At 36.1% G+C, this 71,279-nt stretch overlaps 6 protein-coding genes and 1 long non-coding RNA gene across 16 annotated transcripts in view; 4 read left to right on the plus strand and 3 right to left on the minus strand.

Annotated features, from left to right (window-relative positions):
* Positions 1-17,296: 17,296 nt before the first annotated feature.
* On the minus strand, positions 17,297-20,124 carry LOC125257634. The gene is made up of 3 exons (XM_048174167.1): positions 19,996-20,124; positions 18,669-18,746; positions 17,297-18,552 (listed from the first exon to the last, which is right to left on the minus strand). The coding sequence occupies exons 2-3, from the start codon at positions 18,714-18,716 to the stop codon at positions 17,650-17,652; spliced, it is 951 nt and encodes a 316-aa protein (XP_048030124.1). The 5' UTR covers positions 18,717-18,746; positions 19,996-20,124; the 3' UTR covers positions 17,297-17,649.
* Positions 19,834-23,973, plus strand: LOC125257637. 2 transcript variants are annotated; one of them, XR_007182435.1, is made up of 4 exons: positions 19,834-21,044; positions 21,148-21,192; positions 23,717-23,750; positions 23,839-23,973. It is a non-coding gene; the product is annotated as an uncharacterized LOC125257637 (long non-coding RNA). The 2 variants fall into 2 exon arrangements; XR_007182434.1 differs by lacking the exon at positions 19,834-21,044 and having other exon boundaries at positions 21,051-21,192.
* ccr10 (chemokine (C-C motif) receptor 10) lies at positions 21,563-28,189 on the minus strand. Its single transcript, XM_048174166.1, has 2 exons — positions 28,056-28,189; positions 21,563-24,990 (listed from the first exon to the last, which is right to left on the minus strand). The coding sequence occupies exon 2, from the start codon at positions 24,986-24,988 to the stop codon at positions 23,756-23,758; it is 1,233 nt and encodes a 410-aa protein (XP_048030123.1). The 5' UTR covers positions 24,989-24,990; positions 28,056-28,189; the 3' UTR covers positions 21,563-23,755.
* On the plus strand, positions 24,996-43,896 carry LOC125257636 (receptor activity-modifying protein 1-like). 3 transcript variants are annotated; one of them, XM_048174176.1, is made up of 6 exons: positions 24,996-25,543; positions 40,946-40,981; positions 41,810-41,872; positions 41,947-41,976; positions 42,070-42,235; positions 43,336-43,896. In XM_048174176.1, the coding sequence occupies exons 1-6, from the start codon at positions 25,507-25,509 to the stop codon at positions 43,577-43,579; spliced, it is 576 nt and encodes a 191-aa protein (XP_048030133.1). In that variant the 5' UTR covers positions 24,996-25,506; the 3' UTR covers positions 43,580-43,896. The 3 variants fall into 3 exon arrangements, with proteins under 3 accessions (XP_048030133.1, XP_048030134.1, XP_048030132.1); XM_048174177.1 differs by lacking the exon at positions 24,996-25,543 and adding an exon at positions 26,446-26,887; XM_048174175.1 differs by lacking the exon at positions 24,996-25,543 and adding an exon at positions 40,479-40,688.
* LOC125257632 (UDP-glucuronosyltransferase 2A1-like) lies at positions 43,683-48,179 on the minus strand. Its single transcript, XM_048174165.1, has 2 exons — positions 48,051-48,179; positions 43,683-46,109 (listed from the first exon to the last, which is right to left on the minus strand). The coding sequence occupies exon 2, from the start codon at positions 46,101-46,103 to the stop codon at positions 44,499-44,501; it is 1,605 nt and encodes a 534-aa protein (XP_048030122.1). The 5' UTR covers positions 46,104-46,109; positions 48,051-48,179; the 3' UTR covers positions 43,683-44,498.
* A 3,571-nt stretch (positions 48,180-51,750) lies between these two features.
* LOC125257635 (C1q-related factor-like) lies at positions 51,751-62,684 on the plus strand. Of its 6 annotated transcripts, none has more exons than XM_048174172.1 (3): positions 51,751-54,712; positions 55,151-56,393; positions 61,609-62,684. In XM_048174172.1, the coding sequence occupies exons 2-3, from the start codon at positions 55,743-55,745 to the stop codon at positions 61,786-61,788; spliced, it is 831 nt and encodes a 276-aa protein (XP_048030129.1). In that variant the 5' UTR covers positions 51,751-54,712; positions 55,151-55,742; the 3' UTR covers positions 61,789-62,684. The 6 variants fall into 6 exon arrangements, with proteins under 6 accessions (XP_048030129.1, XP_048030126.1, XP_048030127.1 ...); XM_048174169.1 differs by having other exon boundaries at positions 55,535-56,393; XM_048174170.1 differs by having other exon boundaries at positions 51,751-54,234; positions 54,328-56,393.
* Positions 62,685-66,887: 4,203 nt separating this feature from the next.
* Positions 66,888-71,279, plus strand: part of LOC125258405 — an 8,435-nt gene continuing 4,043 nt past the window's right edge. The window contains exons 1-15 of one of the 2 annotated variants that reach the window (XM_048175334.1): positions 66,888-67,097; positions 67,279-67,408; positions 67,530-67,592; positions 67,674-67,727; positions 67,841-68,224; positions 68,362-68,463; positions 68,546-68,778; positions 68,896-69,068; positions 69,161-69,254; positions 69,544-69,891; positions 70,018-70,071; positions 70,242-70,254; positions 70,374-70,465; positions 70,728-70,845; positions 71,041-71,145. In XM_048175334.1, coding sequence (XP_048031291.1) covers positions 66,948-67,097; positions 67,279-67,408; positions 67,530-67,592; positions 67,674-67,727; positions 67,841-68,224; positions 68,362-68,463; positions 68,546-68,778; positions 68,896-69,068; positions 69,161-69,254; positions 69,544-69,891; positions 70,018-70,071; positions 70,242-70,254; positions 70,374-70,465; positions 70,728-70,845; positions 71,041-71,145 — 2,113 coding nt within the window. In that variant the 5' untranslated portion in view covers positions 66,888-66,947. Of the gene's footprint in view, positions 67,098-67,278; positions 67,409-67,529; positions 67,593-67,673; positions 67,728-67,840; positions 68,225-68,361; positions 68,464-68,545; positions 68,779-68,895; positions 69,069-69,160; positions 69,255-69,543; positions 69,892-70,017; positions 70,136-70,241; positions 70,255-70,373; positions 70,466-70,727; positions 70,846-71,040; positions 71,146-71,279 lie in introns of both variants that reach the window. The other variant, XM_048175333.1, reaches the window with a different exon arrangement.

Below are 71,279 nucleotides of genomic sequence, written 5' to 3' on the forward strand. Positions count from 1 at the left end.
CGAGATTGTAATCTCGTAGAATTTGGCGTGCTTATGGTACGCACTTTATGGCAATTTATTTGCCTATATTCTACGAGATTACACACTCGTACTATTGATACGCATTCTCATGTGATCGTGTTGGCTTATGTCATTTCTGCCTGGTGCGTGGCTTATCCAATTGGCTACTTGCTGCCCGAATGCGTGCCTCAGTTATGTCAGCGGTCCTGTCCTGTTACTTATATGTTGTAAAGGGGTGTTTTTGATGGAGGCTATGTTGTCTAATGTTTATAACCAGTGATAGGCCTACATAATGGTTTTCTGGAAGTGCATAAACTGTTGAGAGGTGGATGAACTATTTCTGACATGTCAGAGATGGGTAAACTGCATTTATTTGCGTATAGCCTCCAGGACAGCCCTACGCTGTGACTGAGCTGAATTTCGAGTAGAGAGAGGGCATAACTTTATGCCTTTTCTGCCTTTTAATGTGACTCCACTCCAAACGCTGTCTTCATTTTGTTTATTAAACGCAACGTTTTTAATTTCAAAAGCATTTCTAAATTCAGTTCATATTTCCCACAAACGAAATTTCAAGCCAAAATAACGAAATGGTTAAAAAAATATCGCAAAAGTTTTGCGCAAATGTGTAATGGAAACGCGGCTACATGATATAGAAATTAACAACAACAAGAATAAACGAAACTCGCAAATAATAATAATAATAATAATAATAATAATAAAACGTGTTTCTCTTATTTATTGCATTTCTGCTGTGTTGGACTGTGATGTCGCCACTGCGTAAAAATATTTCTTAAACTGCAGTGCCCCCCCGCTGATGACCCAATGCCCCTCCAGTAGATCTGCTCTGGCGCCGACTCTGCTCTAAAGAAATGCTATACATACAGACATACAATGATATAAGTGATTAATAATAATAAAGTGATTAATAAATGATGTAAATCAAATAATAATAATATGAATATGAATAAATGATTATACGATCAATTAAATGACAATTATAAATGACTAATAATTGTCAAATTAAATTGTGTAAAAAATAAAACAACACAGATGTATGGTTGCTCTCTTAATGTAACACACACACAGGCTGCTACTGAGAATTCTTATGTACCTAAAGTAATTTTTACAAATTTGTCCATCATTTTTTTTGGATCTAAAATAAAAAATCAGTTTCACGCGCATGTCTGTTTTCCACCCTTTTTTATTGAAATAATAGAAGTATGACATCAATCATCTATCCAACACAGAGTATGTCAAAAAGTTTGGGAATATATACACATAATTTTCTACACATAAAAAACATTGTAGGGGATTTACAGTTAAGATCCAGTAATGTTGAATGATGACCAGGAGTCAGAGATGCAATCGATTGAAGAAAATGGATTCCAGAATCCACTCCTTCAGTCCCCTGTTCTAGACCAATGTGGGGTCCAACACTCCTCGTCTGGTCTGAGTGAGGCCGCTACGGAAGGTGAGAGTGCTGACGCATGATTCCCTGGCGGGTTACAATTGTCTCTTCACCCCATCATGGACATGCCGGAAAGTAATATTTCCGGTCCCCATGGAAAGGGCTCTCCCACCTTCCACTCACAACAGGCGGTGATGTTGTCTTTCGTCAGCCGGCGGTGCAGAAGCTGTTCATCAACTTTACCACCTCACTGTTGTAAGAGTTTTCCAGCATACGTCAGAACAAGTCGACCATTGGACACGTTTCTGACCTGTGCACATCTTATAGGGATCCTTATAAAATTGTGGCTGTATTATATGTGTCCCTTTCAAAAATTGCTCTTGAGAAATTTTATGTTTATTGACATGTTTGACATGTTGACGTGATTGGAATGGTGATGAATTGATCAAGTACTTTACTTTTACATTTTAAGTAGTTTAAATGGAACGTTGTTGGGCCAAAGGCGGCTGATGAAAACCCGTTTTATGGCCTGCCATGATCTTTCGAAGAAGGCCATGACTCTTCCCTTGTTCTTGTTTTTCATTTTATCCCCGGAAATTTTTTTTAGAGTTAAACGAGGTGGAACTTCAGAATTTTCCACCTGGATGTTGAGATCCTGATGGTCAATGATGGCGATGTTCTCCGATTCCTGTGTCCCAGACCCTGGATCCAGTCTGGGTGCTGCCATAGCCTTCCACTCCTCCATCTGAATCTCATATTCTCTCAGAGAAATTTCAGACATCATATTCTGTAGTAGCTAAATATGGAAACATTAAAAGCTATATTAATAAATATAACTTTTTAAATATATTAATATTAGATTGTGTGTATTATAAAAATTAAAAAACACTCCAGTTGTCAGTGAAAAATGTCAGTGGCACATATTTTGTACACAGAACTCTTTTTTCATACTGCTGGTTTTTATCTTCCATTCATTAAAGACATTTAATCTATGATGTGACAGTGATGATGTCATGACATTACTGATGTTACTTTAGACGCCAATGCTCTGAAGCCTGTCTAAAAACTTTATTTAGATTTGTATATATTATTCATTCCACAGATGTTGTAGTGTTTGTTTAAACATTTCAATATTTATTTCTTTAAAATAAACAAACCAATTAATACATTTTCATGAAGATTTTTTTAGAACACCTGCCGTAACAGGACGCAGCAGTTTGGTAGGTGCTAGTCATCGTTTTCACCACAAGATGGCCACAACTTACCATGAGATGAAAAGCTTAACAGTGATCAAACTTTTTACTATAGTAAACTCTCAGTTTAACTCTAAGTGACGTCATATAGCTCCTGAATTATTTGTTAGCCTATATCTGAGGAAGGAAAATAGTTAGTGTTTGTTTAACAGCACAAAAAAAAAAAAGGAAAAGGGGGGCGGGGGGGCTTTATTTGTCTGTCGTCTGACAGCCGCACATTACTCTTACTACAACTGCCATATCTTTATTTTCAGACTATGGGCCGGTTGCATAAACCAGTTAGACTAGTCTTAAAAGTTAAGACACTAATGTTTTTCTTGAAGAGTGGTCCTAATTTTGTAAAGTCTGTTACATAAAAACGTAGATTGGTGTAATTTGAATTGGAAAAATAACATTGATTACCCCTTGGTTAACTGCAAGTTGGTCAAACTAGTTCTTAAGACACAGTCTTAATATACTGACTAAGTTTATGCAACTGGCTCATATATGGAATGAGTCGGAACCGGTCGGAACTGATTATAAAAGACCATCATAGCAGCTAGATGACGTAATCTTCTGTTGCAGTTTCCTAATTAGGAACTTTAAGCAACAGCCTCTGTTGGAATGGCAACGGCATTCTGGCGTTCTATTGCACATGCGCAACTTTCGACGTTCTACTGTAACCGTCTACTACGCGAGAACAGCTGATTTGCCGTAGTCGTTACTACGTGACAGATAAAGAAAGTTAATATTATCTTTTATGGTATGTGGCATTGTAATTGTCTCTGTATATCAGTAAATACCCAAAGCAACCATTCTCTTGCTTTTTAAAATCACTTTTACTTTTTTATATTTTGTCAAATGATTCAATTATCCTTTACACCGTCCACTTTACTGTTGCTTAGAAATGTTTGCGTTCTTTAGCTACGGCAGTTAACCATTTACTTCCGGATGCCGTTGCCGTTCCATCAGCAGCTGTTGCTTAAAGTCCCTATTGGCTGACCGACAGCGCAATCAAAAATTCACCTGGAGGGGGCGGTCTCTAGCGCTTGACGTCATGACGCCTTGAACGCACAAACTGTAGCTTCACCTTAGAGTAGACATCTGGATGGGTGTGAAACACTCCGCTTTTAGCTCAAGCAGTAGAGAGAACGACACTGACATCGCAAACTCGTGCATTCGAATCTCAGGGAAAAGTTACATTTGGATCCTCTAACTTAAGTACAAACGTTGCTTTGGATCAAAGTGCCTATGACTACGAATAAAATTAAGTACGATAACGTAAACGAATAAAAGTGACAATGGAAACTTGTACATGTAAAGGAACACAAAATAAATGAATGAAATAAATGACTTACCAGTTACAACGTCGCTTTGGATAGAGGTGACTAGCCTATGTAAACGTAAAGGAAGATATTATAAATACAAACTAAATAAATAATAATAATTTAAAAAAAAGAAAAAGAAAAAAAAGAATAAAAAAAAAAAGAAAAGTTAATGACTTACCCTGTTTTTTGCTTTGGGAAAGCAGATGAGAGAAACGGCTGTCGCGTATTTTAGCTGGAAATCAAGCCCGGGGATCCTGAAATCTAAAGCTTGCAACGATTTGGGCTTATACTTATAAGAAGACATTGTAGGTAATTTGAAATTTGCACTTTTGCTGGTTGTTTTTTAGCCTTTGAGCCCCTAGTGGTCGACGCTAAAACGACTTCTGCTTTATGTGCCACTGAGAGAAAGTCACTAGTGTTATGGCAGCTGCTGCTCCTGCCGCCCGGTACGCCACTAGAAATAAGACGGACTAGGCCTGTTTTATGGGTGGCTGGATTTAAAGACCCCAAAATTCATGTATTTTTAGAGTAACATCGGGTGAAAAATCTACCGAAATAGTGTTTTTTTTTTTGTTTTGTTTTGTTTTTGTCAAGTCAAGTTTGGATACACGTATAGCCTACCTGTCTCATACACTGATCTACAGTATGATTTACTTTATTTTGATCCAAGTAAAGAAATGAAATATTTTTTGGTCTCCTTTAACAACTGATTGATTAACTACTAACCAACTAAATTTGATTTAACTAAAATGTAAACTAGGCTATGTAAACAGTTTTATTTAGCTTTTGATGACCTTAAATCTGAATGTGTGTAGGTAACATGGTGTAATGAAGTGGGCTAAAGTGCCCTAAGCTCCCAAGCGACGTTCCCGTTTGGCCCTATAAGGTTTTACTCCAAACACAACCGTTTCCCCTCACTGTGCCGACACTAAACTTGAGCTCGAGCAGCACTGCCACACTTTGCCTCAGATGTCAAATCTCAGTCAGTATTTAGAGAGAGAGAGACAGGGGAAGTAAAGAGCTGAAGGAAACAGCATACTGCAAACCCAAGGTGTGGCTTATGCTTGTCTCAACCTGTTTGGATAGCTTTATAAAAGGCTAGAGATTCCACCGAGCTTCTTCTAGATTTTTATGAAGGAGAACAACGTTACAGCTTTTTAATACAAAGGATTCTCTATTTATACTCTATTTATATTTGTACATTTTTCAGGATGAGCTGGAAAACTTGAAACCTTTGGTGGATTTACAGTTTTCGGTGTGTTCCAGTTTTTGTCGTAAGTTGTTTTATGCGACATTTCAGTTGTAGTAGGTATGAATTTGAAAGTTATTATTACAGAAAACATTTAGTCCTATTGTATCCAGTGACCGTAAATGGTAAAATGAGCTAACGTTGGTTCTTTTGGTGATGTTTTAACATCACTGTGTGTATTTAATGTTGAATGACCTCCTATTTCCTATCAAATAACTTCCATTATGCTTATGTGAGATCTGTTTAGCAGGTCTTGTGAAATAAAGGATAAGAAATTGTGCTGTGCTGTATAGCGAATGATGTAAATTACCATGCGGAAGTGTACATTTTCAATCAATAAAAAAAGTGGAAAATATTTTGGACGCAGTATTTTTCTTTAAAAATATGACAAATCTGTCACATTACAACATTTCTATTGGTAAAACACAATAAAAAGATTGGTAGGTATGTTTATATTGAAAATTAAAGACATTTAAACAACTTTTCCGACTTTCTTTCCAACTTTTTCATAACCCCACAAAACTCAGTTTGGTGATGACTCAGACATACGGAGAACATTCTAGAACAGGGATGGGCAACTTCAGTCCTGGAGGGCCACTGCCCAGCAGAGTTTAGCTCCAACCCTAATCAAACACACCTGAACCAGCTAATCAAGGTCTTTAGGATTAGTAGAAAGTTATAGGCAAGTGAGTTTTTATCAGGGATGGAGATAAACTCTGCAGGACACTGGCCCTCCAGGACCGGAGTTGCCCATCCCTGTTCTAGAAGGTGCTGGAATCTACACGTAAAACACAACAAGAGTGACGAGTAAATCATTTTGAGAGTAAAGGAATAAATTCTAGTGTAAGTATTTACTTGTTTACTGAAATGTGATTTTCAACTTTTTTTTTCAGCAATTGTTGCTTTGGTTATATTGTTTTTCTACAGTGTCATGTGACAGTTGACAACAGCATTAAAGCTATTCATCTTTAACTGTACTTTTCTTTTGTATTTTATAAAAGTCTGCTCGACTTCTTTCTTCATTCAAAGGGGTGCTTGAGGTTTGAGGTTTCTTTAAGTAACTCATGTAGACTTGGTGAAAGCCGAAACATCATACAATAACGAGATATGCTCTAAATGACTTTCGTGCTTTATTACATCCAAAAGCTTATCGTGTCACTCTGAAAGTGTTATGTAGCCTATTTTTGAGTAAATGAGAGTGAGAGCCGAGCTCATTATTTAGCTCAAAGTGTAGCGTGTAGCGGAAGCGAAATTATACATTGCAGGTCACTTTAAATGGGCCGCCTTCTTGCTGTTTTTGTTGTTTTTCTTCCCGTTAAAACCCATAGAGAGCTCAAAATGACTTCTGCTATTTATCTAAGAGACATTACTACTGCTATACTATAAGAAATGTTTACCTTTATTCACCTTTATTTATTAGTATCATTCAATTATGTACAGTCCAGAGTTTTACAATTTGCTTACTATTACTATTTAAAAAAAAAAGCTCAGCAATTCTTAAATTACTTCAAAGATTTCTCATCAAAACTCTTTCATGCAGCGATGACTCTTTTGCAGATCCTTATATAGGTCTACAACTACTTTGTCTGACCGGTACAAATCCAACAAGTGTTACTGTATCAACGCACAAACAATGGAAAATGACTTCACACCATCATCCTGACATTAAAAACCTTAAAATGGAGACATTCTCTTGAGTCTCATGAAAACATCCCTTCAAAACACACAATTAGAAGACTGAACAACTATAGCAAGCATTGCAGGAGCAATGACATTAATAAAACAGACATACAATGATATAAATGATTAATAATAATAAAATGATTAATAAATGATGTAAATCAAATATTAATAATATGATGAATATGAATAAATGTGTATATGATCAATTAAATGACAGTTACATAAATGACTAATAATTATCAAATTAAATTGTGTAAAAAAACACACAATGAAAATAAAACAACACAGATGTATGGTTGCTCTCTTAAAGTAACACACACACAGGCTGCTTCTGAGAATTCTTATGTACCTAAAGTAGGCCAATTTTTACAAATTTGTCCATAATTTTTTGGGATCTAAAATAAAAAATCAGTTTCACGCGCATGTCTGTTTTCCACCCTTTTTTATTGTAATAACAGAAGTATGACATCAATCATCTATCCAACACAGAGTATGTCAAAAAGTTTGGGAATATATACACATAATTTTATACACATAAAAAACATTGTAGTGGATTTACAGTTAAGATCCAGTAATGATGAATGAAGACCAGGAGTCAGAGATGCAATCGATTGAAGAAAATGGATTCCAGAATCCACTCCATCAGTCCCCTGTTCTAGACCAATGTGGGGTCCAACGCTCCTCGTCTGGTCTGAGTGAGGCCGCTACGGAAGGTGAGAGTGCTGACGCATGATTCCCTGGCGGGTTACAATTGTCTCTTCACCCCATCATGGACATGCCGGAAACGAATACTTCCGGTCCCCATGGAAAGGGCTCTCCCACCTTCCACTCACAACAGGCGGTGATGTTGTCTTTCGTCAGCCGGCGGTGCAGAAGCTGTTCATCAACTTTACCACCTCACTGTTGTAAGAGTTTTCCAGCATACGTCAGAACAAGTCGACCATTGGACACGTTTCTGACCTGTGCACATCTTATAGGGATCCTTATAAAATTGTGGCTGTATTATATGTGTCCCTTTCAAAAATTGCTCTTGAGAAATTTTATGTTTATTGACATGTTTGACATGTTGACGTGATTGGAATGGTGATGAATTGATCAAGTACTTTACTTTTACATTTTAAGTAGTTTAAATGGAACGTTGTTGGGCCAAAGGCGGCTGATGAAAACCCGTTTTATGGCCTGCCATGATCTTTCGAAGAAGGCCATGACTCTTCCCTTGTTCTTGTTTTTCATTTTATCCCCGGAAATTTTTTTTAGAGTTAAACGAGGTGGAACTTCAGAATTTTCCACCTGGATGTTGAGATCCTGATGGTCAATGATGGCGATGTTCTCCGATTCCTGTGTCCCAGACCCTGGATCCAGTCTGGGTGCTGCCATAGCCTTCCACTCCTCCATCTGAATCTCATATTCTCTCAGAGAAATTTCAGACATCATATTCTGTAGTAGCTAAATATGGAAACATTAAAAGCTATATTAATAAATATAACTTTTTAAATATATTAATATTAGATTGTGTGTATTATAAAAATTAAAAAACACTCCAGTTGTCAGTGAAAAATGTCAGTGGCACATATTTTGTACACAGAACTCTTTTTTCATACTGCTGGTTTTTATCTTCCATTCATTAAAGACATTTAATCTATGATGTGACAGTGATGATGTCATGACATTACTGATGTTACTTTAGACGCCAATGCTCTGAAGCCTGTCTAAAAACTTATTTTGATTTTTTTTATATTATTCATTCATTCCACAGATGTTGTAGTGTTTGTTTAAACATTTCCATATTTATTTCTTTAAAATAAACAAACCAATTAATACATTTTCATGAAGAATGGTTTAGAACCAGCTATGAAAACACCTGCAGTAACAGGACGCAGCAGTTTGGTAGGTGCTGGTCATCGTTTTCACCTCAAGATGGCCACAACGTACCATGAGATGAAAAGCTTAACAGTAATCAAACTTTTTACTATAGTAAACTCTCAGTTTATTCGGCAAAAATAAGCACAAACGAATGACATAGTTATTTTAGTTGTTAGTTATTTTATTGTCTTAAATCTGAATAGCACATTAGCTACTCTATATATCTCTGCCATATCTTTATTAAGTTTCTGAATTTAGCCAAAGAATAGAGATGTGAAAAAGAAACGAAACTGAATTAAAAAGAGCTCATAGCAGCAAGATGACGTAATGTTGCGTTGCACTTTCCTTATTGGCTGACCGACGGCGCAATTAAAAAATCTACCTGGAGGGGTGGTCTCTAGCGCAACATCATGACGCTTTGAATGAACAGTGAAGTCAACAGTGAACAAATGTGTAGCTTCACCTTACATCTTGGTTCATTTGGATGGATGTGGAAACATCCCCTCTTTGCTCAAATGGTAGAAAAAAGCGATGCTGGCATCACAAGCTCGTGGGTTCGAATCCCAGGAAAAAGATTTATACTCTAAGCCTTAATCACAATGTTGCTTTGCATAAAAGAGTACATAAATGGATAAAAGTAAAGGAACACAAACTTTATAAATAATAATAATAGCCTAATAATAATAAACCTTAATAAAATAAATAGGTAAATAAATAAAAACTTTAAAAAAAAAAGACTTCCATTATTTGGCTTTGGGAAAGCAGATGAGTAAACAGCTGCAGGTATTCCAGTTAGGGATGAAGCCGGGGATCCTGAGACCTAAAGCTTGCAACGACTTGGATTTATACTTATGAAGGACATTGTAGGCAGGGCAACAGGTTATTTTTCGGATCCGTAATATGCAAAAGTCCGTTAACGGTTTTTTTCCCCTTTAGCGTCCACTTGATGCCGCTAAAGTAACTTAATGTGTCACTGAGAGAAAAACACGGCCGCCAGGCCAGGGAAGCCAGTAGACATTCATGCAAAGAGGGACTAAGCCTGTTTTATGGGGGTCTGGACATACTTTCTCAGGATATATTTAAAGACCCCAAATCTATCTATTTTAAGAGTAACATTTTTTTTGGTCAAGTTTGGATATATATATATATATATATATATATATATATATATATATATATATATATACTTTTTTTTTTAAGAAATTATTTTTGTTTCCTTTAACAACTGATTGATTAACTACTAACCAACTATTTGATTTAACTACAATATAGGCTATGTAAACAGTTTTATTTAGTTTTTGATAAAACTAAATAAAAATCAAATCTGAATGTGTGTAGGTAACATGGTGTAATGAAGTGGGCTAAAGTGCCCTAAGCGCCCAAGCGACGTTCTTGTTGGGCCTTTAATGATTTACTCCACTCACTGTGCCGACACTAGCTCAACTTGAGCCTGTGCTGCCACACTTTGCCTCAGATGTCAAATCTCAGTTAGTGTTTAGAGAGAGATAGGGGAAGTATGAAGGTGTGTGCCTGAGCCTGAGCTGAAGGAAACAGCATACTGCCATGATTCAAACCCAAGGTGTGGCTTATGCTGGTCTCAACCTGTTTGACTGGCTTTACAAAAGGCTAGAGAATCCACCGGGCTTCTTCTAGATTCTTATAAAGGAGAACAACATTACAGCTTTTCGATATTATATCGATATTATTTAGATATTTCTATTTATATTTGTACATTTTTCAGGATGAGCTGGAAAACTTGAAACCTTTGATGGATTTACAGCAGTGGTTCTCAACCTTTTTTGGGCCAACGCCCCCTGTCCATTATCCAGGTCCTTTACCGCCCCCCAAACACCATTAGCCTACATCATGAATCCATTTTCCAAACCGTGTTTTTGTCTTATCCTGAATCACTATGACACACCTATAATAAGAGTTTATATTTTTATTGACTATTAGACTGGTTCGAGTCAGCACCGCTGCAGAGTACAGTACAAGACGCCTGCAATTTTGATTATTTACCGCTAGAGCTCCAAAAGTTACGGACTGCAGCTTTCATAATTAAAAAGCATGTCACTGAAAGCCAAATAACAGATTTGATTTGACTGAACAGTGGCAGGCAGCCGGGACAAGCTGGAACCGGAACCTCCGAAATCTGATCCGGCACCTCATTTGGGGGATCCCCCTCTCATATAACACCAAAAGTGGTCCATGCCAGGTTTTGTGTTTTTCAACACATAAGCAACATATAAAGCAGTGGCTGTCAAACTTTTTTTTTTAAAGAACGACCTTTTTTTTTTTTTTTTCAAGTCAAGCATAAGAATACTAAAATGTATAATATACCAGGGGCGGTTTCTTCATTAGGGCAATAGGGCGACGCACCACCAAAGTGAGAAAGGGACGGATTTTTCAATCACACTCAACCACAGAGTTACGCTAGCTGTCACTGCTAGGCTGTTTGTTCTGCCTCTGGATATAGTCCAATCAGCGTCGAGTCACGCTCTGTGGAGTACCGCCTCTTTTTGGGCATTTCAGTCTGGCGGAGATTTGCCCCGACTGCTCCCATAGACTTCCATTCAAAGATTTTTTTTTTCGAACTGCAGGCGCTGCAACCGCAACGCAATCTCTATGGGTTCCGGGAGGGCTAGCACTAACGTGCTTTCGTCATCATACGTAACCTTAACTTGTGCAGCGATTGGTGGAAACAAACATACCTCTATTAATCTTTTTTTTTTAAGCTGAAGTGACATTTAATAATTTCCTCAGTGCATAATTTACATTTGACAGACATATTCTCCATCTGTAAAAGTTAGAAAGTCGGGAAAATATTTCCATTGTGCAGTCAGGCGTGGACGAGCCTTCAGCAAGCACAAACTTCCGTGAACGAGCGCCGCCGCGCGCCGAACAGACGGAGTTCAATCTGAGTAAAATACATTCTGCTCAAAATATTTGTTGAAAATTTGTTTTTGTTGGCGAACATAATTATGTCATATGGAGAATTTCGAACCTACAACTAAGTGTATTTGTACGATAGCAGTAACTGTGTAAAATGACTATTGTAGGGTAATCAAAATAATAATAATTATTAGTCTGTTCTTTTGTTTTTATTTATTTTCATTTTTAGTTTAGTGTATTTAATTTCTGCTTCAAAAAACATTTTGTTTTTAGATTGTAAAGGTACAATTTTAGAATGTAGCCTAGGACTAATGTGATTTGACCCCTTTTTTGCACATAATTTATAGCATATACTACACAGTTACATTCATGTTTTTTCATAGCCTTCAATATGAACATTGTTTCTAGGACAATATTGGGCAGGATCTTAATTTTTTTTTTTAACTAAATACAGATTTTTTTTTTTTAGATCTCAGCCCTATGGCATGCTTTAAATACTGAATTTTTCATGTTTTAGATAGATACATTATTATGTCACTTGTTAAATGGTTATTTAACAATTAGCCTATTCATTCCTGCATTTCTAAATTTTTTTTTTTTTTTTTTTTTTTGCGCCCCCCCAAATATTTTTTGCACCAGCCGCCACTGTAATATACATATACAGAACAAGAATAAAAACTTGTAAGTAGCTATAAACAAGCCCAAACGAATTAATTTGAAGCGAAACTGAAAGTAAAAACCGGTGTTCTCAAGCAGCCTCTCGTTCATATTAGCAATGTATTTGGATGCTGAATTTTTATTTATTGTGTCAAATAGGATTTGTACTTCACTCCCGTTTCAATATCAACGAAAAAAATCATCCTCTTCAAATGAGCAAAAAATGTGTTTGGCAGGACCAGTTTCAGCGGTGGTCACGCTGAACGGCACAGATAGGATACTACGGAGTATGTATGAGCAGTGTAATTTTTTATATGTTTGGCTGACGGTATTTTATTTTGATAATGAACAGGCTGCGATGTCAAGTTTGCAATGAATGTGTTGAGTGCGCACGCGAGGCGCCGGCGCGATCACTTCAACTGGTTTCCTAGAAACAACTTAAATACTCCGTAATTTACAGATATGAGTAAGACATTATTCGATACTGCGAAGTTTACTTTTATACACTCACACTAAAAACAGAACATGCTTTTGCAAAATAAAGAATACAGGATGCGCTTTTTGACATCTCGGTTTCCTTTCCTTGAACTTGTTTGTGGAGCGCCGCGCCTCACAAAAATGAATCAAACTCAGCAGTATATAGGCTACTATTGGGCACATTTTTTTCTTTCGCTTTGTTAATCAATTGAGTCAAATATAAAGAATAGGCTACATATAAATTATATAATTACATGAATTATAGACATATAAACTTCGATGACGATGTTTTCTGAAACAAGCGTGCAAGTCGCTTTGCATTATGAAGAGAACTTGTGACTACAGAGAGAGCTATTTGTTTGTTGTTGGATGTCGTTTTATTGAAATGCTGTGAGGAGACGCAGAAGAACTGATGAAATACTGGTTAAACATGCCCATACACTGGCAGTTTCCACATGAACGCGCTCGCGCACAAAATAACTACGAGTTTAAACATCTGATTTCTATGTTGAGGGCTGTTTGTCAGACTTTGTTGGTGCTCCTAATACATAATGCCATGGTGTTTTACGCACAAATGGTCACTACACACCATGAGTATGCCAATGGTTTCCATCACCTTAACGCGCATTTGAACTAACGCAAAACTCAAGATAATCTGCGTCTGCCTATTGAATTTCTTCGATAATTCTGGACAGTAAAAACGACCATAAGCTGCTATACGGTCATTTCAGCGCTAATGTGTGCACTTAGGATAAGTAAAAAAAAAAAAAAATCTTCTAATAAGAATAAATACTATGAACAATTATTAATGTATTATTAATTATTTTTAACTAGCCTATCTTGAAATTATCCAAGCAGCGTTTTGCGCTCAGATGTGACGGCGAAATGACCTAAATGTGATTACAGAATATATTTAAATTAATTATCCATCAAATAGTCATTTTCTCCTTACACAGCAAAATCTCCAGAGTTAAATCAACTCTGCTCAGAGTACATATGGTCCCTCTCTAAATAGTGTTAAAATGACACTGAAGCAGAGTTGTTAATGAGATAATTAAGCAATTAATTAAGTGATGATTGTGCATTAGTGATGAACACCTGCTGTTAACAAGCAGAATCACTAAAGAAACGAGAAACACAAGAACAGCCTTATTAATTGTTTAATTATCTCATTAACCTTAACTCTGTTTCAGTGTTACTTTAACAATATTTAGAGAGGGACCAAATGTACTCTGAGCAGAGTTGATTTAACTCTGAGGATTTTACTGTGTACAGTCTTGCGAGTTAACAATAATGCCCAGTAAATTGCTTTGTGAACAAAGAAAACTTTTTGGCATTAGGCATTAAAAATGTAAAAGTTTTACCTTACAAATAGAATTTAATTTCATTCATTTTAAAATTCGTCACCGGAGTGAATGGGAACATGATTTATTGAAAATATTTGAAAATACAAGTGGTTCTTAAGTCAGTACTTTTTTAATGGCTTGTCAACTTTCCATTCCTCGTTGCGTGGTTCTAGTCAGTGCTGGATTCAAGCCACCACCGGATTGTTGTCAGCGCGAAACACATATTTGTGCACTTGAATTCATGTCAGCGCTTGAGCGCTGCTATGACTGGAAAAATAATCGTTGCAAAAGAAACGATACATAGCCTAGCTTACATGTTGCGTGAAACTGGCAGATTTTAGAATGTTGTAGGCAATTCTTTTGCAAGTAATTACACGTTTAATCTTGTCTTGCCTGGATCTTTAGTGTAAACTCGTGAACGCCCCCCAAGAACACCCGAACGCCCCCCTTTTAAAAATCTTGCTTCCAACGCCCCCCGTTGTTCTCTGAACGCCCCCGTTGAGAAACACTAATTTACAGTTTTCGGTGTGTTCCAGTTTTTGTCGTAAGTTGTTTTATGCGACATTTCAGTTGTAGTAGGTATGAATTTGAAAGTTATTATTACAGAAAGCATTTAGTCCTATTGTATCCAATGACCGTAAATGGTAAAATGAGCTAACGTTGGTTCTTTTGGTGATGTTTTAACATCACTGTGTGTATTTAATGTTGAATGACCTCCTATTTCCTATCAAATAACTTCCATTATGCTTATGTGAGATCTGTTTAGCAGGTCTTGTGAAATAAAGGATAAGAAATTGTGCTGTGCTGTATAGCGAATGATGTAAATTACCATGCGGAAGTGTACATTTTCAACAACAGAAAATCAATAAAAAAATTGGGAAATATCTTTTGGACTATTTTTCTTTAAAAATATGACAAATCTGTCACATTACAACATTTCTATTGGTAAAACACAATAAAAAGATTGGTAGGTATGTTTACGTGGAAAATTAAAGATATAATTTATGGTAAACAAAGAAGAAATTCATCAGTTTTAAATATATAGCTCAATTTTAACTACACAACTTTTCCGACTTTCTTTCCAACTTTTTCACAACTCCACAAAACTCAGTTTGTTGATGTCGCAGAAATACGGAGAACATTCCAGAAGGTGCTGAAATCTACCCGAACACTTGACACGTAAAACACAACAAGACAAGAGTGACAAGTAAATCATTTTAAGAGTAAAGTAATAAATTCTGGTGTAAGTGCAAGTATTTACTTGTTTACTAAAATGTGATCAACATTTGTTCAGCAATGTGACAATTGACAATGGCATTAAAACTATTCATCTTTAACTGTACTTTTCCTTTGTATTCAAAGTCTGTAAAAATGTCTGCTAGATTTCTTTCTACAGTCAAAGGGGTGCTTGAGGTTTGAAGTTTATTTTTAAGTCTGACAAGTAAATGTACACTAAAAATAAAAGCACAAGAGTTTGACTGTATGAGAGAAAGCCAAAACATATTACAATAATGAGATATAACATGCAAACAAATTGCTGCAAAAATGTCACTCTGAAAGTGTATCTTTGAGTGTATAAGATTGAGTTGTTTAGCTCAAAGAGTAGTGTGCGGTGCAAGCGAAATGTAACCCTCTATAGTGTATCGTTATTTATAAATGACGCAGAGAAAATTGCAATTAAAATACAATAATAATATTCATCCAAAAACAATTACATTTTAGTATTATCATATGATGCCATGTGCTTGACATTTTTGGCAACAAGGAAGTGAAGGAGACATGAGCACATTTTCGGTCACATGCTGTCAAGGCTCCAATGCAATTTAATTTTAGACTAGGAAATACATATAAATTCAGTTTTTAAAAAAAATATCATTGCACATCTAAATGTGTTTTCTAAAGTTCTTGGTCATTTTAATGCACATGCAGTAAAATCAATAACTCTGTGCATTATGCATAAATGACAAAGTCCTTTTAGAGGACAGATATTTTCTGTGTAGCTGGCACTATTGTTCAGTACTGCCAGGCCTATGATAGCCTTTTGCCTGTTTCTTAGGTTGATGTTAGTAAGTTTTATTAAAGAAAGGGAGGAAAAGCTGTACCTTTTCCAGAAAGTATTGATGATAGTGATGGCAGAGCATCAGAAAATAAGATTGGAGTAAAAAAGGAAGATGTTGAAGATCAAGCAGTGAGGGTGATGGCAGAGATGAAGGATATAAGTCATTATATCAGAAAATGCATTTGAATGTGTGTAAAGTTTCAGACAATTTCACAAAATAATTGACCTTAATAGAACAAAGTCAGTTATAAATGGCGGGAACCCTAAAAAAAGGTCAAAGGTCAGATGCAGAAAATTAATTTTGGAAAATGCCTTAAATATATGTCAAATATAAAGTCATTTATTTTTTATAGATGTAATTTCATATTTAATCTCATAGAGGGTTAAAATTACTTTGCAGGTCATTTTAAATGTACCACTTTGTTGCTGTTTTTGTTGTTTTTCTTCCCCTTAAAATGCATAAATGGCTCAAAATGACTTCTGCTATCTATCTGAGAGACCTTTCTGCTGCTAAGAAATGACTTCAAAGATTTCTCATCAAAACTCTTACATTCAGCCATGACAGTTTTGCAGATCCTTAAACAATATACTTCATCTGACCAGTACAAATCCAACAAGTGTTATTGTACCAATAGGAAATTACTTCACAACATCGTCCTGATATTAAAAACCTTGAAATGAAGACATTCTCTTGAGTCTCATGAAAACATTCCTTCAAACCACACCATTATAAAACTGAACAACAATAGCAAGCATTGCAGGAGCAATGACATTAATAAAATATAAAGAAATAAAATGACATAAATTAATAATAATAATAATAGAATGATGAATAAATTATATAAATCAAATAATAATAATATAATTAAATGATTAAATAAGTCGAATGACAATTAAATTACAAATGATTATAAAATTAAATTGTATAAATGGTTTACAAGATGTATATGGTTGCTCTCTTAAAGTAACACACACAGGTTTCTAATGAGAATTGTACCAAAAGTAATTTTTACACATATGACCATATATATATATTTTTTTAATCTAAATGAAAACAAATCAGTCCCACACGCATGTCTGTGTTTTCCATCCATTTTTATTTTAATAAATAAAAAATCATCTATACAATACAGAGAATGTCAAAATGTTTGGGAATATTCACACATAATTTTATACACATAAAAACTTTGTAGGGGATTTACAGTTAAGATCCAGTAATGAATGAAGACCAGGAGTCAGAGATGTAGTCGATTGAAGAAAATGTTATGTAAATGGCCAACGCTCCTCGCCTGGTCTGAGTGAGGCCGCTACAGAAGGTGAGAGTGCTGACACATGCTTCTGTGACAGGTTACAATTGTCTCTTCACCCCATCATGTCGGAAACTAATAATTCCAGTCCCCATGGAAAGGGCTCTCCCACCTTCCACTCACAGATTGCAGAGATTTAGCTTATTCTTCACTCATCAGCAGAGGTCTGATTGCTCACAACCAGCCAATAGAAATATCCAGTCTTCAGATTGGACAAGATCCTGTAGAGCAAGTTCAAACAGCACAGATGTGTTCTTCCAGATGTTGTATATTCTATCAGCTGTTTGTAATCTATTTTTGATGCACATCCTTTCTTAGATTTTGTGATACCTCTGTATATTCCAACACATTTTTTGGATCTCAAACTGAAAACGGGATTGCCACTTTCACCCGGCTGACCTGCCGTGGACATCACAAACTCATTTCTTTGGCTTTTCTCACTCATGGTAGAAGAATGAGTGACATCTTTGCATTTATGCATTTGGAGATTCCCCTGGCTATCAATTGTGTAGAAATATAAATCCTCGTTCTTACGGGGCGCACAAATGCGGTCATCTAAACCTTTGCCTAAAACATCTGTTTGCCCGAGTAACTGAACAAGGCACTGGTCTCTGTCATGAAACTTATGATGCTCTTTGGGAAGTTCTGCCTCATAAACCAGAACAAAGTCTGTGGTGGGGAAGAAAACATAAACGTCATATAGACAAGCATACTTAAATGTATGAAGGGCAGTCAAGATGTAATCATTCCCTAAGTAGACACCATAGCAGGACTTGATTGTGTTTCCTCGTTTTAGCTTGATCCAGCATACTGCCTCTCTTCTTAACTGGAATGGTCTCCGGTTTGTGATCTCAGCCAGTCTGACAATCTCTCCATTTGTGAACAAAAGTGGACCAGGTTGTGAATCAAACATTTCAAAGCAAGCTTGGACATCAGAGGAGTTCATGCAAGGAACGACAAATCCTTCATTGGTCACGCTGCAGTTGAGAGACCCGTCATCTCCGTCACTTGTTGAATTGGGTGAGAGGCCAGCGGTCTCAACAGCTACAGTCTGAAACACAGAGCACACAAATGAACATCTAACACTTTTTCTTCACTCTGAGAGATGACAGATAATCTGATACTTTTGTATAAAAAGTATTTATTAAACTCATAACTGTTATTTACCGTTTGTGTATTCATGGATGCAGTTTTTGTACACATCCTTTTGAACATTCTCAGTTTAGTCGTTTGATGATCAATGGCCTGAAATATACAGACATATAAAAATTATTAATAAAGTATTTACAAAGGTAAACTAAATCAACGAATTAATGTCATGACATTTTATACGTTTGGCAGACGCTTTTACCCAAAGCGACTTAAATTCAAGATTCAAGATACACACTTTTTGCTTTTCCTGGGAATCAAACCCATGACCTTGGTGTTGTGCTCTACTGCTCTACTCAAAAATACACTGAAATGTCTCAAATACAGGCTTCCAAACTCACTGGTTTCACTGTCAGATTCAGCAGTGGCACAGGAATAATGATTTCATAATGTCTCAGAAAGGAGTCATAAAGGAGCAGTCAGTAACTTCAAAAGGACCTTAGATGACCTGTTTAATATATTTCATTATTTTATGTTCAGTTACAAATTCCATCCTTACTGAGCAATGTTGCTAACCAGCCGTCCCTTTGCGCCACCTAGTGGTTATTTAAATGAGTTTCACCTACCGCACTTAAAAGAATGTCATGCGCGATTATTTTCTAATTTTTTCTTCACAACATAATTAGTTTTGACTTTTCACTAATTATAAAAAGTTTAAAAATAGTAATAATGAAAAATGAGTGCATGTTTCCAATTTATGTTGGTAAGGAATACAAAGCCCCATCATGCAGTGGATAAATTGAAAGCTAGAGAAAGCGAAAAACAGACTTCAGCCACATGAAAGATTATGAATAATAAATTCTCGGAATATACCGGATCCTAACTGCGTGAATGTAATTAGATTTGTCTTTGTTATCTTTAGCTACTAAAATAAAAAATATCAGGGGGACCCCCCCTAAGTCTATTTTTAACTCAGGGGGGATCCCGGGCATGTCAGTTTGTCTACACGTAACTTTTTGATTTAAAAAAAAAAAAGTCTGAAATCGGAATAGCACATTGCTCTATATAGCTCTCTGCCATGTCTTTATTACTTTTCCGAATTTAGCCAAAGAATAGCGATGTGAAAAGGGAACGAAACTGAATTAAAAAGCTCATCGGAGCAGGATGACGTAATGTCTTATTGCAGTTTCCTTATTGGCTGAGTGGCAATCAAACATTCACCTACAAGGCGGGCGGTCTTGCTTCTAGAACACCTAGCGCTTAGCTCAAGCAGTAGAGAGGATGTCGCTCGCATCATCAACTCGTGGGTTCGAATCCCAGGAAAATTAAATTTATCTACTAGTTACATCGTCACTTTGGATAGACGTGACTAGCCTTTGTAAACGTATTAATGTTAATGACTTACCTTGTTTGGCTCTTGGAAAGCAGATGAGAAAAACAGCTGTCAGGTGTTCCAGTTGGAGATCAAGTCGGGGACCCTGAAACCTAAAGCTTGCTTGGGCTTATACTTAAAAGAGGACATTGTCAGTACGTTAATACTTGAACTTTCACTTCAAATATTCACTTAGCTCAAGTATAGAGCTGCCATCGCAAACCTGTGGGGTGCGAACCTAGAGAAGTGAACGGATAAAAGTGACTACGACTACGGGATAATCGGGTAAAAGTGGCTCCGAGTAAGGGATAAAAGTGAAACAAGACTGGATAAAAGTGACTGCGAGTCCGAGGTAAATGGATAAAGGAGGCTGCGAGTCCGGGACCAAAGTGAAACATGACTGGATAAAAGTGGCTACGGGATAATCGGGTAAAAGTGGCTCCGAGTACGGGAACAAAGTGAAACATGACTGGATACAAGTGGCTGCGAGTCCGAGGTAAATGGATAAAGGAGGCTGCGAGTCCGGGACCAAAGTGAAACATGACTGGATAAAAGTGGCTACGGGATAATCGGGTAAAAGTGGCTCCGAGTATGGGGTAAAAGTGAAACATGACTGGATACAAGTGGTTGCGAGTCCGAGGTAAATGGATAAAGGAGGCTGCGAGTACGGGACCAAAGTGAAACACTGGATAAAAGTGACTGCGAGTCCAGGATAAATGGATAAAGGAGGCTGCGAGTACGGGACCAAAGTGAAACATGACTGGATAAAAGTGGCTACGGGATAATCGGGTAAAAGTGGCTCCGAGTATGGGGTAAAAGTGAAACATGACTGGATACAAGTGGCTACGGGATAATCGGGTAAAAGTGGCTCCGAGTATGGGGTAAAAGTGAAACATGACTGGATACAAGTGGCTACGGGATAATCGGGTAAAAGTGGCTCCGAGTATGGGGTAAAAGTGAAACATGACTGGATAAAGTGGCTACGGGATAATCGGGTAAAAGTGGCTCCGAGTATGGGGTAAAAGTGAAACATGACTGGATACAAGTGGCTGCGAGTCCGGGATAAATGGATAAAGGAGGCTGTGAGTATGGGATAAAAGTGGCTGCGAGTTCTGGGCGTATGGATCTATCTATTTTTTTTTTACAGTCTATGGTCTTTCTTTTGATTTCGCAATGGCCAATCAGAGGTGTTTAAGTTGACACTGAACAAAAACTATGCCGTTTTGAGCGGTGAGTGGACTCTGAGTTCTGCACGCTCACAAACCCTCTCATTATAACAAACAAAGTGTTGACATAGCCTTTGACTTCCATAGTATGTTTTTCCTACTTGTCTGGTTACTAACATTCTTCAAAATATTCTTTTGTGTTCAACAGAAGAAACTTATACAGGTTTGGAACAATTTGAGATTGAATAAGTAGCCTAATGACAAAATTTTAATTTTGGGGTGAAATATCCCTTTAATAGATGCTTTTAGCAAAAGTATGCGTATCTTATACATTTTCACTTCACATATATCTTCATCATTTTCATTTATCGTTACATTATTATATCCATTTATTATTTATATTAGTTTATCCCAAGTTTTATCACATAGCTTCACTTACATTTTACCACAAGGTGGCGCGAAAATGCTGATTAAAATAGGTCTTCAATCTTGTTCGTGTTGCAAAATGTAAGACAATTTAAGTGCTGAAGAGCACATAGATTCTATTTATTTTCACTCAGCATTATGAAATTATACATAAAACTTAACAGATATATATCAAATATTTTTAATCTTGATGTTTTGTCAGTAGCATTGAATACAGGTAAAAAGAAAATACAGAAATGAGATTAAGATAACAAAGAGTAACATACAACAAACATTTATTTTAATGGTAAAAAATATGCACAATTTATTTCAAACAAAATATTTTTTAATGCATTCATTTTTTATTATTTGTAACGTATGCAATTTCTATATCTGAAACAGCCCTAGTTTTTTTTTTTTTTTTTTTCTTTCTCTTTGTAAGCAGGAAATGAAGTCAGGATTAGGGTGACCAGACGTCCCGAAATCTAAACTGTTGTCCTGAATCCCGAATCTGGCCCTAATTGTCCCAAAAATTATACTAAAGCAAAATCTTGATAAGTTATTGTCTGATAAACATGAAAAACTGTCTGCGGAGGTTGAGCCGTCCTGCAACCAGCCCCGCCGGCTGCTCATTGGCTGCCGCATCTTTTTTCTAAGTTCTAAAAAAAATACCGTAGGCGGCTAGGCGCGAATTTAGATATGCCCATTTTGTTTTAAGCCTTGATGAAGAGAGTGTACGTTCTGCAGCCGCAAGGAGGACAGTGATGCACGCGTAAAGGAGTGATTGATTGTTCGCAGCACTGTGTGCAAAAAAATACTTCATTACACAATTATTTCGTTATTTTCGTTTAAGCTTATTAGCATTAGGCTATACAGAAAGGTCTGATTTATGCACTGTTACTTACAACAGTCATTGTTTTTTTTTTTTCTTTTCACAATGACATTTGAGTTCATGATTTTAATGTTGTTTTTTGTGGCAGACTAAAGACTAATGACAGACTGCTGATCTTTAAAAAGATCAACATTTCAGTCCCGAATTTCAGACAATCTCATCTGGTCACCCTAGTCAGGATGTTATTGGGAGCAAATGAAACACCACTCTGCTGTTTTTGTTTGCTGACATGTCTTTGGATAGTAAGGTTTTGGAGAGACAGGGCTCTGTTGAAGTTAGCCAAAACAGTCAAAATGTCGAAATTATGAAACCTAACATTTTTAGACTAGCACAACAAACTAAATAAAGAGAAAAAAAAATGATTATAAAGATTTAAAGGGTCATGAATTGAGAAATCAACTTTTACTTGAGGCTTTTTTGATGTATAAGAGGTCATCGTACTATAAGAATATCCTGTAATTTTCAGAACTGAAAACTTACTTGTTAGGCCAATAAAAGCTTTTATTGACACCAGGTCCATCGAACAATTGGTCCTGGAATGTGAAACGTGAAACGCCGCCTCCGCAGAAGAAATCAAGCCTACTTCATCATTGCAACGTTAGACCCGCCCACTGACATGTTAGTGAGATGACGAGGAGAGAAGAGCGATACAGGACTAAAAATAACATTACCTTTCAAAGGAACTAATGCTAGGAATATGGTTATTTATATATAGAAAGCGATCAATGAACACTCCCTTTACATTCGCTGGAGCTGTCAATCAAACAGCACAAATTTATCAGTGACTGATATCTGGACTTGTGCCAAAACTCCCAGTTTATTCAAGGAATCTCTAGTTACAATGCCATGTTCATCTCCGCAACCTTTCATGCCACGATCTAAATATAATGCCATAAATTTAAATGTAATGCTATGATCAACACTTTTCACGATTAGTTAACCTTGAGAAGTAATAGTAAAAATGAGCTAAAATTTTTAGAGAGAGTAATACTTAGCTATTTCAGATGGAAAGATGTTAGCCAATCACAGCAGTGGGCGTTTACACTGAAGTCTCACAGCAGACACGCCCCTTAAAACAGAGTGTTCAAATAAGAGGACTAAAATCAGGTTAGGAATTTTATTTCTAAATTATGACAATTTTGGATGTAAAAAGCATACTAACATTATAAGTGCACCCCAGGAAACATTATAAAACAATAAAACAATGCAGTTCATGGCCCTTTAAAGCTGTGAAAGCTGAAAAAAAGTTGTGTACATGCATGCAACTCTGTCTCTTTTCACTTTTAAACAGAGAAGCAATTTATTGCAGATCTTCAGATGTGCAGGTAAGTTATTGATGACACCAGTTTATGACCGAAGACACTTTACCAGATATCGGTGTGGGGAAAATGAATGTTTGGTCTGTGTTTGCAGCAGGTGTGTCTGAGCCAGCTGTTTTCTTGGAGGATTGGTAAGTAGAGGAGATGGGTGAAAGTATGGTTGCAGCCGGAGAGGACGGCGTAACAGAGCTTCTGTTCTCATGGTGAGGCGTTATATGTGACACACACACACACCCGGCGTCCGTCAACAGCCTGATGATGTCGTTTCGGAATCGGACGCCAACCAGCGCATAAAGCAGAGGGTTCAGGCAGCACCTCACGTAGGCCAGATTGCGTGTCACGTTTTCCTTCAGGTGGAACCTGGTCCACTCGTCGCAGTGTTTCGGTGTGGGTGTGAATATTTTAATCAGCAGCACCACAGTGTAAGGTAGCTGGAAAAGCAGGAAAAGAATCACCAGCAATGCCATCAAACGCAGGGTCCTCTGTCTACGCCAGCATTTGCCACCGGCACGGATCAGCACGCGTCCGATCGCACCGTAGCACACCACCATCGCCACGCAAGGGATACAGAACCCTGCGATCTTTGACATCTGGGCCCACAGCTTCCATTTACTCACTTCATCGCTCCAAACTTTCATATCGCACAAGAGGACGTTTGAACCCATGTCGATGTCTATGGAGCTGAAGCGCAGGTCTGGCAGGCTCAGGACGATAGAGGTTACTGTGACGCCAAACGCAGAAAGCGTGCTGTAAAACAGCATCCCAGAACTCTTCTTCCGCACGGCCCTGGTGCGAACCACCACCAAGTAGCGATCGACACTAATGCACGCCAACAACAGCAGACCGCTGTAGGTGTTGATGGCATACATGCCTCGATTTAGCTTGCACAGCGCCTCTCCGAACACCCAGCTGCCAATCAGCGTCTCTCCCGTCTGTAGCGGTAGAGTCAGCAGAAGAAGCATGTCAGACAGAGCAAGGTAGAAGAGGAAGACGTCGGTCATGCAGCGTAGACGCAGACGGCGGTACAGTGCGAAAGTGGCAATGACCAGCCCGTTCCCAATTACACCTAAGATGAAGACGATGAGGAAGACGGTCGTCTGGACAGCAGTAATGGTCAGCTCCTGCTCTTTGCTGGCTTCACAAAGCTCTGCAACGTCAGTGACGTTGAGAAAATCAGTGTAATTGGACACATAGTCAAAAGTAAAGCCAGTAAAGTCTTCTGTAGTCGAATCAAAGATCGCCATACCTGTAAAACATGGCAGAGAAGCAGAAACAGTTCATCAGGTGTTGTAATTGTGTGAAAGGTGAACCCTATAAAGCCTACTATCATACATGATACACAAGGCTTTTGAATGATCAACATGATCAAAACTTTGCCAATAAACACTACATGCCTTCTGCCCTCTGTTTGGTAGTTCATATTTTTTTAGTAAGTAGTGTAATTCCAAATATATCCACATTTTTGCTTGTTTATAAAGTTAATGTAAAAGTAACTTTTATATTGTTAGTAATATTTCAAGATAAGTAACTTATATTACTTGATTATCCATCACTGATCCATGATCATATCATTTTTTTGTTGTTGTTGTTGAAAAATCATGTTAATATGTATCAAATATCAGGCTTTTGATGTTTATTTTTGTCTCTCAGTCATCTTTTTATTAGATTTATGGATCTTGAGTGAGGAAATGTCATTGCTGGCTATGGAGGCCTCACCGAGCCATTGGATTTCAACTAAAATATCTTAATTTGTGTTCTGAAGATGAACGAAGGTCTTATGGGTGTGGAACGACATGAGGGTAAGTAATTTCATTTTTGGGTGAACTAACCCTTTAAAGCCTGATTTATTAAATATGTTACTCAAAAACACATTTATTTATTTTTTAGTTTTTCTTTTACATCTTCTTTAAAGGTTCAATAAACTGGAGCAGTAATAAACTGCTTTAAAAAAATGATTTTCCTGACTTTCATTTCATATGTCAAGGCTTTACAAGGTTAAAGTAATGTCAATACGGTTGTGTTGTTGCATGCTTTCAGCACTAGGGGCGCTCTTGAAAAGTCATGTTTCTAAACCATATAGTGAATCATTTGTAAACTGAGAATATCAGGAAAAAGTTTTATTGTGGAAGATGCTAAAATAGGCTACTTTCTAAACATTAATGTGTTGTAAATGTGAAAGAATGTAAAGATATTTTTGACCATTTTGGGTTAGTGACATGAGTCACAACCGATCTTCACAATTTCACATGTGTAGGATTAAATAAAGGCAAAAATCTGAGCGGTTTCCTTGTGAAGTGATTTATTTGCTGCCTGCTTCTCTAAAAGAGACTTCATAAACTTGCAGCATATATTTATCCTGTTAATCACTTTCTGGGTTGCAACTCAAAAAAGGATTCTTTAGGTAAAAATGTTGAAAAATAATTTAAATAAAAGATTTTTGGTTTATACATTTTCTAAACACATATTTCACGTCTTTTTTATTGTTATTTTTAAATTGAACTTATAGCAGGTGAATTAAGTATATATATATATATATATATATATATATATATATATATATATAGTCTTTTATTTGTGTCTTTGATTAATTAGGTAGTTATTTAAAATAAAGACTTTTCTTTAAAAATGCCTATCTATACTACAAAAACATAAATCGTGCGATCGAGTCACAATAACAAAAACAGTAACTATGGTAACTCGCGCCACATATAGACAGATGCGTCACGATGAAATGTCACCTTTAGTTTCAGGTGTTTTTTTGTGGTAAATGGCAGCACGAAATATCTCTATTAAAACTCTTTAAATAACGTCTAGAGTAAAATTTTACTCATTCCGCTACTCATCGCGTGTCAAAGGCAGACAGTCGTTGGCATGAATCTGACACCCGTTCGTGCTTTCAGTCAGCATCGCGTGCCAACGCGCTTTAAAACTCTATCATGAGGAACGGGATCTTTATTTGAGCAGAAGTGAAGCTAGCAGAGCACACTGAAGTGAGATATCTTTCTGTAATGTCCTTGTGGAGAAACAGGCTGATGTTCGCCTCTGGTTGTGATGAGGATGAGGATGATGATGATGATGAAGCTCAGGAGTCAGGACTGCATCATATGTTTAAGCTAATGGAGACTTAAGCTTCAGAAACAACCGTAAGCTATCAAACATTCACCAAATCAAAACAATTATGATATATAATACATGAGAAAGTGTTTTCATTAAATAATCTTAATTTGTTCACTGTCGATTTAAACTTTTACTCTTTGTGATGAGTTTGATTTTGAAGGTGTTGATATTGATAAGCGCTATAGTGGCAAATGTGTGATGTTTTGGTTTTGATTTTAATAAATCGTGCGTGCAGCTAAACATTTTTAATATGAACTAAAATACATTTTATCCATTACAACAATGAAAAAAATGAGACTGAAAAAGTATGTTTTAATATATCAAAACATGCACATTCGTCTCGGAATACAACTTTTTATATAGGCCTAGTTTTTGTCATAAATAGTGAACAGTGTATACATTTTTATTTGTCTTAAAATGTGTTATCGTTCTATTTTATGCTCTATAATTAAATTATTAACCCTTTAATGAGCAAATAGTAAAAAATATATTTCTTAGCAGTTTATAACAATGTTAATAACAAAGTCAACAATGATAAAAAAAAATGTATTTTAATCTTTCTTTGATATTTACATTCAAGTAAAATTATTTTTTCCCCACATTTTTTTTATAAATGTGGGGAAAATACATTTTAATTTATATATATATATATATATATATATATATATATATATATATATATATATATACACAATATATACGCACAAAACTTCACAACTGGAAATAGAAAAAAAATATAATATTTAAAATAATGCATTAGTGTACCAAACCATAGGTTTTGTCAAAAAAATCATAGGCATGAATATCAAACTATTTGCAATGAACATTTTATATATATATATATATATATATATATATATATATATATATAAATATCTATGTGTATATATATATATATATATATATAAATTTCTATGTATATATAAATATATATATATATATATATATATAATATATATAAATATACATATAAGTATATAAATATTATAATATATTTGTTTGAAATGAAAATATATGTCTGCGAAAAAATAAAACATTTTATTTAAGCATAAATCACAGATATTAATGCAGAATCAGTGGGAAGAAATGTCATTCTATTATTTAAAACGGGACCTATCTATCATTTTGATTAGTGTGGACATCTGTAAACCTGACAAGTTTCAAATTCAATAGGACAAACCTGCTTTGACTCACCTCTGAGTGCGGATCTTCAGGATGTCTTGTATTATGAGTCTCTTCTCTGTAATTCAGACCTCAGTGGTTTGTATCTGAAGTTCTCTGCTGTGTGGGGGCCAGTGTCACTCTGAGAAAAGGATGCTACTCTGCCTGTCACCCTATTTGGGCTTTCACTTCTTTGTTTGGCTGACTTTGCATTGCCCCACATTTCACACCAAAACATCTAAAGCACAAAGAGACCGATAAACATCTCTGAAGGAGGCGTGTTAAAGTGAAGTGTGGTCGTTGATTACTTAGTTGAACACCCTAAGATGGTGTTGCAAAAAACAAAATATTTGTGAGACTTAAGCTTGTGAACAGTGATGATATCCGCATTTATATATATATATATATATATATATATATATATATATATATATATATATATATATATATATACAGTGGTGTCAAAAGTATTCACATTCAATACTCAAGTAGAAGTATAGATACTAGGGTTTAAAAATACTTCTGTAGAAGTTGAAGTATCAACTCAAGCTTTTTACTCAAGTAAAAGTGTAAAAGTACTGGTTTCAAAACTACTTAAAGTATAAAAGTAAAAGTAATGTAAGGAAAAAAAATGCCATTAAGGACAAAAGCTTAGGCCGCGCCACAGGGGTCTATTGTGCACTCCACCTCCTCAAAATGTCATCAATAACCTTTATTGGAATGTAAATGTACAGTACAGTCCAAAAGTTTGGAACCACTAAGATTTTTAATGTTTTTAAAAGAAGTTTCGTCTGCTCACCAAGGCTACATTTATTTAATTAAAAATACAGTAAAAAACAGTAATATTGTGAAATATTATTACAATTTAAAATAACTGTTTTCTATTTGAATATATTTCACAAAGTAATTTATTCCTGTGATGCAAAGCTGAATTTTCAGCATCATTACTCCAGTCTTCAGTGTCACATGATCCTTCAGAAATCATTCTAATATGATGATTTGCTGCTCAAGAAACATTTAATGTGTACAATTGTACAAAATATTTGTGTACAATATTTTTTTTTCAGGATTATTTGATGAATAGAAAGTTCAAAAGAACACTGTTTATCTGAAATCTAATCTTTTGTAACATTATAAATGTCTTTACTGCCACTTTTGATTGATTTAATGCATCCTTGCTGAATAAAAGTATTAATTTCTTTAATTTCTTTTCAAAAAATAAAAATAAAAATTCTTACTGACCCCAAACTTTTGAACGGTAGTGTATAATGTTACAGAAGCTTTGTATTTCAGATAAATGCTGTTCTTTTGAACTTTCTATTCATCAAGGAATCCTGAAAGAAAAAAAGTACACAACTGTTTTCAACATTGAAAATAATCATAAATGTTTATTGAGCAGCAAATCAGCATATTAGAATGATTTCTGAAGGATCATGTGACACTGAAGACTGGAGTAATGATGCTGAAAATTCAGCTTTGCATCACAGGAATAAATTACTTTGTCAAATATATTTAAATAGTACACAGTTATTTTAAATTGTAATAATATTTCACAATATTACTGTTTTTTACTGTATTTTTAATTAAATAAATGTAGCCTTGGTGAGCAGATGAAACTTCTTTTAAAAACATTAAAAATCTTAGTGGCTCCAAACTTTTGGACTGTACTGTACATCCAAACTTAACTGCAGGAATCTGTGAGGGCAGCGGACAAGAAAAATGTGGGTAGTTTTGGTGTACCCAGGGCAGGCTTAGTAACAATCAGGGCTTGACATTAACACCCGCCAACCTGTCAAATGCGGGTAGTTTTCAGCTGTTTTAGTTCACACCGCACTCGTCTGTTGGAGTTTGTTGGATAGGTGTGATAACCCTGTTGGCATTGGTCGGAGTCTATTTTTACCAGACTGAACATGTTTAATCGGCGTTTGTTTGGTCGTCTGAGCATCCAACAAACGGCAACAAACTCTCGGTGCGTTCCAAACGGCATATATCGCCCTCTGAAGAGCACTTCGGAGTGAAAACAATCATGGCCGCCAATATTGAAGGGTTGTTCCAAACCGAAGTGCTCAAAACTGGCCACTTTAAAGGGCCCTTCGGAATGAAGGATTTCGAAGGATACAACTGATGGACACTTTGGGCCCCCATGATCCTTTGCACAGGGAAGTTGTTTGACGTCACAGAATGGGTACAGGAGGCTCGGAGTTCGATTTTATCTATAAATGTATGTATAGTATTTTTCTATACTACTGTAATATTTCTACGAGTTAGATTTAGTACATTATTATGGTCAAAACGACATTGTGCTTCAACAAAAATACTTTACAGCTCCCTTTATCAGTCCATTCAAATGTTTCAAATACATAGACACAATATACATTATGGTGCGATAAACCAAAAATAAATAAATAAACTAACGTTAAATAAAGGGCGCAGCTTGCGCAATCTATCCTCCTTGATTGCCTTGTTAAGATGACGCAGAAGTGCGTTCCAAAAAAGGAGTAATTTGACCCCTACACCCTTCATCCCTTCGAAGCTGTCACTCCGGAGGGTAAACACTTTTATACATGGGTTTCATGTGACGTCACTGTATTCTATCGCCGCCATATTTGGGACCGGTCACAGCTGCGCGCCCTGTTTAAGTCTATGGTGACAGCAGCTACAACTACCAGAGGAAGGCCAACGAAACGCTTTCAGAAGGTTCACAACAAGTTTATAATATATCTTGGATATGTGGTGCTGTTAGCCGTTTCAACAGTCGTCAGAACTACAAATTTATTTGATCCCAAAGTAGTTAGATCGGCAGAATTATTGGCTTCATTCAGAAGGGACCACACCACTGGCAGCCAAACAGCAATGCACAACATTAATAACTGCTGGGACTGTCATTTACGTAACATTATAACGAGGACACTATTGTAATAAAATGTTGTGAATTCTCTGTGTTGTTGTTTCAGCGTGTTGTTGTGGTAAGAGCGCGTCGACTGAGTTAAACATTGATTACATAACTTGTTCAAACTTCACTTGTGCATTCGCGTCATTTTGTACAGATAAAACTTATTAATTTTATTAAGTATAAATATCTGATTATTCTCATAAAGGATGTGTTTCGTTGAGGTAAATAACCCACAGAGCTGATGATCATCTATAGCTTCAGTGCGAGCGCTCAAAAAGACAAAACATTAATATGATTGGGACTGTCTTCTTCTTATACATGATATTATAATCGTATATACTTGTAAAATAACGTTGTGAATTATTTGGGCTTATTTGCTGTGTTTCAGAGTTTCAATGAGGTTACTTCAAGTTCATCTGTGCGTGATTTTGTGCAAATACTAGTTGTAATATTATTTTTATTTTGTATTAATATCTGGATTATTTTATATAGGATGTGTTCCGTTGATTAATTAAAAAGTTGAAAGTTAATTAACTTTCAGTTTATGGGTTTTTTTATTCTCTTCAGCTTCAGCGTGCGCAGCTCAAACAGCAATGATTAAGTCATTAAAATGTTTAACGTTACTACACAGTATTATTAAAACTTTAATATTTATTTTAGAAAACGAATGCATTATTTTCATCAACACATAGTTTGATTAATAATAAGGATCATGAACAATAACAGATTTTTTTTTTTGTATACAATAACATCAATAACAGATTCATTTTGATAACAGTATTATTTGAGCTGCGCGGGCTGAATGAACACCCGTAAACTGAAGCGCTTTGCTAGAAGGTTAATTAACTCAACAGGACACATCCTATGGTAATTCATATATATTTATACAAGCTATACATAAAATTACAACTTATATTTGCACAAAATCATGCACGCATGTACTTGAACTAAGTAATGTAGTCAGCTGGTGTCGTGAATTTGTTCATCCTGTAACACGCCGAAACACAGCAACTAGAATTCATAATATTTTCAAATAAATCAAATAAATTTGAAGTTCTGACGACTGTTGAAACGGCTAACAGCACCACATATCCAAGATCTATTATAAACTTGTTGTGAACCTTCTGAGAGCGTTTTGTTGGCCTTCCTCTGGTAGTTGTAGCTGCTGTCACCATAGACTTAAACAGGGCGCGCAGCTGTGACCGGTCCCAAATATGGCGGCGGGCATAGCGGAAGTGACGTCTTTGAAACCCATGTATAGGTATTAGGCTATAGGGCATAGGGATGAGCCCTTCCGAATGGAACGCAGGGCCTGACGTAATCTGACCTGGCCACGAACCGTTGCCATGACGATGAGGCAAAGACAGCTGTTTGATCGCGCCCGCGCCTCACGTACACACAACAAAGCACTGGAAACGTGACATCGCAGCTTGTTCGTTATAAAAAATAAAATAAATAAATAAAAAAAAAAATATATATATATATATATATAAAAGGTATAATAGTCCGTAGTGCAATCCGTGCCATTCAGCAAGAGCACTGCTCCACTTCACCGAAAGAGAGAGGTATAACACCATGAGAGCAACGCAGGCTTACCTTCAGTTTCATTTTAAATAAACTCGTTTTGGCTTGTTTAGCTACATGGTTGTATGTGACTATGGGTCACATAAATAAAAAGGGTCGCGCTAAAAAAAAAAATAAAACCGGTTTAGGCTATACGCTAATTTATTCAAACGTCTCTCTACCGAACTACCTAGCTTAATTTGCAGAGGAGAAGAGAAAGCACCCGTTTGATAGCCTAAATGAGCCAGTAGTGGATAAATAATAACTTTTAAGAAATAATCTTTTTTGAGTAACGACTCCCAACACTGTCCACCTTGCTGGAGTGTGACGTGATCTGTGACATGTGCAGGTGTGATGGATCGCGTACAAACCAATAGGGTGTCAGAATGGTAAATGTTTATACTTCTCATCCAACCACAATCAAATTCACTCTATCCGGATGGCGCGATTTATCTGGATAGGTTTTTTTTTCAAGCCGGAATGAAAACAAGCCGAAATGAAATAGGAGTAACGAGGCTATTTTTAAAATGTAAGGAGTAGAAAGTACAGATAATTGAGTCAAAATGTAAGGAGTAGAAGTAAAAAGTCGTCTGAAAAATAATTACTCCAGTAAAGTATAGATACCCGAAATTTCTACTTAAGTAAGGTAACGAAGTATTTGTACTTCGTTACTTGACACCTCTGTATATATATATATATCTCTTGTGTCATTTCATGGCATTGCTGTGCATATATTGCACGTTGCATTGCTGTATGTTAACATGACTTCAGTTTGAGACGTTTTATAAAGTTTTTCTTTTCAGCACTCTGAACTTGCTAAATCAGATAATCTGTAATAAGCAGATTTCGAAACTAAAACTTTCTGACAGGATGTGCATAGAGATATGCTTTTAGAAGGTACACTGTAAAAAAATATTTTTCAAAGTTGTACAGGTAAATAAAACAAAGATAACTGGAGTACATTTTTACAAGAAAATACACTCTAAAAAATAAAACATTGGTTCAACAAAAAAAAGATGTTAACGTTTTCCACTAGAATTTTACACGTCATCATATTGTATTTTACATTAACAGAACTTAAAATTAAATAATTTTTTGATTAACTGAAAATGTTAAACTATGACAAGTCATGATAGTATATCGAATCAATAGGCATAATTTGTGTGTCATCCAAGCTCAATAAAATAACAATTAAAAGTAAAAAGTCTAACAGCATTTCAGAACTTTGATTATCAATATATATATTTAAGTAATGACTAAAGGTCCCCTGAATTAGTTTTTAGAGTGTACTACTTAAAATTTTATGTCTAACTCAGTTTGTTAATTGATGTTTTTGTAATTATTTGTGAAATTTACCAGCAATTTCAATTTTGTTTCTATACCACATTTATTTTCAGTATAGTTTTCAGTTTCACCGCACAAAATAAGAAATCTAGACTAATTTAGGCGGTCATTGTCAGCATAAAGTTTTCTTTTGGAGAACACACACACAAAAACACACACAAGAAAAATAAATATAGTGATATTTTTGAGGATGCGTTTTATTTTTACATTAATTTAATGAACTCTTAACATTTAATGCAAGTACCCCTTTTATTTTATTTTTTAATATTAAGGTTGAATAACTGTAGTCACATGAACTGTTTTAAATATGTTTTTAGTAGCTTTCTGGACATCTGAAAGTGTTAATTATCTTGCTGGCAATGAAGGCCTCACTGAGCCATCGGATTTCATCAAAGATATCTTAATTTGTGTTCCAAAGATGATTGAAGTTCTCACGGGTGTGGAATGACATGAGTAAAAAAATTACACCATTTTCATTTTTGGGTGAACTAACCCTTTAATTTAAGGAACACTTGTTTGACATATAAATATATAGTTACATATATTTTTTGCATCACACACACACACACACACATATATATATATATATATATATATATATATATATATATATATATATATATATATATATTGCCAGTATGTTTGACAGTAGTTCATTTTGAGTGACATGTATTTTAAATCTCAAATTGAACACGCTTGGCATGAGAGATGTTTGTTTAACTGATCTGGGTCTCTTGGGTTGGTCTTGAGTTCAGCAGAATGTCATACTGGTTCTTCATAATGCAGAGACCATGTAGGTTGCATTGTGGTTATATTGTAGGTTTTAATCAGTGGAATCTGAGGTCGACTCTACAAGGGTGGATGAGTGTAGCACCAAAACACCACAACCTTTTAAACTTATAAACGAGAAGCATTATCTTTGCAGAACAAAGTAAGGTTAAGCATTATATTCAGAAACATACTCCATGAGACATTTGAGAAAATTCTATATAATTTCATTTCAGTTCAGTATTCAAGTCCAGTTATTTATTTATGTGGTAAAATAGCATATAAAAAGCAGGGCCAGGTTCAGTCAATTGGTCAGTATCACATGGTACACCCTTTCAGGGTAATCTTAATCACTTCATTTGCGATAATGACCAGTTGACAGAACATGATCCCTGTTGAGTTTGTTTGTTTGTTTGTATGTGTGTGTGTGTGTGTGTGTGTGTGTGTGTGTGTGTGTGTGTGTGTCTGCGTGTGTGTCTGTGTACACACTGTTGTGCATGTTAAATAGTAAATAGTGCAGAGTAGAGTGAAATTCACATGACTCTTCAAATGGCACATCTCTCTCTTTCTCACACAATGCCCTACACCCTTTTTCTTTCCCACCCGTTTCTCTGTTTTGTTTTCAGTAGTTTGTGGTTGGCAGGTCGTTGATGGGTACAGTGTTTACTTGTAGCATGCTGTTCTCAGTTCATTAGAAACACACACACACACACACACACACACACACACACACACACACATCACATTTGACCTTGTTTTGGTTGTGGCAGGTATTAGGTTTAATTGAAGCTGCAAACTGCAGGCATGAGGTTTTTTTTTTTATTATGTAATATATATTGGCCAACTTTATTTTCCAGTGTAAGGCATGCATGTTTTCAATCCAAGTGACTGCTCCAAGAAGATTCCTTAATACCCAGCAATATGGTAACATCAAACATTATTAAATCCCTTCACATGAAGAGTGCTGTCAGTAAACAGAAAGGCCACTGACTATAGGTTTTAGAGTCAGTGTTTCATAAAAAAATTAGTTTTGTAAGTCAGTGTTTTGTAAATAAAAAAAAAATTACACTTTTTAATCATTTTAGCATCACACAAACGACACCTGAAAACTAGAATTTCATTTCGACACATGAAGCACTCGTACATTTTTGAATTACGTTTCTGTTTTTATGCTTTTTTATTGCAAAATGTATTTTTTTATATATTTGTTACATTCTGCATTTCTTGTTATGTGGTTTAAACTAAGTTATGTGTGTGATTGCAATCAAGTAAGGTGAAATTAAATGAAACACCCTGGGCTTATGAGCTGGTATTTTGTGCAACCACTTCAATTTTTTCTCGGCTCGAGCGGCGTTATCGAGTGACACAGGAAGTATGCTCACTTGATGCAACTGGACAAGTTCCGATCTGAATGATTATGCACAAACAATTTTTTTGATGTCTCTAGACTAGCTCAGAGGGCGAAGATCAACTTGCACTTTTGCAGGCCATTTTTAGTTTTTTTCTATATTAATATTTAAATATAGCAAAAAAAAAAAAAAAAAAAAAAGCATGACGTTGCTTGCTGAATATTAACCTGTACTGAAATATGTTTTTTAGATCAAGTAAATTCTGCTGGGGAAAAAAAACTTGTTTTACTTAATATTCCGAAGGAACTTTCAGGAACTTTTATATCATGGAGCTTTTATATCATGATTTTTAAAATATTTATTATTATTATGTGTGCTTTTTTTTAATTCAAACCATCAAGCATAGCAACAGGTTGCATTTTTTTAGTCCGAAAACATGATTTTGTGGTTCAGCCCCATTAACCCTCTTCCCAGAAATACTTAAACTAGTTTTGTTGGTTGATCATTTGCCATTTGTATGTACATTTTTGTTGCTGATTTTATTTCATTTTTTCATGTTTAGTAAGTTGTGATGTAAGCACGGGTTTGTTCCTCTGTTAAAATGGCTGCGGTTGACTGTTACCCTTGTCTTGTTTCATGAACCAAGTGTTGAAGGGTGTATGTGGCATTTAAAGACATTTTATGAGTGTTTTACTGAGTGCCCATGTGAGGGTATTTTGCTCAAACACAATTAAGACAATTATTGCATAATTTTTTTTAACTTTTTACATTAATACAACTCTTATAGCTATTTAATCTAAAAAGATAATTGTTATAATGATTTTGATTCACTTTAATGCATGGCAATTTGTTTACGTGATACATTAAATTAGACTAATTCAAAAAAGGCTTGCAAACATTTGTATTTTACAAACACCATATGTTGCAGAGATCTAACAGGTCACCAGAAAAGGAAAATACGCAAATAAGCAAAATTGCCCACAAGTGCGCAAAACATGCCCACATTTGGCTGGTGTCAGTTGTTAATTTCACACCCAGCTGTAGAAAGATCCCATGTTTTCAGATCAGCACTTTCACTCGTGCTGTGTTTTTCTGTATTCGTCTGTTCATTCTGTGATTGTCTTGTGTTTGGCAGTGGACATAGAATTTCTTTACGGATATGCGCAGTGCTGGATGCATGCGGACATGAACACATGGGACTGTTTGCGCAGAGTCCTGGATGCCATTCAGATAACTTTGCCCAAAATAAAGATATTGATCAGTAAAGGGCAGCTTTATGTGTAATATGTGACAGGATGTGACAGATGTTTAGTAGTGGCAGCACTGCCAAACTAGCTATGGCCCATTTCCTGTGAGATATTTGCAGAAACGAGTCCTGTTTCATTTGACACTGTGCCTGGAGTGTTACTTTCTTCATGTCAAAAATCAGAGTTTGCAGCAGTGATAGAGGCAAGAGCCTCTCAGTTATCTTAAAGACTGAGAAACAAAAACAGACCTATATTTAAATATAACAACCAACTATATAAAAACTCGATGGCTTGTAATTTTCTGCAATTAAATATCGATAAAGCTGTTATAAGTTGTGATAATCGGTCAGCTTATTAAGGTGTTCCCCAATATTCATCAGGCAGTGAAAATTTGGGTTTTTATCTTGACACATATTTGAATTTTCAATATAAAGTTGAGAAGTTGGTTCAGTCGTGTTCTTATCAGTTAAGAAATATTCCCAAGGTGAGACAGATTTTACATAAGACAGAGAAGCTTATTCACGCTTTTATTTCATCTCGACTTGATTATTTCTACTTTAAATCAACATTTTATCACAACTTCAGTTAGTACAAAATTCTGTTGCTTGATTACTGTCACAAACTAGGTCTTTTAATCATATTACTCCAGTTTTAGCTTCATAACATTGATTGATTTTAAGATGACATATAAAGCACTACATGGTTTGGCGCCTAAAAAGGTCTTTTTGTGTGTTTTGGATCTTTTGTTTTATTTATTGTGTCCGCCTGATTACCTTTTTACCTTTTGAACTTTGTGCTATGTAGCTTTAAAAGTGCTATATAAATAAAGTTTATTATTATTATTAAAATGTAAATTAATTTGAGAACATTGAATTGGTAAAATGTACACGAATTTGAGAATGTCTTTAGTATTTGTTTTTTTTTTTATCATAAACTTTTATATATATTTTTTAAAATTTATAAATACATTTATTTCTAGGATTAAATTTGAAAAATCTAAAAACATTTAGTGTAATTTCAGACTTTTAAACCCCACCATAACGATGCAATGACAGTTCTTAGACTGTGAAAACTACGATCAGTCACGTTAATCTATTTAAAGTATTCTTTATATTAAAGTATTCTTTAAATAGATTCATCATAAGAGTTTACTTACAGTATTTGGATTAATATGAACAAAAATTATAAATGAAATCTTTTCTGTTGATTTGTTGACAATATAAGACCTTGTAGACAAAGTATGCCAAGTCTGGTTGCATGTCTACCTCTCGTGTGTTCAGAGTAACGATTCTCCGCAAACAGCCTACAACCTCACGCAAATCAGCCGCATGTTGTATGTTTAAATATAGAGACCTTGGTCTGGAGATCCCCTGATGGCACGTATATGAGCGGATGCAAAAAAAAACACAATTAACACAAAAAACATGAGAATTTTCTTGCGTCTTTTCAAATGTATAGTTTCTTCCATTCCATCATGTATGAAATGAGCTGCCTGTTTTACTGTTTAAAGCATAAAACTGCTACAAATGGTCAGCAAAAACATTATTAATATATTTTCAGTAATCATGCATGAAGAAATGACTTAATCCTGCTGTTTGTGCTGGTGAAATCATGGAGTTTCAGCCGTTATATTTTATCTGAATTTGATTAAAGCTTTCTTTTGTAATCATAACACATTTCTTCATTGTAAGCAGGTTGAATTCAGGTTGATTGGGACACTTTTTTGCCATTGAGATGACTGAGAAAAAGTGTCTCAACCTGAAGTCACGCTAAATATTAACGTGAAATATGTTTTCCACATTCACTGACATGGCTTAGTCCTTCGCCTTTAGCTATTTCCTGTATATGCAAGTGCATTTCATCATGAGAATTAGACATCTTTCAGCTGTTCAAATGTATTAAAATATGCAGTGTGCATTATGTGAAATAGAGTTTCTGTCAAGCCCAGAGTGTTTTTGTCACATAATTCAGCTGTTTATGTGAAGTGTTTATTTACTTATCATGGTTAGATTACTCTTCCTGTCACTGTAATGATGATTGCATTGAAATGGAAAGCTTTATTTATACTGTGGGACTATGTACACAAGAAAATTCAGACATAAGAGCAACTGTAAACAACCAGTTACTGTTCATTATATAACATATTTGTATTGCCTTCAACAAGAGAATGAAACTGAATTGGCGGTGGAAAGTTTAAAGACAGAAACTGGGAAAGGTGTCAGTCTGAAAGGAAATATGTTTCTAAAGAAAACAGCAAAAGTTCGGCTCACACCTGCAAACCACAAGAGGCCACTTAAACTGAAATTGTGATGAAATTAAATTCAGGTCAAATTAATTAGTCATGATATCAAAATGTGGTCTTAAAGAGATGTTTATTTCTTTATAATACAAGCTAGAATGTCATTCACAGACAAAAAAATCACTTAATGCTTATGATTTACTATTAGGAAAATAGGAAAAGTAAATAATAAAAGTTGATTTATAGTCATTTCTTTTAACATAGTTGTAGCGGAAACAAGACGTGTCTCCGAAACCTGCACGGTAGAAAACGTATAAATGTTAGCTAACATGTGGGCAATTCTGGATCGGAAATAGAGTGCGTTTACCACGATGACAGTTTTAAAGGTTAGCCAATCTGACGATCATCAACAATCATATAGGATACATGTATAACCACACTCTCAGAAGAAAGGGTTCGAACCTCTCATGTGCTTCATATATGAGGGTTCCTATCATGGGGATCATTTTATGGATTTCATTTTTAACTTTGATTAAATTTGATCAGTTAAGCAGATCATAAACATACTTTATCACTAGAAAATAACCTTTTAAACATGAAAGTATTATGCAATCAAAACATTCTCCTTATATAGAAGCTTTTTAGCATAAATGATTATTTAAAATTGAATCAAGAACACGAGAGTTCTAAATAGAACTCCTTTGAACCCTTTATTCTAAGAGTGTGAAAACATTCAGAGTTTTAAATACAAGGTGAAATTTTGCACTAAATGCTAATGAAACATATCTGATACTAAAACATACTTACATCGTGAACGTTATGTTGAAAAGCTATTTGAAATTAGCGATAGGAATCATGTAATCCTATAATTAAGTTGTATAATTCCCACTGTCCACTGAGAAAACTCCCTTCGCAGAAACTTATCGGGGCAGGAAGTCAATAGTTCTGCTCCAAAGAAATGTCTCATCCCAAACTATCCGTGAACTCCAAGAGGATCGTATGGGTGGGGTATTTTCTTTAGCCACACAGACACACACACACACACACACACACACACACACACACACACACACAATGACAGTCTCCCTGTTCCTCCCCTCTTTTGTTTCTCCTGTTAAATGTTCCAGCCACAGCAAACTCACGACCATTTATTCACTTAACAGCTCACCTCAGTCTATGTAGTTGCTATTTTTTATTTGTCTTGCACTATGTTATATCTCTCCGGACTACTTTTGCTGTTGCTGGATCCATCTCTGATCTGTGGTAGGAGATCTTCAGTCTAAGATCTAAGATATCCCATGAGTTTACTGTAGCTGTATGAACATCTGCCTAATGCCATCACTTTTAGACTTTCAAGATGTTATCTACAAGGCATGCAACCACATTACAAGCCTTTTTTTTCCGTTGACTTGTGAGCTACTAAACTATCAGCCTGTTTGCAAGAGAACAGATTTATAAGAAATTATAATGTTAATGAATGTCTGGTAGCAGCATGGATGATCATTCATTTTTATTTGCAGGTCAAATGACACAAGATAACAGAACAGCTGTTGAAGGTAAGAGACCAACTACTGAATCATTTCAAAACATTCTCAGTTATTTCTTCTATAAACAGAGAGGAAATTGAGACCTTTGCTTAAATCTCCTGCTTCTTATACTCTTCTCAGGAAACGACATCTCAGTGTAATCTTCACATCTCAGTGTAATCAAATGTGATATGTCTCAATATGAACTCATCATTCATATGTATATTTCATACCTCTATACTCTTAGTACATGTTAACATTGTCTTAATTGTTTCTTTTTTATTTAAATAATTTTAGGATGAGTCAAAGTTTATATTTAGTAAAGTCTCAAGCTATGAAAAGGAACCTTAAGATATTTCAGTTGCACTTTATTTTACAGTACGTGTGCTTAAAATGTAAGAAAATACTGAGTAATATAAGGTAACTACAAATGTTAAGGTTAGGTTTAGGGGTAGGTTCAAGGTTAGTACCTGTTATTACCCAGTTTTTGTAAGTACATTGTATGTACATGGGGAACAGGACTGTAAAATAAAGTGCTACCGATGTTTCTCTGGGTGTTTATAATATATGATTATAATTTGGATAAAAGAAATGTAAATTATACCCAAAAATGTGCTTTTGGCGCACTAAAACTAATCTCAAGTTATTTTAATGTCAATAAAAGATTAAACTTAAGTTAGTTAAAGTGGAACAGCTAGTAAAATGGGACACTGAAGTATTTTTTTTTTATTTATTTAACATTTCTTCCTTTTTCTTCTTAAAGACTCGTATCCATTATTAACCCTATATTGAACATAACCAATATTAGAAATGATAAAATGTCTTTTAGTCATTCTTAAATGTTCTTTTTTTCTCCAGATGAGAGTCTCAGAGTCAAAACTGAAAATGCACACAAAGAACTGAATGAATCTTTGAACGAGGGTATGTAATGTTTGCATTATTTACACTTGCATCACCTCTTCACAACCACATAATCGCATTTTTCACTCTTTCAGATACCAACAACAGCACATACAAGAACAACGGTAAGAGTTTTGTGACACTTTTGAGAGTATGCGAGCTATTAGAGTTCACAGATGCTTGTGTCATTATTAAATGAATCTCCCGTCACTCTTCAGTCACAGAAAACAACGAGATTCTTCAGCAACAAGATTTTCACCACATCTACAATCACTGTTATGAGGAGGATTTGATGTATTTTGGCAAATTGTGCAGTGAATTTTTCAATATCAACATGAGTGCACTTGGAAAGGAGAACTGGTGTAATATGGAGATGGTGATAAGGTAAGCCAGAGCTTATTCACCTGTGACTTTACTCAGAATGAGATATTATACACCGTATTTCTATATAATTGATATTTCAGGAGCTGCAGCTTTGTTTATTTACTAAGCATCACTTTGTGGGGATTTGATCTGTTTACCTTCATGCTTTTGTTGCCATTTATAGGAATATAGATTGTTTTCCTATGTTACTTATTATTTATTTATATGTTTTTTGTCCTTTTCTTAATTCTCTCTACCAATCAGATATCTGCTAACCTGTCTAGCCAATCGTTTTCAACAATTTGAACTTTTCTGCATTTTTCATTTTTTTATGTCATGTATACATTTTCATATGTATTTATTCTGCTTTGCTTTCGATTGCTGTGAAACACACTCTAAAAGTAACCGTTTCTAGCCTGCTTATCTTCTGCTACTGAGAAATGAGCAATGTTTCTTAGCCAACAAGAAACACACACAAATAAAGGAAATGGTCAGAGAAACAATTGAAGGATGTGTGAAGCATTAGCTGAGCTAATCTTGAAGCCTGATCGCTGACTGTTAGTGGGTCTGAGAGACCTCCTGATCCATTAAACAATGAGAGACATTTCCGTTTTCTACATAAACACAGAGAAGAGTGTTGTTGTGAACCAGAGTGATTTGTGTCACTTAGAAATGCACTTAAAAATGGTATAGTGCTGACTTTAGCTTGTGGTAATTCAGTGCAAAATTGTAATGTAGACTACTGTTCAAAAGTTTGGGGTCAGTAATGTTTTGAAAAGTCTTTTATGCTCATTGAAATGGCCTTTATTTGATCAAAAATACAGTAAAAACAGTAATATAATTTCAATTTGAAACGTTATTTATTACAGTGATGGCAAAGCTGAATTTTCAGCATCATTATACTCCAGTCTTCAGTGTCACATGATCCTTCAGAAATCATTCTGATATGATTATTTACTGCTCAAGAAACATTTCTGATTATTATCAATGTTGAAAACAGTTGTGCTGCTTCATATATTTGAGGAAACCATGATAATGATCTTTTTTCAGGATCCTCTGATGAATAGAAAGTTAAACAGAATGCATACAACTCACTTTGTATCTCTTTCTCCTACTTCCAGAAGCTACAACCAGTTAACTGCATGTTTGGAGCAATTTTCCACTTATTCAGGATGCTACTACCCTAATCGTGTGGTGGAGCAGACGTTCATCACTATACATCAGCAGTACTTCAGCTCTTGTAGCAGTGAAGATGATTTAGCTGACGCCCCGGCTGGAGTCGTGCTCGTAGCCACACTGCTGCCCATCCTCCTCATACCCTTCATAGTGTACATTGTGGTCTGGAAGAGTAGTTTAAGATACTGACTTAAATGAGTTAAAGTGATAGTTCACTCAAAAATAAAAATTCTCTCATCACAAACCTGTATGCATTTCATTCTTCTAAATAAGATATTTTGAAGTTGTCTGAACCCTAACGTTCTTCAAAATATCTTATTTTGTGTTTTGCAGAAGAAAAAACATACAAGATTGGAGATGAGGGTGAGTAAATAATGACCCGGTTTTTAGTTTTTGGGTGAACTATCTCTTTAAACTCAACTCTCCAGTGTATAAAGTTCATGTGCTTCACAATGATGTAATTATTGTAAATAAAAGAGACACAGTGGGTGTCTGATTTTTCTACACACATGACTAAGAGTCTGATAAAATGTTTAATTTATGGTCGTGATATGAATATACTATCTCTCTTTATAACTATTTATTCTGAAATACAGAATGCCCTACATGTCCTGCTAGACTTTATTCAGGTGTTGTATATCAGTTTACAGCTATTTGTGAAGTTTGAAAATGCACAGCAACTTGGTCACACAACTGTAAACCTAAAAAAAAACAATAAAGAAAACTGGGTGACACTTTCCTTTTTATGAAGCCTGTATTTAATGCATTATTTGGGTATTCTTAATGGATTATAATGCATGTATATAGGCATATATTTTGTACTCTTCTCATGAATAATCGTAACATGTTTAATACATTATAATACTTGTTCAATAGCATTTTTTATATTACACTTGTATATAAAATGTAATAAGATGCTGTGCAAAACTTAAGCAATGCCAAGATGAATATATTATAAATATAGGAATTATAATCTGCTTGTTATAACCACAAATACACATGAATGAGATTAAACAAGCATTATAATGCCTTAATACCCTTACATAACATTATAAATACAGGCTTCATAACAAGTGTTACCAAATATTATTTTTTGTTCATCAATGCTTCACTCAAGTTTTGATTTCTTTCTCCTGCACAGACACAAACACAAATAGCGTATTGTAAGAATCACAGCTCCCCCTACTGTCAGCACCACTGCTAGCAAAAATGCCATCACATCTAGAGAATGATATGAGTACCAAGGCATCTTATAAGACTCTGTCCGTAAATGTGCTGCCCCCTTGTGCCGCATTACATACTCTATCCAATAGAGGGCGCTATCCTGAGGTTGTGTAGGCTGGTCTTTGTGTAGCCTAGACAGACGCTGCATGTTTTCCCTGTATGACGGCTGATGTAAAACTTCCTGGACTGCCGCCAAAAAGCTCTGGCTGTCCAGTTTGGTGGCGTCAAGTACTTTAGCGGCCCCTCGTACCTGGAGACGCAACATGTTCTCAAATTGGTCAAAAAGCAAGGGAATCCCAACCACTGGAACACCATGGTAGATAGACTCGTAAATGCCATTTGTTCCACCGTGAGCAACAAACACACGTGTTTTAGGGTGACCAAGCAGGTCGTTCTGAGGAAGCCACTTAACCAGAAGAGTGTTGTTGCCCAGATTGTGAGGACGTTCTCCTAAGTGCCTCCATATGACTCTCTGGGGAAGCTGAGCAAATCCGGCAGCGATTTCAGACGTGATTTCACTAGGAAGAGCTTTCACGAGTGTACCTAGTGACATTATAACCACACCGTGTTCACCTGAACCTTTCACAAACTCTTCCAGATCTGGCGGTAATGGCTTGGAGGGTTTGCACTGGAAGCCTCCGATGTAGATGATGTTGGGCATGGTTGGACGCGGGAACTCAAAGATGAAATCCGACCTCATGAGCCAAATATCCGCACCTTGCAACAAGTGGTAGAAATCAGTTTCGGGTCCAAAGTAGTGTGCGACTAGTTTGTCATATTCTGGTCTAACAATGAACTGGTCTATGCACATGTTCAGCACATAATGGAAGATATTCTTGACCCTTTCCCCAAACGACATGCGGTTCGACATGAGGCTCCCTGCTGCTGGGACGTATGAAGGCGGAGAAGGCGCGACAACAAAGTGCCCTTCTCCACTCGTGATCCATCTCACATTGTAAACCATGGGTAATCCGAGTTTATGAGCCACCAGCACACCTACAGGCAGACCCGGGTCGGTAAGGACAACGTCGTAACGTCCTTCGTCCAGCTGTTTCATCAACACCGGGTTTTCGAAGATCTCCACAACTAGCTGACTTGCCTGACGATGCATGCCATAGAGACTCGTCAGCATCTGCCAATAGAACTCCACGAATGCAAGTGGGGATCCTCCACGTTTCTGTATCTCGAGCATTTTGCTCAGGAACGATATGAAGAAATCCGGCTTCTCGATGTCAATGGGCTCCGGTAAGGTCACCGTTATGGCCGTGTAGTGCGGTGAATCCTCTTTGACGTACCAGCTGCTGGCGGTTCGCACCACGGTGACCTCGTGACCGCTGGAGTGAAGGACACCAATCAGTATGTTCATGTTGACCCAGTGGCTGCCGTCCACAGGAAAAACAAGGACCTTTCCGGCCAGAGCGGAGGGAAGATCGGTGGCCAAGAGTACGGATAGAGCCAGAAGACAGTGTGAAGCTTTGAGGACATTCATTGTTTCCTAGTGCACATAAAACATGATGAAAGTATTTTCTTTCACAAAAAATTGTTTCTGTATCAATCCAACACATTATTTTACGGAAGAGGATTAGGGCCAAGCAATAATAAAAAAATAAAACCATCTCGAGATTAAAGTTGTTAAATTTCGAGAAAAAACTCGTTAAATTATGAGAAAAATGTCTTTAAAATTCGGGAAAAAAGTCGAGATAAAATGTTGAGAATAAACTCATTAAATTATGAGAATAAACTCATTAAATTATGAGAATAAACTCATTAAATTATGAGAATAAAGTCATTAAATTACGAGAAAAAAAGTAATTAAATTATGAGAACAAATTCGTAAATTTACGAATTTGTTCTCATAATTTAACGACTTTTTTTCTCATAATTTAATGAGTTTATTCTCAACATTTTATCTCAACTTTTTTCTCGAAATTTAACGACATTTTTCTCATAATTTAATGAGTTTATTCTCAACATTTTATCTCAACTTTTTTCTCGAAATTTAACGACATTTTTCTCATAATTTAATGACTTTATTCTCAACATTTTATCTCGACTTTTTTCTCGAAATTTAACAACTTTAATCTCGAGATGGTTTTATTTTTTTATTATTGCTTGGCCCTAATCCTCTTCCATATTATTTGGTAACACTTTACAATAAGGTTCCATTTGTCAACATTAGTTAACATGAACTAACATTGAAGAATATTTTAAAGCATTTATTCAACGTTTACTAAACAATTGGATTTGTTAATATTATTTAACCTTTTACTGTTCGTGTGTCGGTCAAAAATTAAAAAAAAATTTATTTCAGTGAAAAGAGTGTACTATATTTTAGTTCAATAGTGTATTTTATTTAATATTTAGTATTTTTAGGGGATTTTATGGTACTAAATTATATTTATGCAGTAATTATAATCCATTTATTCACTTTTTGAGCATGGACCACAAAATGAAATTTCCAACTTGAACGTTCATAAATCTTAAATGCTTTGGAGCATTTTGGAGCTTTTTAAAGATGACACTTGGCAGATTATTGCTAAAGTGAAAAAAGTTTAAAAAAGTGAATTTGAAAAAAGTTTTTATTGTTTTGAAAAATGCACAAAATATAATTTTCAATTCTTATATTTCCAAAAGACGTTATACCTTTTCAAATGATGTCCATGATTTTTTTTAACACAGCAAGTGCCAAAACCTTTACCAAGTTTCGTACTATTCCGAGGAAGAAAAAAATTCTAAAAAAAACAAACAAAAAAAAAAAAAACGTAAAATTTTTTGGTCAAAAATGATGTAACAGCACCAGAGGGTTAATGGACCTCAGCTAACTTAACAATTAATGGTTGTATTTTCATTAACTAACGTTAACAAAGAAGAATAAATACCGTAACAAATGTACTGTATTGCTTTAATGTTAGTTGATGCAGTAACTAATGTTAACTAATGGGACCTTATTGTAAAGTGCACTTAAAAAGGACTCTTTGAAGTAAACAAAGTTTAGTAAAAAAAAATACTATTTTTCAGTCTTTATACTTAAAAAGTCCAATGTGCTACTTGCTGTTTATTTGTAATTATGTGTGAAATCTACTAGCAAAATCTGAGTGAAAGTTGATTCAAAGTAAATCCTACACCACATTTTTTTCTTTCCTCTACCCTGGAAAATACTTCATGCTTGAGTGCATGCACAGACACAGAGTGTTTCTGGAACCCTAAACAGACAGTGTTATTTAAAGCAGATGTGGCTTGTTAACAATTGAGGTTTTGGAGAAAGATTGCATGTTGTATAAACTGGTATTCATTGCAACATGCAAAAGAAAAAAAGGCCTTTAGTTGGCAATGAAAAAGTGAGAATAATTCTTTCTACATTTTAAGATAATTATACCGCAACAAAAACTGTAGAATCAGATAGTAATATGGTAAATGTTCATTAAAGCTCTTTTACCTTCTTATGTTGCCTTTACTCTTCTCAGTGATGAAATGAGGTTTTGTTCAGTCTGGTTCCAAGTCCAGCTCGTGCTTGAGTGTTGCATAACAGAGTCGAGGTAATGTCAGGGAAATGGGCGTTGTTAATGAAGCCGTGTGTTTGAGTTTGTGTGAAAAGCATGTGCTCCCACTGTTTCACAACCCCCCCCTCCATTGCTTCCTCCAGGACCTAAAACAAGGAAAATGCATGTTATTGAAAGAGCTTTCAACAGATACGACAAAACAAATGCCATCTACATGTGAGAGAGAACACATGTCAAGAGAAAAGCAAGAGAAATCAAACTGAATCGTTAATTGTTCTGTTTTCTGTTTTGCTCTTTTATGGCACAGTTCAAGGATGATGGTAACAGACAACATTATGAGAATAAAGTGAGAAAAAATAATGGGGTCATTCTCAAAATACAATGACACGTCCCTTTTTTAGACATGTCAAGAGCCATTAGTAGTTAGTACACAGTCTAATGTTGTGCAAAAAGCAAAACATATACAAGTTGTGGAAAAATATAGCCTACTTTTTAAGGTCAAAGTTCAAATGTGCACAAGTTAATTTTACCACAATGTTGAAAAAAGTTATTAATTTACCTTTAAATGTGTTTAAAGTTATTATTTTACCTTTACTTCAGTGTGCCATTGCCTTAAAAAGGGGTGTTATTGTCACTGGTGCTTTTGTGGGGGGAAGAAAAAAAATCTCCCTCATGATTAATAAGGACATGATGTTAAATAATTAGCTGTCCTGACCATATATGGGAGCAAACAGAACAGAACTGAATATAAAAAACATTCTGAGAATCAATCAAAATGTAAATGTGACATTTATGGCTATAGGCCTGACGTTTTTTAAAGTAGCATATTCATCATCTTCTTTAGCCTAATTGTTATTAATAAATGATTTACAAAAAATAAAGGATTTTGACCTATTTAATGTCATAAAAATTATAAGACTGCCTTTTTGAAATAATTATTTTTCCCTAGCGCGGGCAATCAGAAATGACGTTTCAAGGCGGCGCATTGGGCATGCGCACATCGCGAGCGGTGAACCGTTGGTAAACTTGACTATTCAGGAAAATCACGAACTTTCAGAACTACTGCGGTGCAACTTTGAAGAAGAAAAATCCAAACTCCACTGAGGAGATTGTAACCTTCGACCTGCATATTTCCAAATGAGGTGAACGTTTGGTGAATTTTTAATTTGTAAGTTTACGACGCATCACACACGACCTGTATTACGGCACACTCTACGGTGTGTAAATAGTAATTGCGTTATACATCATTTTATTGCTTCTATATATATTACTTATTGGTTCTGGCACGATTGTGTTTTGTTTTTAATAATGTCTTGTATTTAGCTCGAGCAAATACACTGCAATGCCATTTAGTAGTAACAACATTTGCCACAAGGTGGCGACATTTTCAAATGAACACTAACTGAACTTGAATCGATACAAACAATTAGTACACGTTTAAGGTTTTTCATGTTCATGTACAAAGGTTAGTGATACTATAATGGAAACTAACACCCCTCAGCACACTTGTCTGATAGGATTAATTTATGATTTGGACCATTTTGACAATCTTTCATAATGGATGAAAGTCTTCATTTCTGTGTCAAGAGGAGGATGGTGCTGTCACAAAAATATAACATCTGAATGTTTGCTCTCTTCATCCACAATCGTTAATAATATCAAAACAATTAATGTCAAAACGTGTCAATGTTAGTTAAAAGAGATGGTAACCACAGTTGATATATTTAAGTGACTGGAAATGTAAGTATTTTTAATATTACATTTATCTTAACATAATACCCACGGTTACATGGTGTGTTTGTGGGCTGATGGCAGTTTACATAAACATTAAGTGCTCTGATTGTACCGTCTCATCTAATGTTCATCAGATCTGTTCTCAGCATTCAATATCTGTGTAATGTATACGTGATATAGGCATATGTATGTTTGTATTTGTATGTGAATATAGAAGGGACATGAAGATATCCACAGATTTCATTCAAACAGTAACATGTCCTATAGATCTCAATCACAGATTCTGAGTAATGTGTGCACATCTAGAAAAAGCCTGCAATGCAAACTAAGGCTGACACGTCGTTCTGTGTGGTGGGTGGAAAACACAAAGCACGCACACATACACAGAAACACATTGATCTGTGGGTAGGTACCATTCTGACATCAAAATAGTACGCTTTGGCATGTTATTGTGTGCATGTGTGTGTGCTGTAGGATGCAAGCATATAAATCAAAACCATCTTGATTTCCCACATCTTATGCAAAGGCCTCCACAACAATCACTCCTACTTAGACAAGTGAATCCTTGATTCGAATAAAAACCGTGACCCAAAACATTAATTAACAATTCATTTAAATAACTTTTGGTTTATAAACAACATAATGTTTAATTCATAAGAATTAAAAGAAAATTACCATCTCCCGCTCTTTGGCTATACACAGAAACAGATATATTTTCTAAATGCTTTCTGTTAATGCATTGACATGCTTTGGACATTGCTTGCAATTGAATTTTTAATGTAAAACACACAGAAGTTAAAGTGAAAATGCTTTTTTGACATGCCTTACTGAGTTCATTTATAGGCCGATATTAGAGGTTATATTAATTTATAGATATCAATATCTTTGAAAGCCAATTTCCAGCACTTAAGAAAAAAACATACTTTGAAAAATCATGAGATAAAAGTCAAAATTATGAGAATTTTTTTTTTTGTCTTTTTATCATAATTTTGATATTTCATAATTTTGACTTTTTATGTAAAAAATTATGACTTACCAAAAGCATGATTTTCTTTTACTTATGAGGCAGAAATTGGCTCTTTTGCTTTATTTTTACATTTAGATTCCCTCTGCCATCATCTTTTTTATTCACATAATTTTAATGCATTTGTAGGGCAATATAAGAAAATAAAATGTTTGTACCTTAAAGGGTTAGTTCACCCAAAAATGAAAATAATGTCATTACTCACCCTCATGTCATTCCACACCCATAAGACCTTCATTCATCTTCAGAACACAAATTAAGATATTGTTGATGAAATCTGATGGCTCAGTGGGGCCTCCATAGCCAACAATGTTACTGCACCTCTCAAGATCCATAAAGGTACTAAAAACTTATCTGAAACAGCTCATGTGACTTCAGTGGTTCTATCTTAATTTTATAAAGCGATAAGAATACTTTTTGTGCGACAAAAAACAAATAACGAATTTTCAACCATATCTATATGGGCCGATTTCAAAACACTGCTTCATGAAGCTTCTGAGCTTTATGACTCTTTTGTTTCGAATTAGTGATTCAGATCTCCAGTCAAACAGCTAAACTGCTAAAATCATGTGACTTTGGTGCTCAGATTCACTGATTCGATTCGTTAAGCTCTAAAGCAGTGTTTTGAACTCGGCCCATATAGATATTTTTGAAAATCGATATTTTGGTTTTTTTGGCTCATAAAAAGTACTTTTGTCGCTATATATATATTAAGATAGAACCACTGTACTCACATGAACTGTTTCAAATATGTTTTTAGTACCTTTATGGGTACCTTCAGAGTTTGAATGGCTTTGCCCCTTAATAGAGGCCTCACTGAGCCATCAGATTTCATCAACAATATCTTAATTTGTGTTCCGAAGATGAACGAAGGTCTTACGGGTGTAGAACGACATGAGGTTGAGTAATTAATGACATTATTTTCATTTTTGGGTGAACTAACCCTTTAACAATTAGCATGTAGTATCAATTTTGGCCACTAGTGGAGCATTAATTAAATTTTTTTCTTTATATAAATTGCCCCAGGTCACCTTGCAGAGAAATTATGTATAAGTGTTTTGGCAGTTTTGTGATAGTGTAAGTTATGTTGTGTGAATGTTTTGTATAACTATAGTGAGGTGATGCTGAAATGAATAGACAGCTGTTTTTAATGCTTTTCGATGCATTTGATGTTACCATCGATTGCCTTTCCTCTGTGTGCTCTCAGACATAGAGACCTCCAGGAAAACACACACATATACGTATAGACACTGAGCACATCCATGCAAACACAGCTCGTAAGATCATTCTAGCTTACATCATGGCCTGTCTGGCCCAGCCTGAGGTTTATCTGTACATTATGTTTGCTTTCAAATAAAATTGAATAAGAAACAAGAAATTCCCCCTTGCTCAAGGATGAGCAGGACGTGAGCATCTCTCAGGGGGCTTGTGACTGACTCAAGGGGCTTGTTGTTCTCAGCTGGCGGAGGCATGGGGGGAAGAAGAGCTGTGGAGGAAGTAAATTACATAGGGAGGGCTGGAAAAGTCTCTCTTCTTGTCGCATTACTGCGCCTGCCGTCAAGGGCACTGTGGCTCCGGTTTGAGTCACTTCGCTCGGAGCTCCGCATGGCCTTCGTTTCCTGCAGCCAATGATCAACATTCTCTCTGTTTCAATGACTCACAGCGATAGTCAGAAAGCCCTCCCCTGTCTTCATCATGTCCCATGACAGCATCACAACCCACAAGAGAAGATGGAAAAGTAAAGCAATGTTTGTTTGAAAACATACCTTTGGTTTTAAATTGTTGTGTACGTTGGGACAAATGAGAAGCACTGTGAACTTATTAGACACAAAGAGAATCCCTTGAGCAAATTAAAGGGATGGTACACCTAAAAATGATTAACTTATTCCAAACCTGGATGGCTTTTTTGTGCACTAGAATATAAAAGACGTTTGATGAAAAAAACGGAACTGGCGTTGTGTCAGTTCTGTAAGTTGAATAGGGAAGGACGTAGCGTAAGCTTTTTGAACTGCTAGAGTTTTACACTTTCTTCGTAAGAAGAATGCGGAAAGTGGCCTGGCGGAAGCTACATATTTTACTTAATGACTTGTTAAATGTGGATTTTTTGTTTTACACAAATGCATCGCTTCGTTTCAGAAGGCCCCTGGAGCCGTGTGGAATATGATTATAATGGATGGGTGTGAATGGAGTAAATATTTATGTAAATAAATATTTATTAATATATCTCCGATTGTGTTCATCAGAAAGAAAGAAGTCATGTACACCTAGGATGGCTTGAGGGTGAGTAAAGCTTGGGGTAATTTTCGTTTGTAATGTGAGCTAATCTTTTAAGTGCCTTTCTCAGGTAAGGAACAACTTATCAATTGGAAGTAGTGTGCACACATCCAAACTTGGGTATAGGTGCCTGACGAAGACCTTGTTTGATCGATATATAATGCAATATATTAACGTTTCTTTGATTAAGGAACATGTTATGACATTTTGATGAATGACTACTAAAACAAACTTTAAATGAGTACATAATTTTTTGGTTATGATTTAATGTTGACTTTAGCAACACCACTCCATGCAACTCAAGATTGAGCATTAGCTCCAGCAGCTGTAATGGAACATCATTTGCGTTGGCTGAGAATCAGACCCAGGTGTCCCGCATAGCGGGAACATTCTACCGCTGAACTAGCAATGCTTTTCTTGCAAGCCCAAGGCTGTGCATTTCCAAGCAGGTCTTCTTTCAGACCTGACATACATGAAATAAATGGCCAGTAATAATCCAGCAACCTCATGAAACCATCTACCACCTGCTTCAGCTGGCTGTGAGATCTTCTTGAGCTCTTCGCTTAAGGTCGGTGCATGCAGTGTAGTTTTTTTTTTCCTACCTTTTATGATTGTTGCTTGTCAGAAATGTATGTTGAATGTAATGTATGTTGCTTTAGAAAGCATCTACCAAATGTGTAAATGTAAATAAGATCCTGCATAAAAGCCAGTGGTCAACTGTGTCAAACAAGCAATTGACAGAGTTGTTCAGTCGGGTCGTTTTGACGTAACAAATTATGTTTTATTAACAAAGTTCGGGAGGAGCATGTTCAGATATTTAACACAGGAGGAGCTTATTCAGTTAATCAACTCAATTAGCATCAGGAGGTATATACAGCAGACTTACCTCTGTTCTATGGCAGTTTTCCAGCATCCAAATTCCCAGCTTGAAGCCCTCCCCTCGGACAGCACACCAAATACACATAACCTTTATTCTGTTTAATTATATGTAAATGTGAACTCGTGAAAGAAGTCAAGTGACTGAAGTCTATGATGTCTGGACAAAAGAGGGAATTTGTGGATCGATCATTTTTCAAAATGAACTTGAGGTAAATTTTAAGTATGATTATGTTAAAGAGAAAACTAACAAGGTATTGTACCATTATGTTTATTTGAACTTGTATTTTCTTTCTCTCACACAGAGTACGTCATCAATTGCTGTTCAAATCTTTGATTAATCAGACAACTGTCGTAGGAGCTGCCACACAGCAGGACTTTGACGCATCATTTCTGACACTGTCAGAACTTCGTTAGAGGCTAAGATTCATCACAAGGGCAAATAATTGTTCTCCAGTGAGCATGTCACACTGAACTCTCAAAGACCTGTGATGAAACGATTCAGAAATTTTTCCCAGATGCAAAATCATGGTGCACTGAGGCTTTACAAAGTCTGGGCCCTTAGTCACCAGTTTCACATTTTTTGTTGATCTATTCCATGCTGCCAATGTACATGCTGTGGGGAAGCCAGAGTTATGCTGACTTGCAGTAGCTGTGGATCAAAACTTCTGCAGAATGAACAAATTTAAGGTAAATATTCGAATTTTCATACAGTCATGTTTATTACAGTAGCCTGCTATTCCCGGGACACTTGGATCATAGCACAAGGCAACAAATGATCATTAACTCTCATACAAGTTAGCATTTATTTAATGAAATGAGACAATTATGAGCATGCCCGTAGCGTGTTCTCATAATCCGAGCTAGCTATGGAAGAATTACTATGTGTTTACTGCACATAAATAAACAATGACATAATTACATAACGATGCCAGGAAGATGCGTTGAGGGCGGTTTTGAGAGACAGAAAGAGGGAAGCGGAAAAATCCTTTTGCTTGCACACAGCAGGTGTCCCTTTCGATTAACTGACGCTTAGAATGCATCCTGTCATATTTACTTGACCATCACGCAGACAGAGAAACAGACTATCTCTAACTCATCTTCCCTCTCCTCTCGTGCTGTATCTAGCCACCATGTCTTAACCCTCCCATCAAGTCTTGCAGTTCAACAAGTGGAAAATCAAATCATATTTCAAAAGACTGCACAATAAAACACACTTAAAGGACTTTGAGATTTCCTTGGCATTGGGTTTCCCCAAATACCCCTTCTTTCTCTCTTATTCTCTCTCGCTCTCCCACTGTTTCTTCATTTGCAGAAAGCCTCCTCCCACTTGTCCTTTTGAGTCATACAAAGAAACACACTAGAAGGGCATTCTCTCTCTCTTTCTGTCTTTTTCTCTCTGTCTCTCTCAATCCTACTTCCTTCCTCAACGCCCAAACACTTCTCTCCACTCACCTGCTGAAACAGTGAATGCTCTCTCTCTCTCTCTATCTCTCTCTCTCTTTCAAGCAGGAAAGACATACACACACTCATCTGAGATCCTTGGTGGTTCTCATTTCCCTTCTCATCTCCGTGAGCACCTGACATTGAGGGAGCTTGTTCCCTCTCACTTCCAGAGGTCAATATTCCGGCTTGTGGTGAGAGCTCCGCGCTGGCGGCCCAGCCCCTTTCCCGCTTCAGCCTGGGACGGAAGACCCTGCTGGGGGCTGGCGTGGCCGTCATGCTGCTCTTGGTACTGGTGGTCCTCATTCCTGTTTTGGTTCACGTGGCAGGCAGCAGCGAAAACGGAGGTCAGTACGAGATGCTGGGCACTTGCCGAATGGTCTGCGATCCGTTCTTGGAAAAAACTGGCACTACGGCTGGTATCGGTACGGGAACAGCTATCACTAATACGCAACTGGAAGCCGAGGCACTGACTGATCATAGCATGGGACCTCCGTTGCCGACCTATGCCCACGGACCACAGGGCAAACCCGGCCGGCAAGGGAAACCAGGGCTACCGGGACCTCCAGGACCCCCGGGACCACCTGGAGAGCCTGGTCCTCCAGGACCAATGGGGCCACCGGGAAATAAAAACCACACAGAGCGACCAGAGATCTTCGCTCTGGGTGGAAGAACAGCTACCGGAATGGGCACAGCGGTTTATACCATGGGACCCCGCGTGGCCTTCTACGCAGGTCTGCGAAACCCGCAGGAGGGCTATGAGGTTCTGAGGTTTGACGACGTAGTTACAAACATTGGGAATAACTACGATGGATCGACTGGGAAATTTGTGTGCAAGGTTCCAGGAACGTACTTCTTCACATACAACGTCCTCATGAGAGGAGGGGATGGAACCAGTATGTGGGCAGATCTTCTGAAAAATGGACAGGTAGGGGGTTTTACTGATAACACATCTGTACTGTGAAAAGGAATCAAAAATATGAATTGCTATTGAAACTCATTTTTAAGGACCATGTTAGGTAGGAATACCTCCTTATGGTAATAGTAGTACATTTTCACTTTTTACAGTCTGCAGTTTACAGTATGTATAACCCTCAAACATTAAGATCTATATATATGTTGTTTTATTTACATATTTGAACTTTTTATTCATTTTTATGTTGTACGTCCAACATGTGCTGTTCATGCCGTATCTGATCATGTGTAATGCCTACAGCTCTCATGCAGGGAACAAGAAAAGGGGTATCATACGTTTACCAAGCTTTCTGAATGATGACAATTATTATAGACATCTGTCTTTTTATATAATGTTATAATGACTACAGACAAGAAATTTAGCTAACTTTGTCAGTCCGAAAAGGTCTGTTTTAATGGAAAGGTGCATATTTTTCCGGCAGCATATGCAATGCATAAATTACGTAACACTGACGAAAAACAGACTGCCACAGGGATGTAATTCCTCGAGTTTCTGAATAATCCCACTCCACTGGGTTTCAATTTGAATATTCACAGGGAGTGCATTTAGGGTTGCTTTCCAGCAAAGGTCAGTTTCATGTTTGAGATGAATTCCTTTCGTGTCTATGGTCAACATAAACTGTAAACAAGAAAAGATTTCACTGAAGCAAGAGTTCGCCTCTAGTCAGAAGGACTGCTGCATGTGTGTGTGTGTACATACTATACTTGTCTTCTGGCATCCTTGTGTGTCATTCTGAATCAGGGCCCTTCTCAAACACCCACGGCCATTCAAACACACATTTAGTATTTGTTGTTCACACACAAAATAAATACTTTAAAAATGCCACACACATCAGAATATGCGCTGAGGCCTGCTTTGTGATTTTGGAATGTGGGATATATATATATATATATATATCACATTCTTTTATTAGTTTTTTTCCCTCTCTTTTATTAGTTTATTATTTTGAATAATTTTGAATTTTTTTTATTTTTTATTTGTATTATTTTTATAATGAACTGTTCAATAAAAAGTAAAAAATAAATGGACATTTTAGAGGCTTATATATATATATATATATATATATATATATATATATATATATATACGTACTTACATACTGGTTCAGAGCATCTCCAAAACTGCAGCTCTTGTGGGGTGTTCTCGGTCTGCAGTGGTCAGTATCAAAAGCGGCGACAGGGTCATGGGCGGCCTCAATGGGGGGCGTAGGCTGGCCCGTGTGGTCCGATCCAACAGACGAGCTACTGTAGCTCATATTGCTCAAGAAGTTAATTACGCCGCTTTATGGGGCTGCAACACAGACCAGTCAGGGTGCCCATGCTGACCCCTGTCCACCGCCGAAAGCAGCAACAGTGGGCTTGAGCTTTAGAACTGACCACGGAGCAATGGAAGAAGGTGGCCTGGCCTGATGAATCACGTTTTTTTACATCACGTGAATGCCGGGTCATGTGTACGCCGCTTTAAACACTTGGGTTTTTGTGAATTCAAAGTTTTAGTTGCTCATCTACACTTTTTTTCTGAAAACTCTAGGTGACTCACACAAAAACTATGCACACATGGCTAATCTGAATATATCTTTTAGCTCCTTAGCTTTAGCTAGGCAATGGGATCTAATTATAAATCTCTCATGCTCAGTCAGTCATACAGTTCAAACACACAGATACACATGAACCCTCAGACATGTATAAATACAGACCCAGGCATGCTGTGTGCTTGAGTCAGCTGTGTTACTCATATGAGCGCAGAGAGTTATGGCCCACAGCGACAGCATTTCACCATCTGACTGATGTCCTCATATTTGAGCGACTTTGGCCTCTGTCCATCAAACAAATAAATGACAAAATTGTCTGTCCTCTCAGGCTTCCAAATAAACAATTAAAATCTTTTTCATCCATTAGTTTAAAACTACTCAGAGTTGTTCACCCAACCTGACTACTTTTAAAGGAGAGAGGGCAGTGTTTTATTTATAGAGGCCGGAAATAATGAGGAGAGAGGCGAGAATGTGATGAGAATGTGACAGACTGGACACAAACCCACATCTCCCAGCGAGAAACAGCTCAATATGTCAGAGCATATGTTTCCCTCTTCAAAGTCTCTTTTAAGGCAAGTCAGATCACTCAGTGGCCATCTTGGTAAAACCCCTGGCAATTGGTATACAATTAGAGGTTCTATGCAGTTGAATTAAAGGATTAGTTCACTTTCAAATTAAAATGTCCTGATAATTTATTCATCCCCATGTCATCCAAGATGTTCATGTCTTTCTTTCTTCAGTCGAAAAGAAATGAAGGTTTTTGATGAAAACATTCCAGGATTATTCTCCATATAGTGGACTTCAATGGCCTCCAAACGGTTGAAGGTCAAAATTACAGTTTCATTGCAACTTCAAAGCGTTCTACACGGATCCCAGATGAGGAATGAGGGTCTAATCTAGAGAAACCATCGCTCATTTTCTAAAAAAAATTATATACTTAACCATAAATGCTCATCTTGAACTACCTCTCTTCTTCTTCTCTATTTGAATTCCAGCAGTGTAGACGCTGCTAAGTGTATTACTGCCCTCCTCAGGTCAAAGTTTGAACTAAATTGTCATAAACAATATGCTAGTGCAAGTATATAACAATTAGTTAGAACTTTGACCTGTGGAGGGCAGTAATACACTTAGCAGCGTCTACACTGCTGGAATTCTAATAGAGAAGAAGAAGAGAGCTAGTTCAAGATGAGCATTTATGGTTAAAATGTATATAATTTAAAAATTTTTTTAGAAAATGAGTGATGTTTCTCTAGATAAGACCCTTATTCCTCGTCTGGTATCGTTTAAAGTCCTTTGAAGCTGCACTGAAACTGTAATTTTGACCTTCAACCGTTTGGAGGCCATTGAAGTCCACTATATGGAGAAAAACCCTGGAATGTTTTCATCAGAAAGCTTAATTTCTTTTTGGCTGAAGAGAGAAGGACATGGACATCTTGGATGACATGGGGTGAGTAAATTATCAGGAAATTTCAATTTGAAAGTGAACTAATCCTTTAAAATAGAGCACCAAAAATTATGTTTCAATTGCATATGCTAAATCAGCAATAGAATCTGACAACAGTGGTATGATAAATTATGCTTCTTTTGCTCAAAACGTGCAAATAACTGACCGTTTTGCATTTAAGTTGACCGGATTGCATTGTAGTGGTGGAGTGATGTTGTGCAGTCAGAGAAAGTATAGCAGACTGCACCATGCAGATTACATTCAGCAATAATTTTATGCCTGTGTTTGTGCTGTTTACTGAATGCAATGCAGAAAGCATGTGCAAACAACAGTAGGCATTTCTTAGTGAAATTCCCAGAGAATGTGCATAAATTGTTTTACTGTTTTGTTTTTTTTTTTTAATGTTTTTTTTTTAATAAAATGGTTCCTATCCTTGATTCTGATTGGTCAATACCTGTGTTTTATTCACAATAAAACATGGCTATGACCGCTTCACCCAACGGTTCTGTGTATCACTACACAACACCCTTAGCAACCACTCTTAGCAACATAAACTGTATCTTCTTAGTTGATATTGTTTCATTGAAGCTTACTGTATTATGTAGAAGAGTATTGTGAGAAAGAGATCAGGTGAGTGAGTTTATTACCTGCATTCAGATTTAGCATTATCCTTCAGGTCAGTCCTATGTTCATAATAAAAAATCAGTTCAAATGTATTATTATTCCGATGTATTATCTTGTCCTTTTAACATTTAAGGGGTTTTCCCATGACTGACAGCACTAGTCTAAGCATTTGTCAGATGTGTCTTGTTCCGTGTTCACAACAATTCAGTCTTTTCAATGTAAAAGTCTTCTCTACTGACTGACACACTCATAAAGACAGTCTTTGCCACCATCTGATAGCGTGAAAACGTAACTTCTGTTTCTGTTCACGGTCAGGGACTATTTTTTCCGGCGGAAGGAAGGCTTTTAGAAAAAGTTTACTTCATGAAAGTTGCATTAATACATGTTTCTGGCTTTAATATTTGTATTGTGTGGTAACTGTTTTATAAAAGCGATTAGGTACTCGAAGCTAGTGCTGTATCATGAATAAGTCACGGCTGAAGGGGTTGCAGGCACTCCACTTCGTGTCGTGACTAACAACGCCCTTCAGCTGTGACTTATTCATGATACAGCACAGCCTTTTGTACTTTATTGCTTACGTATATTAATGTATGTTAATTTTATCGGAAATCCTGAATAAAGGAAAAATACAGTGCATGTAAAAAAAAAAAAAGGCTTGACACCACATTTCCATTGTAGCATTTATGTATTTAAATGAAATGAGGAACATCCAATGCTTGTTTGCCTCCAGCTTTAGTTCTGATCACATTTTCATCATCACTTGCATTTATTAAAAGGTTTGCTTTAGGAGAAGCACAGATAAACCATCAGCTATCTGAAACAGATTCATTAAAAAATTGTGAGCTCATTTTATTCTGCCAGAAAAAAATACACATCGGTAATTTGAGAGTCAGACAGTATGCCATCAAAGTAATGTGATGAGAAAAAATAGTGTTTAAATAAGACTTTCATGCTTTTTCTTTTTTTATTATGTGTGTGTGTGTGTATATATATATATATATATATATATATATATATATATATGTATGTACAAACATACACTACTGCTCAAGATTTCTTAATGTTTTTGAAAGAAGTCTCTTCTGCTCACCAAGGCTGCATTTATTTGATCAAAAAAACAGCAATATTGTGAAATATTATTTTAATTCGAAATAACTGTTTTCTGCTTGAATATCTTTTAAAATATAATTTATTCCTTTGATCAAAGCTGAATTTTCAGCATCATTACTCCAGTCTTCAGTGTCACATGATCCTTCAGAAATCATTCTAATATACTGATTTGCTGCTCAATAAACATTTCTTATTATCAATGTTCAAAACAGTTGTGCTGCTTCATATTTCTGTGTAAACCATGACAGTTTTTGATCAATTAAATGTGTCATTGCTGAATAAAATTATTAATTTTCTATATATATATAAAAAAAAAAAAAATCTTACTGACCCCAAAATGTTTAGTGCACAGTGTGTGTGTAAATATATATAAATACTATTACTTATTCTCTTTGGACAGAAAACAGGTCTGATAAATGATCTCTTGTTCCCTTCTCTCTCTCTCTCTCTCTTTGCAGGTGAGAGCCAGTGCCATCGCCCAGGATCAGGATCAGAGTTATGACTACGCTTCAAACACGGTCATCCTACACCTGGACCCTGGGGACGAGATCTTCATCAAGCTGGACGGTGGGAAGGCACACGGCGGAAACAGCAACAAGTACAGCACTTTCGCTGGCTTCATTCTGTACAGTGATTAGAGGTCAAGAGGTCACTGAAATAAGTCTCATTGATTGAAGTTGTAAATCTGATATTTACCTGAAATTAACAGCTATACACACATAACTGAGTCACAAAACACAAGATAATTTGTTTAAAGGGTCAAATGATTCATTATGCACCCTGAAGGGAATGGCCCTGTATGTTTCGGTGTAGCAGGCACTTGGTTTTAAAGCCTGGATCCTGTGAGAACACAACAGGAAGTGGTTTTCAATTCTTGAATCTGCCCAGAAACCTTTCACAGACAAGCTGAAATCAACCAGAAGGAGAGAGCAGGGCTTCAGGGTTTCATCAGAGTCGTATCTGACTGAAAACCCAGTCAAGTCAGTGTTGATATTTCATTATGATGTTGTCTTTGTATGTATGATCAATCTGTGAATCTACACTGATGTTTATCAATGTGTCCGACATAATGTGAAGTGAATGATGTTAAATTATTCCCTAAAATCTTAATAAGATGAGCGTATGCACCTGGTTTTGACTGCTGTAAATTACACCTTGTCCGTTGTAGATCATAGTATTTGTGATTGATGTGTGGATGTGGAAATACTAGCACAAATAAAGCTCAGCATTCATTTCAGCTTTTAGCTAAAGTTAAATCCGTTCATTGTAGTTTTTACTAATCAATTAGGAAGTATGTGGCTTTCTTAGCTAATAAAAAACCCATTAGCCTACTAAAAGTTAACAATGGATGGAGATCTAACTGTAACAGTGATATCTCGTTTATAATGATGAGCACATATCTAAAACGATGTACTGTATATATCACAATAATCATGACCTGTACAATGTATCTAAATATCTTCTGTTCTAAATGTAACAGCTAGATTTTTGCTTTTGCTAATAAATGGGATTTTTGTAACATTTTGGGTCACTCGATTGATTGTAAACTCATGCTTGGAGTGTCTGTCTTGTGGTTTGCTGTATGTTTGCATCCTAACTTAAATTAACTTTTGTAAAAGAATGTAGTTTAATTTTTTATTATAGCTTTTATTTTATTTTTTCAGTTTTCATTTTTAGTTTTTAAACACTTTTGGTATGTGCTTTTTTTAAAATATTGTTTATTTAGCTTTCATTTATTTTTATTTCAGTTTTAATAATTTTAGTACTTCAACATAAACCTATTTATTTCAATTAATTGCCAAGGCAACATTTCTGTTTTCTTTTAAGTTTTTTAAGTTTAAGTTTTGCATCTAGTATTTATATTTAATATTTCAACTTCATTTCAATTATCAAAAATGTTTTTTATATTGGGTGAAATCCCCTACCCAGTAGTCTACCTAATTTACAGTAAAAAAAAAGTATTAAAAAAAAAAAAAAAACATAACATTTTTCAGTCAAAAAATGACAAAATGTGTGTTTTTTCCCCAAAATTTTAGTAATTTTTTACTTTATCAGCACTTGGTAAAATTTTTGGCACTTGGTTTGTGAACACACAAAAAAAGGACATGATTTGAAAAGGTTAAATAGTCCTGAAAAAAAAGTCACACTTGTATTTTTTGCGGTCAAAAATGACCGAATTGGAAATTAATGGGAGACAAATTTCATCTAGTGGAAACGTTTCATACTGCGCCCAAACAAAATCTTACTGAAAGCTCATTTTTTAAGATAACAAACTCAAATTTGGAACACAACTTGTTTAGATTTAGAGTTTTAGAGTAAAACATGTTTTGGAAAATATTTTTTTCATATAAAATTTAAAAACAGTATTTATGTCCATTTTTCATAATAAGAAACCTTAAAATTCTAAGTTTTTTTTTTGTTTCAATTTTTTTTTCACATCAGCAATTGTCTTCAGCAATAATCTTTAAAAAGGGACCAAACTTAAGTCTGTGCTACAACAGTTTAAGATTGGAAATTTGAATCGACCAATAGCAAACCATAACCATCCAATCAATTCCACATTGACATCACAACGGGCAAGAAAAGACTATCGCAACTTCTGTTTCATGCCGACTTTAAAATGTGGTTTACAAATCGTCATCAGTGCTACATACAGATGTAAACACATCCAAAACATTTTGTGATTTGCAAAAAAATTAATAAATAAACACAAAATCCCCTTTCTGTGCATGCATATGCTGTTATTTGTCATGAATGAGTAGACGTTTGTGTTAAAAAGACACAAGAAAATCAGAACAAGAGAGATAAAGAGAGAAAACGGCAGATTTTAATGATAAAGAAAAGAGGAGAGATCACAGCTAGGTATAATGAGTGTGAAATGCCACATGTCTGGAGGGAAGCACTTCCGCCTAATCAGAGATGATCAGTGTTTCAAAACAACAGAACGAGAGAGAGAGAAAGACTCGGAGCTGGCGTGAGCGCCGGGAGGGAGGCGAGAGATGAGGGCTGGTTATGTAAACAACAAGATGTTTAGATGTGAAGTTTAAATGACATGGTCGGTCCACTGCTGAGACACGCTACGGTTCATTTTCACTGACCACAGACAGATTAAAGCTCGCACACGTTTGAGGAGATATCAAGAGATTCATTACCACCCTAGAGGGTTTTTTTAATTACAATTTTGAGCCTCTCGTCAAGAATGTACACCATATCTGCTCTTTCATTAATAGGAAACTCTCTCAGTTAAACGATATAATTAACTCCTAAAGTCAAAGTAGAATAGCTCACAGCAATCTTCAAGACACTAAATGGAGAAAGAAAACAGCAAATCATTCTGTTTAAAGTCAACTTGAAGTTTTACTCCAAACTCTGAAACAGCTACTTTTCTTGATTCAATCAAATGGACAAAATAGCCCGCCTTATTTTTTTCCCTAGTTGAACATTGTTTCACATAACAGAATGGGTTTTGAATGCCACTTGATGTTGACTTTAAGCTTAATGTCAAAAGTTTGCAAATGCTAAAAAGTATTAAGACACCTTCCTGTAAAATTCATAAGGCAAATTCATTCCAGCCACAATAATTTGTATCTCAAGTGATGGCCGACACGAAGAAACTAGCGTCAGCCTCGGATGGCATCGCCACTGACCGCCCACTGACCGTCAGATGCATATTGTACACATAAAATGCCATTGGATAGCTGACAATGTCAGTTTTCTTCTGCAATAACGAGTTCTTCTGAGGATAAACCACTCGCTGGACTTGCCAGAGGCTCATGGAATTGGTAAGTAGCTGTTTTACATGTAAGGGATTCGCCTCCATCCAGCAAAATATTGTAATTTTTCAATAACAACCAGCTGGATGCACATTATCCCACTTATTATTACACAGCTACATAAGTAAATAACTAGACACAAAATATTTAAAACTTATATTAGCTCATTAAACACAAAGCTTCTACAGCTTTGAGCCTAGATGAATGAACAAGTTCAAACAAGACAGATATTTAAGGGAAAATATCATTTATTATACAGCTTTTCATCACATAAATGATGATAGGGACAAGAAATACTGATTTGAGAAGAAACTGTTTCAAAGTCATCATGAAATCAAAATTGACAGTTCTTATTTTTCATGGAATATTGCAGTTTTTATTATAGGCCTAAATTATTTATCCGTGTACATCTTCTTCTTTTTTCAATTCATGCGCCTTCATAATCTTGAATCAAAATAACTTCGCTTCCTCTTGCTTCTCTTTTCTGATGATGTGTTTACCGGTGCGAGGGCGGGGCAACCTGTCACTCACATGAGATCCACCAATAGCAAACCACAACCATCCAATCAGTTCCCCATGGACAAAATCAAGTCCCTCCCTACATTTGTTCCTGTAAAAGAAGCCATTTCACAGATATACAACATAATAGAGAAGAAACTTCTGTTTCATGCCAACTTCAAAATCTTACCAGTTTATTATAACCCATTACAGTGTACAAAACAATCGCCACAAGATGAACACTTAAACAGTATTACCATAATACTGAAGCCCTCCGGTTTATTTACAGAAATACAGTAGATAACAGAGGCAAAAGATGGCTCCAGCTGCTTTTGAATTAAACGAGAGACATACTGGCGATGGCAAAGACTATAGAATAACACAAGACGTGTCACTCGTATTGTTTTGAATGGGATAAAGTGTAACGCGCAATATGGCGGAATAAGTCCCGCCTTCTAAATAAGAGCCAATCTCCGACTGGTAAAGTCATCGCGTCACTTCAGCGGCCGTTAGAATCACCGGTTTCTATAGAAACAGTCAGACGCGCGCCTCCGAAGAGACCAACCCTATCTCACGGCGAATTCGTACTATTTCGTACGAATTAACCAAGTGGCTAAATCGTACGAATTCGTACGAGCTGGGTCGTACGAATTCGTACGATTTGTTCCTTGCATTTAAAACAACCTCGTCAAGGCGAATTCGTACTAATTCGCACGATTTAATTACGTGGTTAAATCGTACTGTATAGTACGATTTCTTGTTCGCGTTGAATAACTCTCGATTGGAAAGCATCGCGATATTAAACAGCAGTTACACGTGCCACATCTCGGTAAGTAGTCTGTCATATGCTGTCCTAATGTCCTTTTATAATGTTCTATATAAGTCCATTATATGTTATTTATGAATCAAATCGGCTCCATAATGCTCGCTGGATTTAATCTGCCATCTCTTACCATGTTTTGTTCCAAAAAGTTGAACATATATCGGCTAGCTAGGGTGATTAAACTCGTTAGCGTTAGCTAGCTTCGATCAGTTTATTATGTTCATATTGGTGGAATTATAGCTCAATACGGCAATGCTTACTATGCTTTTACTATAGTTACTGTTATTCTACTGTGTTAATCTGTAGCTAAAGCACAAGCATTTATTTATATATAGTCCTTGTTATTTATGCTGTTAATTCCTTTTATTTACTATGCAAAAATTGTAATTCAGCATTTCTTTTTCTACCTTGCAGTTACTTCAGATCCTACACTAATCCTTCATATAGACTTCCTTCGACATATCAACCCAACGGCTCTTTTAAGAGCCATCTCTTTCAAAAGCGCTCTCTCTCTCTCTCTCTCTCTCTCTCTCACTCACTCACACATACATACACAGCAACTCTTTCCCCCTCCATCCCTCTTCTCTTCCTCCCTCCATCCTTCTTCTCTTCCTCCCTCCCTCCATCCATCCATCCCTCTTCTCTTCCTTTGTCTCTCTGTCTTTTGACTTTTCTTTGATTATTTCTCTTTCTCATCTTCAATATGGCATCTTGTCAAAACTCAGGTTTTGACCAATTATGTCAGGAAGCTGCAATTATTACAAGGGAACTTGAACTCAAAGCTGCCAGTGCTGCACTTGAAGCAGCTACCAAGGAGGCTGAAGAAATTCTACAAACCTTCAACCCTCCACCAGTAATGATGAATACATTTCATTTCAATTTTTTGTTTTGTTTTCATTTAACTACTTTTTAATTCGAATTAATTTGCTGTATTTTTATCTGTTAATATATTTAAAAGACCTAGCTTACGGTCATCTTTGCATTTTGTTTAAACATGAATTTACAAACGAAAAAATATGTCCTTTTTTTTCTAGCTGAAAAAGAAGACCAAACAAGCCTGTAGCACTCGTGTCAGACCAGTCTCTTTTGTAGAGAGGGATGAGTTTGGGCATCTTGTGCCAAAACGGAGAAGGCCAAAACTCACCAAGGCAAACATTTCCAAATGTATGTTTGTTATATTTTACACAATGTATTCTTGCAGCTTATACATGTTTCTCCTCTCATAATGAGTAGCATCATAATCTGGCTGTTCTGTATGCTTCAATTACTCTTAATTTGTTTTTAGCTACAACGATTAACAGTCCAGCTATGTCATCTTTGGAGTCTGGGCAAGTAGACATTGATCATGGTGAGTAATGACATCAACACTTTTCAAAATAACTAGTCTTGCAGAGTTATTAGTGACTTTTTGTTGTTTCATTGTTCTTAGGTGAAGTTCCATCACAGCCTTCTCACACTGTTTGGCCAGCAGTTGAAGATATAGGTGTGTATGTTTGTATTGTTTAAAGAGTTCTCAGTATAATCACTGCTTTGTAATGATCCGTCTAACCAACTGCCATGAACACTATAATTACTTTAGTTTTTTTTCTAATCCAGAAACTCTTCATCAAGAGGTAGAGGATCTGTTGGCTGATACTGGAGACATTCAGTGCTCAAATCCGACCTCCTCAAACACATGGTCAGTTCGCATGGCCCAGGCTAAAAAGAAGTGGGCAGCTTTGAGGCCCGAGATGGTGGAATCTTTATTAACAGCTGAGTACACGGATATCAGACAGTGCCAGCACTGCCAACTGAAGCGATCTGTTATCCGCTGTAAAGACTGTGTTCCTAAACAGCTGTACTGTGCAGACTGCGATATATTGGCCCATGAAAGGAAACTGCACAACCGAGAGACAGATGTAGAGGGATTCTTTCGGGCCATATCCCCGTCTACTTTGGTGAAGGTGGATATTGACAACCAATTCCATTTTGAGGAAAAAGGCATGTAATTCAGTTGTTTTAGAATTTATAATACCTTCATGTTAATCTATCATGTGAATTTCCATGTAATCATAATAATAACGCAGCTATAGTTTTTTGGTAAAGGTTGAATTTTCTAGCCTTACTTTTTTTCCCAGATTGTCTTTTGCCTCTAGAGACACCTGATCAAATTTGCAGCTGTGCCACTGATACCATTGTGGTGTCAGGAGGTAAAAAGGCTATTCTCATTGGAATTGATGGTGAGTCCAGTGTATTTAAAAAAATAAATAAATAAATAAATTTTTGATTACTTTGTTTTTATACTATACATTATTTCAATAGGTCGCTACAACGTCAGCTTGCCAACCTTCACATGCTCAACATGCCATATGAGCAGAACGACCAGCATCCCACACCTGATCAAGTCTGGTTACTGGCCTGCCACAGCAAGCTGTGAAACACTTTATAAAATTGATGTGTTTGTGTCATACGACCACATGAAATTGACTGCTCCTGGACTTTCTAGACAGTCCTTCGTCAGTTTATTGGAACAGCGGACGGAGTTCTTTGGCCGAGTATTAATTAAATGAACTACTGAATCATTTCCTTTTTTCATCTTTTCATGTTTAGGAGTGAGCGATTACTCTTACATTCTTACAAGGTTTATGTTTTTTTTGTGTGTTATTTCACAGGATGGAAAGATCTGCACAGATGCTTTTCAAAGAAGTTTTTTCGAATGGAGATACTGCCAGTTCCAAATTGATCAGCTCTGTGGACTGAAAGTGTTTGAGTGTCCAGCCTGTTCTCCATTTATGCTTGCTGTGTCAGTCGATGGTAACAGGAAATTGTATCGCTTCAAAAGAGGGTAGCAGAAATTCTATAACACTGTGAAAAGCATTAAAATAATATTTAATGCCAATTAGCTTTTCATTAAGTAATTATGTAATTATATTCAAGGGCTGAAGATCATGGTCTGTTCAAGGGTGTCTTTGTCTGTGAGGATGAAGATGTTTCCAAGTTCGTGGACTACATTAATAAGAAGACAAAGCACGTAGGTTGTATTGTTTTGTCATAGTGCTTTCAAAAATTGTATTTCCTGAACAAAAAATAGCAATGCACATATTCATGTAAACACAATAGCAAAATTAAGACCAATGCATTGAATTGTCATATATTTCTATCTCACATGGCTTGCAGTAAAGCAAAAATTCAACATGTGGTCATTTGAAATGTTTGTCTGTTGGCGTTTTTTCACCCCACTTATTTCCTTAGACATTTATCCACAAACATAATTTAATACAGTGTTGTTGGATCATCACATTTCTTTCTCCTCTTGATAGTCCGCTGGAAAAGGTGTCTGTGGATCGAGTCAGTGGACTGCAGCACGGGAGTCCATCCCAAAGAAAATCAACAAGCTGGATGAGGAGGGGATGGAGGTGGCTGTCTGTCGGCATGGTGTGCTGCTGAGAAGTCTGAACATGATGAGGGGGGAAATATTTGCATATCCGTTGTTTCTCCAAAAGGAGCTGACGCCAAGGAATGTTCAGTTCATGTGCACTGACGTAATATGCAAGTACTGGCCATACCTGCAGAGAGTTGTTAATGATTGTCCAGAGCTTTCTCCTCTCCTGCACATGAAGCCATTCCTGTCAGTGATGCATGCAAAGGCCCACTCTTGGAAATGTGAGGTAAACAGTTTTCCAGAACATGAAATTTGTGACTTGTGTATTTATGATCAGTAATTGTGAATTTGTGTGTGTATTCTAAAAGATGTGGTTGTTTTATTTGTTAAATATTTGATCTCCGTGCACAAGATTAAGTGGGGTGGCCGAAACCAAGAAGGAGCAGGCACCACCTTGGGTGAAGAGGTGGAACAAGTAAACAGCTTCTTGTCGAGAACTGCTATATGCAGTAAATACATGACCAAAGGAGGTAAGTGCATAACTACAAACATATTCAATGCAAAGTTACCTAATGGGACTCAAAAAATCCATTCATTTTTAAATGGCATTAGTATTAAACTTTTACCTGACACTTGATCATCCCTAGAGGTGTTAATGCAAGTCCAACATCATTTTCATATCAGTCTTCTAAACAAACCAAAATGGAAAAAATAGTATGCAACATTAATGGGAGCTATCGATTATTTATATTATTTTACATTGTTTAGCTAGGACAGACATGATTACTATCCAGGCCATGGCATGGAATCAACGCAAAATTGACAACCTTGCAAACGTGCTGTCCCGAAGATTAATAAAGGTATGTTTCTAAATTGCTTTCCTCTTTTACAGGTGACAGCTGTAGTCTTTTAGTGTTTAATTTTGCTGTAGTATTTGCTGTGGTTCAGTAGGCAAGTGGCAACTATAAAGTCAAAACTGTGAATTCCAAGACCAACTTTATGTATTAATAAAAAAAAAAATGTATATCCTGTTTTTCCATTTGAAAAGGGTCAATAATCATGTATGCATCTGTCATTAGTTTTTATCTTTTAACAAATGCACTTTATGGTATTGTTCATTAGACAAAAGCACAAATTCAGGAGGAGTCCCTAAATCTTGATGCACTAAAGACAGAGTTTGCAGTAACAGATGACACACTTAAAGACTGGACCAGTGAAATCCAGCAGTGGGCTGATACAGGTAGGCATATTTTAGATTATTTTAGCACTGTACTTATTGTTTTAACCCTTTCAGTAACAGAACTTTGACTGTAGTGTTGTGTATGACTTTTGTTTCTACTTTTTTTTAAATTTAAGCCTCATCCTTATACCTCTGATGTAATCATAATGTACATGTTTATTTCTATTGTAAAAGCATATCTTATCAATAATTTAGCAACAAGTAAGGAGAATGCAAGCAGTCAACAGGGACTCCAGAAGACAATTGAGACTCTTTATGTGAGCATCAGGCAGAGGAAGCGAGATCTTTACCGTCAAACAGGTTAGATCATTTTAAACATTAAATAATTTTAAAGCTTTTAAAGGCCAATTCACACCACTCAGACAAACACCAACAAATGCATCAAGTCTGTTGGTGTTTGTTGGGATTTGTTTTCTCCTGTCTCAACATGTTCA

This window comes from Megalobrama amblycephala, linkage group LG22 (assembly GCF_018812025.1).
Source record: "Megalobrama amblycephala isolate DHTTF-2021 linkage group LG22, ASM1881202v1, whole genome shotgun sequence".
In the NCBI taxonomy this organism is placed as follows: Eukaryota; Metazoa; Chordata; class Actinopteri; order Cypriniformes; family Xenocyprididae; genus Megalobrama; species Megalobrama amblycephala.

Coding starts and splice junctions, on each gene's coding strand:
- LOC125257634 (XM_048174167.1), bottom strand. CDS start 18,716: ATGTTCAAAAGGATGTGTACAAAAACTGCATCCATGAATACACAAACG. Junction 18,553..18,668: donor CATCCATGAATACACAAACG/GTAAATAACAGT, acceptor TCTGTGTTTCAG/ACTGTAGCTGTTGAGACCGC.
- ccr10 (XM_048174166.1), bottom strand. CDS start 24,988: ATGGCGATCTTTGATTCGACTACAGAAGACTTTACTGGCTTTACTTTT.
- LOC125257636 (XM_048174175.1), top strand. CDS start 40,634: ATGTTATATCTCTCCGGACTACTTTTGCTGTTGCTGGATCCATCTCTG. Junction 41,873..41,946: donor GAATGAATCTTTGAACGAGG/GTATGTAATGTT, acceptor TCACTCTTTCAG/ATACCAACAACAGCACATAC. Junction 41,977..42,069: donor CAGCACATACAAGAACAACG/GTAAGAGTTTTG, acceptor GTCACTCTTCAG/TCACAGAAAACAACGAGATT.
- LOC125257632 (XM_048174165.1), bottom strand. CDS start 46,103: ATGAATGTCCTCAAAGCTTCACACTGTCTTCTGGCTCTATCCGTACTC.
- LOC125257635 (XM_048174168.1), top strand. CDS start 55,743: ATGCTGCTCTTGGTACTGGTGGTCCTCATTCCTGTTTTGGTTCACGTG. Junction 56,394..61,608: donor ATCTTCTGAAAAATGGACAG/GTAGGGGGTTTT, acceptor CTCTCTTTGCAG/GTGAGAGCCAGTGCCATCGC.